Consider the following 72,089-nt stretch of genomic DNA (forward strand, 5'->3'; position numbering starts at 1 on the left):
AACTTCTTACTGGTCATTGGACTTCTGCGGCTGTCACCTTCCACATTACCAATAAGAGTAAGGCCAAGCCCTCTTGATTTTTACTTTTCAGTTACCATATCTAATACTTCCATTACAGAATTTTGCCATTAACAGGTGTGGAGATTATAAAAATTTCCCCAACTCTTTATCCCTCCATGTATTTACATCCTTCTCAATGTGAATTTGCAGTTCTGCCTATCAAGAGATGGCATCTATTTTCCCGCTACCTCAACTTGGGCTGGCCTAGTGATTGCTTTGACCAATAAAATGAGGCAGCAAAACTAACACTGTGAAAATTCCCTTCTAGTTCCACTTTATAGTTTAGTTCTGCCTATTTGGTCCTCTGTAAAGCAGGTCTGAGATAAAATGCTGAAAGATGAGAAACCATATGGAGAACAACAGCATATTGCATAATGCAATACATAACCTGTAGAGTCACAGGAAATAATCATTGGTAACCACCAAGTTTTGGTATTGTCTGTTACACAGCAAATGGCTAACTGATACATGGGTTGTTCTCTCTCTTCTCATGAAAGTAATATAGCTCTGTTTTACTTACCCCACAGAATACACTGAGTTTTTTATGCCCACTCTTATTGCAAGATTGGATGTACTGATGCTCAGCTTTATTTTGGCGATGTAGAAGGAAGTATATATAGTTTTAAAACCCCTTTCACCCATTTCACAAATTCTTTCATTCAAGATCATTGTTTCACAGGATCTCCAAAACTAATCTTTAAGATTAACGCTGATCGGTGATCGCTTTGCTCCAACTGTAGCTGCCATCTCTTGAAAGATGTGGCTGCCATTCACAGATCGTATGGTGAGCTACAAGGAAATCTGACTAACAAGACATGAGAAAAATCACTGATAATTTTCAATACAATTTTTGCTATTACATATTCATTCCAGGGATAGATATGATATTAAAATAGAAATCTGAAGACCTCTTCAAGGTCATTTTTACTTTTAAGTGTAGCCTACAGTGAGCAAAATTTTTGCAGGTTTTGAAGCTTAATGATTAATACTAAAAGTAATATGTATGAAGCTTTCTACATTTTCAAAATACTGTGATCAACCTATATCACTTGAATACTTAGGAAACCTCTATAAGGCAAGCAAGCCATGAATTATTATCTCTAATTTACATAAAAAGAAATTAAGCTTTATAAATAGTAAAGTGGCAGACCTGGATTTATTTCAATTTATCTGGCTTTGAATCCATTGTTCTTTGCAGTATGAGGAAAAATGAAGTAGGAGAGATAACATGTACATATCCAGATACAATACAAGGTAGAATATGCTAAAGAAAAGGGTAAATATAGTTCTGTAGCAATTTAGAGGGGAGAGAAATACATTGCTTTTGGATGACTGATCAAAAGTGGTGTTTGATTTGGGTTTTACAAAAAACGAGGTTAGCTCAGGAATATAACAATGAATCAACATCATAAATACCTATTACTGAAATGTACTGCACTGACTGAATAATGGATTATTAAAATGAGAATTTCAATTAATAGAGACAAAAAATTGTTTAAATTCAATATCAATTTTTTAAAATAATAGCAAACTAAAAATGCAAAGGTCTTTTCTTAATCAAATAATGAGCACCTTTCAAAAACCTACAGCAAATATTATACCTAATGGAAAAATTTCAAAAGCATTTCAATTAAATCAGAATATGACACAGATGTCTTCCAGAGCTGGAACTAGGGTGAGGCCATTAAAGACAAGGTCAACTTTTGCACGACTCTGAAAGTGAGTGACCCTTTAAAATTTGCACCTGGGGCCTCACCGGCCTCTTGCTAGATATTCTAGGCAATAGAATCGAAGACATATAATTAATAAGATGACTACGAATAAGGCACATAAGTGGAAAAGGAAACAAAACAGTTTTTATTTACCAACTATGTGATGTTTGTTTCACAGACACTAAATGTATATCAGCCTAGGTTTTGCAATGCATCATTATGAATCCAAGATAAATAATCTTTCATTTGCAAAAGTGAAATCAATAAATAGTTTTGGTGTTCTCTTAGCAAGGGTGTTATAGTTTTCATGATATGAATAAAAGAAAGCTGTCTTCCCTTGTCTTACAAACACTCACTTTTATCAGAAATGTTTTCCTGTTCAAAACATCTCCTAGCTTCGAAGGAAGACCCTGGTTGATAGTCTGCCACCAGATGAACGAAAAGAGGTAGATTTCAACACCTATTTTAGTGCCTGCCCATTTCCTCTCCCCATTCTTCTGCTCTCACTCCATTTAATAAAACCCACTATATATAGTCAAGAAGCTGTATCATCAGTGCAATAGTTGAGTGTCCTGTGTGAAGGATCTGCTTTATGTGCCAAGGGGTCTTGTGAAACTCCAAAGTAGTTTTTGTACCAATGTTGCCACTGACATGAATTTCTGCTGCTACCAAATAATGGGCACTGGGCACCACTACTCTTGAGGTTCCCTACATGAGTGCAGGATGGGTCCTTACACCTGGGTACTGGATCTTGTTGCTGGCAGCATAGGTATGGTCCCTCAATATGTCAAAGCAACCATTTACACCCAGAGATCATCTGGAGTAGTCAGAACATTAATGCTGTGTTAGTAAACATATTATACTCTTTTCATTGTGTATAATATCTTGTAAACTCAGTATGCTATTGAGTTCTTATGGAATATATTTTACCAGGCTTTATACTTCAGCCCAAGTATCTCTGGGACTCAATCCTAGTCCCAAAACAAAGGAGTTAGAGGGCATATTTGAGTGTCACACATCTCACTATACTTTCAATAGTCCATTCCTTTCACAGCTCCAGAGAACCATTCTCCTTGTGCAGAATTATGTGGTGTCCTCTAAGGGTAACTTTTTTCTCTGAAGAGTTCTTTGCACCTTATGCAAAAAAATACTTATGTCTTGTCCCTCCCAATCAGTCTATCAGACATGGCCAATTATGCCATGGTTAGACATATCTTAGACTGAATTGAAAAACTGTATAAATTCTTGTCTTCCAGGAGGGTTTTTTTGGACAATTAATTATTCAACTTGACAATGAAGGCATATAAATAGTTACAACTAATAAAATAGAGAATAAATTCTCAAACTCTTAAAGTTAAAAATATATAAAAGAGGTTTTGGCTTCCCTAGTATTTCATATAGTCCCGTATATTGAGAATGTAAGTATCAAGTATTAATAATATACACTAGTTAAAATTCTGTAAAAAGAAACAGCAATATCTGGAATATTAAGTACTTTGTACTAGTGTTCAATATCAATAGTATGAGCTTTGCTTAAGAGGTATGATCAGGAAATTCCCCAAATGAGATGTTTTTTAGGAAGAATGTCAGTGGAGAGACTTCTTATAGTTTGCAGTCTATGTTTTTCAGATTGTAAACATGGGCTTTAGAGAGAGGCTTGAGTTTGAAGACTTTTTATTCCTCTTACTAACACTGTGATCATAGGCAATTACTTAAATTCTCTGTGTTTCAGTTTAATTTACTACAAAATGGGAGCTATAATTTTTTTTTTCTTTTTTTTTGAGATGGAGTCATTCTCTGGCTCCCAGGCTGGAGTGCAGTGGTGCAATCTCAGCTCACTGCAACCTACGCCTCCTGAGTTCAAGCAATTATCCTCCCTCAGCCTTCCAAGTAGGATTACAGGCATGCACCACCATGCCCACCTTTTTTTTTTTTTTTTTTTTTTTTTTGTATTTTTACTAGAGATGGGTTTTTGTCATGTTGGCCAGGATGGTCACAACTCCTGACCTAAAGTGATCTGCCTGCCTCGGCCTCCCAAAATACTGGGATTACAGGCAAGAGCCACTGTACCCGGCCAGGAGTTATAATTTAATAGAGGATTTTTATGAAACTGTAAAATAATATATGTGCTGTAGTGTAGTCACTAGCATATAGAGAGCACTCAATGGTCACTGTTGTTATATTAATTTATTCAAATAGTTCCTCTAAACTTCCTTAGAGCTTTTCTTGTTTCTACTCTGTTACCTGTGCAAGGATGAAATATATAAATTGTCACAGATTTCAACTGTTCTTAAAAGCATGCTTTTAAGAACCAATTATTCTTCTGTTAGGCTACAATCACCAATTATTCTTCTGTTCATTTCTGTGATTTACATACAATTAAATTTGCTGAAAGTGAGCACCCCAAAACAAGATGGAATATTTTCACATTGTCTTAGATTCCTTGGATTAAAAACACTCATATATGCGTTTAATATGTGCAAGGTGAAGTGATAAAATGCAGCCATAATTCAATGAGAAGCAACATGAAAAAGTCATAAATTTTTAACATGAGACACAAAAGTCCAACACTTCTTTGTATTTTTCAGCTCTGGGTAGAATAGTAAGCTCATCATACTTTGTAAGTCAGCAATGCAGCTGACTAAGGCCAGGAGGTGTTATAATTAGATAGTGAAATGAGAGCATTATCTATTTTTTCCCCACTTTTAATGTGTCTGACAATCTCACAAAAAGCAGGTTTCTCTCAAGACAAAACTGGCATGGATGGCTGGGCTTGGCAAACCACTGGAGCAGGGAAAGCATGCTTTTAAGAACAGTTGAAATCAATGCCTCTTATCAGCATCCATGTTCTTTAGAGCTGGATTCCTGAGCTCAGAGATTGCTTTGGCTGTGTTCAAAACTGAAGACAAAGATCATCCACATCAATTTCACTTAATTAGCTTTTTACATGACTTTCATTTCTGTCAAGTTAGCTAATTAACAACATGGTACCAAATCTCAACTCTCCTACGCCTCTCTTTTGAGTTCACAGGCATTTTTCACTCTACTGCTCACTAAAATCAGCTCTGTTCACTTCTTCTGCAATGAGTCAGGCTTGAGGGTAGTTCCCCATTGAGATTCAGTAGCTACACTATTAATTTTATTCTATACTTTTCTCTCCCCGGGAAACAAACTATTTAATTCGTAAGATGGCTCTGAGGCAATGTGTTTGTGTTGTTGAGCAGATTTATTAGTGCTTGCATTGAACAACTGAGTATGCTGACTGGAAATTATTATACTTGCCACACATATAAATTTTAAATAATTTTTTTGCAAAGTCTATGTAAGTAAATGAAGAGAGCCCTTTGCATTACTGAAATGAACACTATCTTGTGTTTCCATATTTTTTTCTTAAAGAGAGTTGTGCTTATATCTTCATAGTAAATCCTTGATCATTGTTGAATGCATCTGATACTTTTGGCTGATCAGGATGAACTCCTTACCTCCTTCCAAACTACAATATTGGGAAACTTCTAAATAATTCCCAGGTCACATCGAAATTTATAATCAGTTGACTGAGTCATATCAATCAGTTCTTTGTAGAAATAATTCATGTTTATCTCTGTTAACCCCAGAATTTGATTCTCAGTTCTACATAAACTGGCATCAATACTTACATCTCTCCTTTTGCACACAACTGAGAACAGTTTAAACTATTCAACTTGGAGAAAAATGAACAATGTAAACTCCAAAGATCTGGAACCAGTATGGTCCTCTTAATTTGGACTTAGCACACTAAATTTGACATGGTTTAGTCAATGTTCCATATTTTATCACAATGCAATAGACTTGCACTGTGAGCTATACAGTTTCAAGTACACAGCATTATTCTTGGTGGATAAATGCTAGACATAGTCTATATATTCACCAGCACTACCAGGAAATTGGAATAGTTGCAATAAAATTTTCTATTGCAACTTACCTAAACTATAGGTTATATATATATATACACACACACACACACACACATACACAGACATGCATATATATATAATAGAAATATATAATATATATTATAGAAATATATAGTATATTGTAGAAAAATAATATTTTACTTGTATATACAACTTGTATTCGTATATGTTAAATAACAGTGAAAAGTCATTATCTTTTACTTGTATATATATTTTATTTGTATTTATATTTTAAATAACAGTGAAATATCATTATGAATAAGTCTTAAATAGATTACTTATCAGAAAAAAGTCACTAAAAATAAATTAGGTCATATAAATTTGACAAAAGAACATCTGCTTGGGATATATTGATAAATGATACATTTAAATTTAAATAAAATTTAGATAGAATTGAAATAATTTCTTTAAAATACACTGATCACACTGCTAGCACAGCAGTCTGAGATCAACCTGTGAGGCAGCAACCTGGCAGGGGTAAGGGCATCCGCCATTGCTGAGGCTTGAGTAGGTAAACAAGGTGGCCAGGACACTCAACCTGGGTGGAGCCCACCTCAGTGCTACAAGGCTTCCTGCCTCTATAGACTCCACTTCTGGGGGCAAGGCATAGCTGAACAAAAGGCAGCAGAAACTTCTGCAGACTTAAACATCCCTGTCTGACAGCTCTGAAGAGAGCAGTGGTTCTCCCAGCATGGTGTTTGAGCTCTGAGAATGGACAGACTGCCTCCTCAAGTGGGTCCCTGACCCCGTGTAGCCTAACTGGGAGACACCTCGCAGTAGAGGTCGACTGACACCTCATACAGGCAGGTGCCCCTCTGGGACAAAGCTTCCAGAGGAAGGATCAGACAGCAATATTTGCTGTTCTGCAATATTTGCCCTCTGCAGCCTCTGCTGGTGATACCCAGGCAAACAGGGTCTGGATTGGACTTCCAGCAAACTCCAACAGACCTGCAGCTGAGGGAAGTGACTGTTAGAAGGAAAACTAACAAACAGAAAGGAATAGCATCAACATCAACACAAAGGACATCCACACCAAAACCCCATCTGTAGGTCACCAACATCAAAGACCAAAGGTAGATGAAACCACAAAGATGGGGAGAAACCAGAGGAGAAAAGCTGAAAGTTTTAAAAACCAGAGTGCCTCTTTTCCTCCAAAGGCTCACAGCTCCTCGCCAACAACAGAACAAAGCTGGAAGGAGAATGACTTTGACAAGTTGACAGAAGTAGCTTCAGAAGGCCAGTAATAGCAAACTTCTCCAAGCTAAAGGAGGATGTTTGAACCCATTGCAAGGAAGCTAAAAACTTTGAAAAAAGATTAGACGAATGACTGACTAGAATAAACAGTGTAGAGAAGACCTTAAATGACCTGATAGAGCTAAAAACCATGGCACGAGAACTACATGATGCATGCACAAACTTCAATAGCCGATTCGATCAAGTAGAAGAAAAGTTATCAGTGATGCAAGATCAAATTAATGAAATAAAGCGAGAAAAGAAGTTTAGAGAAAAAAGATTAAAAAGAAATGAACAAAGCCTCCAAGAAGTATGGGACTATGTGAATAGACCAAATCTGAGTTTGACTGATGTACCTGAAAGTGACAGGGAGAATAAAATCAAGTTGGAAAACACTCATCAGGATATTATCCAGGAGAACTTCCCCAAACTAGCAAGGCAGGCCAACATTCAATTTCAGGAAATACAGGAAACACCACAAAGACAATCCTCAAGAAGAGCAACCCCAAGCCACATAATTGTCAGATTCACCAAGATTGAAATGAAGGAAATAATGTAAAGGGCAGCTGGAGAAGAAGGTCAGGTTACCCACAAAGGGAAGCCCATCAGACTAACAGCGGATCTCTCAGCACTTAACGACATGGAAACTGAGCAACCTGCTCCTGAATGACTACTGAGTAAATAACGAAATGAAGGCAGAAATAAAGATGTTCTTTCAAACCAGTGAGAACAAAGACACAATGTACCAGAATCTCTGGGACACATTTAAAGCAGTGTGTAGAGGGAAATTTATAGCACTAAATGCCCACAAGAGAAAGCAGGAAAGATCTAAAATTGACACCCTAACATCACAATTAAAAGAACTAGAGAAGCAAGTGCAAACAAACTCAAAAGCTAGCAGAAGGCAAGAAATAACTAAGATCAGAGCAGAACAGAAGGAGATAGAGACACAAAAAACCCTTCAAAAAATCAATGAATCCAGAAGCTGGTTTTTTGAAAAGATCAACAATATTGATAGACCACTAGCAAGACTAATAAAGAAGAAAAGAGAGAAGAATAAAATAGAGGCAATAAACATTGATAAAGGAGATATTACCACCAATCCCACAGAAATACAAACTACCATCAGAGAATACTTTAAACACCTCTTTGCAAATAAACTAGAAAATCTAGAAGAAATGGATGAATTCCTGGACAATACACCCTCCCAAGACTAAACCAGGAAAAGGTGGAATCTCTGAATAGACCAATAACCGGCTCTGAAATTGAGGCAATAATTAATAGCTTACCAACCAAAAAAAGTCCAGGACCAGATAGATTCACAGCTGAATTCTACCAGAGGTGCAAAGAGGAGCTGGTACCATTCAATTAATAGAAAAAGAGGGAATCCCCCCTAACTCATTTTATGAATTTATGAGGCCAGCATCATCCTGACACTAAAGCCTGGCAGAGACACAACAAAAAAAGAGAATTTTAGACCAACATCCCTGATGAACATCGATGCAAAAATCCTCAATAAAACACTGGCAAACCAAATCCAGCAGCACGTCAAAAAGCTTATCCACCAAAGTCAAGTCCGCTTCATCCCTGGGATGCATGGCTGGTTCAACATACGCAAATCAGTAAATTTAATTCATCACATAAACAGAACCAACGACAAAAGCCACATGATTATCTCAATAGATGCAGAAAAGACCTTCAACAAAATTCAACAACCCTTCATGCTAAAAACTCTCAATAAACTAGGCATTGATGGAACGTATCTCAAAATAATAAGAGCTATTTATGACAAACCCACAGCCAATATTATACTGAATAGGCAAAAAAATGGAAGCATTCCCTTTGAAAACCGGCACAAGACAGGGACGCCCTCTCTCACCATTTCTATTCAACATGGTATTGGAAATTCTGGCCAGGGCAATTAGGAAAGAAAAAGAAATAAAGCGTATTCAATTAGGAAAAGAGGAAGTTAAATTGTCCCTGTTTGCAGATGACATGATTGTATATTTAGAAAACCTTATTGTCTCAGCCCAAAATCTCCTTAACCTGATAAGCAACTTCAGCAAAGTCTTAGGATACAAAATCAATGTGCAAAAATCGCAAGCATTTCTATATACCAATAATAGAGAGGCAAATCATGAGTGAACTCCCATTCACAATTGCTACAAAGAGAATAAAATACCTAGGAATCCAATTTACAAGGCATGTAAAGGACCTCTTCAAGGAGAACTATGAATCACTGCTCAACGAAATAAAAGAGGACACAAACAAATGGAAGAACATTCCATGCTCATGGATAGGAAGAATCAATATCATGAAAATGGCCACACTGCCCAAGGTAATTTATGAATTCAATGCCATCCCCATCAAGCTACCAATGACTTTCTTCACAGAATTGGAAAACACTACTTTAAAGTTCATATGGAACCAAAAAAGAGCCCGCATTGCCAAGACAATCCTAAGCCAAAAGAATAAAACTGGAGGCATCACGCTACCTGACTTCAAACTATACTACAAGGCTACAGTAACCAAAATAGCATAGTACTGGTACCAAAACAGGGATATAGGCCAATGGAACAGAACAGAGGCCTCAGAAATAACCCCACACATCTATAACCAACTGATCTTTGACAAATGTGACAAAAACAAGCAATGGGGAAAGGATTCCCTATTGAATAAATGGTGCTGGGAAAACTGGCTAACCATATGTAGAAAGCTGAAACTGGATCCCTTCCTTACACCTTATACAAAAATTAATTCAAGATGGATTAAAGACTTAAATGTTAGACCTGAAACCATAAAAACCCTAGAAGAAAACCTAGGCAATACCATTCAGGACATAGGCATGGGCAAGGACTTCATGACTAAAACATCAAAAGCAATGGCAGCAAAAGCCAAAATAGACAAATGGGATCTAATTAAACTAAAGAGCTTCTGCAAAGCAACAGAAACTACCATCAGAATGAACAGGCAACCTACAGAATGGGAGAAAATGTTTGCAATCTACCCATCTGACAAAGGGCTAATATCCAGAATCTACAAACAAGTTAATTTTTTTTTTTTTAATCAAACAACCCCATGAAGAAATGGGCTAAGGATATGAGCAGACATTTCCCAAATGAAGACATTTATGCAGCCAATATACACATGAAAATATGCTCATCATCACTAACCATCAGAGAAATGCAAATCAAAACCACAATGAGATGCCATCTCACACCAGTTAGAATGGCCATCATTAAAAAGTTAAGAAACAACAGATATTGGAGAGGATGTGGAGAAATAAGAACCCTTTTGCACTGTTGGTGGGAGTGTAAATTAGTTCAACCATTGTGGAATACACTGTGGCAATTCCTAAAGGATCTAGAAGTAGAAATACCATTTGACCCAGAGATCCCATTACTGGGTATATACTGAAAGCATTATAAATCATGCTACTATAAAGATACATGTACACGTATGTTTATTGTGAAACTATTCACAATAGCAAAGACTTGGAACCAAACCAAATGTCCATTAGTGGTAGACTGGATTAAGAAAATGTGGCACATATACACCATGGAATATTATGCAGCCATAAAAAAGGATGAGTTCATAGCCTGTGCAGGGACATGGATGAAGCTGGAAACCATCATTCTGAGCAAACTATCACAAGGACAGAAAACCAAATACTGCATGTTCTCACTCATAGGAGGGAATTGAACAATGAGAACACTTGGACACAGGGCGGGGAACATCACACAATGGGGTCTGTCATGGGGTTGGGGGCTCTGGGAGGCATAGCATTAGGAGATATACCTAATGTAAATGATGAGTTAATGGGTGCAGCAAACCAACATGGCACATGTATACCTATGTAACAAACCTGCACATTGTGCACATATACCCTAGAATTTAATGTGAAAAAATGCATACAAACAATAAATAAAAATAAAATAAAATATACTCATCATAGTTTTGTGAGTAAAATTGGAGACTCTCAACAGGTACTGCATTAGCTGACCTTGGTGTTGGCAATAATGCATGACGGGAGAGGTGGATGTTGAAACAATCTTGATTCATGCCTTGGTTTATGGCAAAAATAAAAACTTTAGTATTCTAAAATGTAGTTAGATGCCAGTTCAGAACATATAATAAAAACTTTATGTGCAAATATATGGAATGTGCTAAATTTGACATACATTACAATTTTTATTATTTGAGATTCAATAAGCCGATGTCTCTAACTAGAGAAAAGAGAATAGTTTCAAATGGTGTTTAATACAATATGTTTTCTTTACAAATGTCTTCTATTTTAGCCAAGTTATACTATTGGTAAAGACCAGCATTATCCAGATAACTCATGGTGAAGTCTCGGATATGACAGTTAAAATCATAAATTTTGGAATCTAACAGAGTTTCAAATTCCAACTCTATCACTTGCTGATATATCCTTATAAGGAAGATAAATAACCTCTTGGAATTGGTTTTTATTATAGTAAAATAGTATGTATTTCAAGGGTTATTAAGGATTAAGTAAGGTAAGTTTTTGCAAAGTGCTTAGCTCTGTTTCAGGAAGAGAGAAAACACTCAATAAATTTGTACCATGGTAGGTGAATTGCAATCTTGTTGAAGGCAGATATCATGCCTTAGGTTTCTTCCATATCCTCCACAGGGTTTACAATATTGTTTGGCAAACAATAGGCTTTTCTCTGCATACACATGAGTTTTATAATGTATTGATAGATTCCTGCTGTGCTATTGGGATGTGCTTTCACACACACTGTTGACTGCATGTAACTACACAGAAAATGTAGATTTATCATTATAGGCTTAGTTCTGTGTGTTTTTCTATTATAGAATTAAACATAAGTCTGGTTTGTAGACAATTCAAGAAAGCATTGAGAAGATTTCTTTTCTCTCCATTTTAGGAAGAACAACTACACAATAAAAAACAGAATTGGTTTCATTGTCAGCTACACAAGTGCAGTTTCCTCTTCTTGAGGATATATGTGTGTGTGTGTGTGTGTGTGTGTGTGTGTGTGTGTGTGTGTTTTAGTTAATGGCTTTTAAGAATGCAAACAATTACCCAATTTCCTTCCTCCTTCAGCAGGCTTGTAAATGGCTAGTTGTGGAAAACATTGTGAAATCTTGCTCTCAAATGATCTTATGCCTCATGTGGCCATTTAATAAAGCACATCCTACCCACAATTGAGAAAGCAACACTAAAAGTTTATTGTGATCTGAATTCTATGAGGATATATATTATGTTTCTGTAAGATGCTCATACGCAGTGTTTACCTCTGTGCTTATGGCAATTTTTTTTTTCTTTTCTTTCTTTTTTCTTTTTTTTAAGCAGGCTAAGCTGTAGGGACAAGGGACAGATTATTGTTTTATTAAGTACATCTCATTTACAAGATGGTACAAATTTGCTGGTGAATTTCTAATCCTGGTTGTCAGTGCTCTTTCTGCCATCATTCCTGGAAAAGAAATACAGAGATGTATGACAGCCAAATCATTGGTGCCTCTTTTTATCTAATGACAAATCAGTGATAACAGTCGCATATATACATGATGTAAAATTCTGCAAATAACTCTGAAACCCATCCTCTGTGTTCTTCTATGTCACTTGTGTCTACATAACTGAATGATATAAACCTGGTGTTCTTACAAGATTGTCTCAAGGACAGAATATTTTATTAAACCATTTCAGAATTACTCATATTATAAAATTACTACATGTTCAGAATAATAATATATGAGAAATACAGAAAAGTATTTAAAAATGTAAATTTACTCATACACGCATTCTCAGAGAAAACTTCTATTAGAATTCTCTTATGGTTACTTCAAGTATTGAGTCAATAGGTATGATAGCATGAGTTTATTTTCTCCTGGAAATTATGGCCACACTGAAAATACAATTTGGAATTTTTCTCCAAATAATAATTTCATATAACTTTTGAATTATTTTTATTTTCACTTAATAAACAAAGGCTATGTTTCTAAGACATTATATAATTCTGCAAACAAGGTTTATAAAAGTTAGAGAATTCTAACATGTGACACAAGTGGTTTTTTTTTTTGTGAACTTTGATTATTTTTGTTTTTTATATTGTCATCAGTCACAATGGCCTCATTGTGTTTATGCAATGTGGATTCAGATCGTTTCATTAGGACGAATTAAAGTGGAAACATTAGGTAAAAAATGATGAAAATATTTCAGACATATAATACATGTCACCAAACCTACTTCCACAATGATATACTGATTTTTAATCCTGATGGTGACATATGAAAGATATATTTCACTTACTTCACTTTACTTGTCCATAAAATATTTTATAGGCAAAACCAACACTTTTGTTTCAATTTGCATGTTTTATTACTACTGGTGATAAAATTCCAGAATTTCAATTTGATTCTTTCTTAAAATTACTATTTTGACTTTTAGCTCTTGAAGGGTTCTACTGAATTCCATGAATTCCGTGGAGTGGCTTTCAACTTTCTCCTGAATCCAGTGAGTTTCCCTGCCATGTAGATTCTGAATTCTTTGTCTATCATTTCAGTCATTTCAGACTGGTTAAGAACCATTGCTGGGGAACTAATGGGCTTGTTTACAGGTAAGGGGATACTCTTGCTTTTGGAATTGTCAGAGGTCTTGCACTGATCTGCTCTCATCTGAATGGGCTGGTGGTCCTTTAACTGTGGTGTAAATTGAGTATAGTGAATTGGGTTCATTTCTGATTGCTTTCAGAGGGCCAAGGCTCTCTCTATACAGAATCTTTATATGTGGCTGGATTCTTTACCTGGTTTTCACAGGCACTGCTTATTGGCATAATCATTTTGGTTTTGTATTTTGGGCAACTGTCTGCTACATGGTGCTTAACAGTAATGTTTGTTATATAGGCTCTTATTCAACCATGTGGCTCTTGTATTTCAGTACATTCACAACTGTCCTCTGTGGCGCAGTGGGGACAGAGATGATCCCCTAAACAAGTCCACTCATGGGTCTTGGAGGAGGCCCCTCCAGTTACTGGCACCATGCCCATATTTTTTCATTACATGTTGCAGACTGAAGGGCTCCCTTGGGCAGAAGCTCAGGTTGGGAGATGGGCCACACCCTTCCCAGATTGGCCGTATGGACGGAGGCACACTCTACTCCCATGCTGACCCACAAACCTACACATCTCACCCCTCTGAGTGTTCTGAATGCTTGAGCACCAGTCATAGATCTTGGCTTGGTACTCCTGGGCTACACACTGCAACCCTGTGATGTTGGGATTGGCCCATGGCTTTTTCCTCCAGCATTTTGGGGTCAGTAGCCAACTGTGCTGGGGGATCCAAAGAGCTTCCAGGCTTCCAGGAAAGCATCATGATGGGCCAATGGCACAGAACTCAGCTGGGGCTACACAGGCTGGGCTGTGCACGTAGAACTGCAGGAGTAGCAAGGCAGGGGCCTTGGGAGGGGCTGGTGAACAGGAAGGACTGCAGAACAGATGTGCCCCAGTCCTACAGAAAAGTTGGCCCTGCTTTCTCTTGGTCCAACAGTTAGCCAAAGTTAGAGCTACTTGCAGAAATATGGGGAGGCTTGAGGGATGGGTACCCGTGGCTTTATTCTACTGCAGCTATTCTGCATGCAGAAGCCCCTGGGGTCCCTGCAGGCTGGAGCTCTGTCTCTGCCTACTCTCCAGGCAGATGCCCCATGCCAGTTCAAACGTCCATGAGGGTCTTGGGATCTTTTATAGCTAGTGTCTCAGAGGTCTGTAGTGAGAGTAGGCTCTTCCACCATTCCTTCACTCACCCCTTTCTCTAGGAGCCATTCAGGGCCTGGAGTTAGCCTGGGCATTCAGCAACTCCACAGAGCCTCAGTGTCTGTGCTTCCTCTCTATTGACTCTGGTTTTGTTCTCTCTAAAGATTTGTCTAAAATATGTGAGTTTACTTGGGATTCTGGTCTCAGTGGGAGTAGTGCTTCCTGACTACACGTAGTCAGATATTTTCTAAAATTTCTGTTTTTGTGTTTTAAGCCCCACACAAAAGCATAAATTGTTATTCAATGAATCTGCACACTCCAAAGATGAACAAATGCTCCCAAGTCTCTGGGAACTGCCTGGGCGAGCTCCAGTTAGGTCAAGTAGGGCACTGAGATTATTCCAACAACCTCCCCCAGCCAGTTCTGCAATGTTTTTCTATAACTATTATTTCTTAAGTATTAGTTAATTTGTCCCTTTTAGGGCTTTTCTTGTCACGTATTGGTATCAAGATTTAGGATAGCTTTGTTTAATAAATTGATTTTTTTAAAATTTATTTTATATAGTTCCTATATTTTAATTTTTCTAGTCAGTAAAAAATTAACTTCTGTTTTCAAACATATTTTATCGTATAATGTTTGCTTCAATTTATTGAAAAATCCTGCCCAGTATCAGGGCTTCCCATAGCAAACTGTATTTCAGAACTACTTGAGAACTATTTTTAAAACACTAGCAAAAGAATGACTGAGAATTTTTTTTTTTTCAAGTTTTCTGCTTTACTTTTGTGTGCAGTAACTCTGTGGACCTGGGCTTTGAAACCACTGAACACTTTCCATTATCATTTTTTTAAAGTTCTTTCGTGTGTCTATGTGTATTTAGAAGTTGTTGCTAGAAAATTCTTGGGCCTTCTGAGGACTTTTCTTTTTTTTTCCTTAGGGGGCAAAAGCTGATTACTGATGGGGTCTCCTTGTACCCTTCTTGTCTACAAAGCCCAGAGACTAATCTAAGACCAAATCATGGAAAGACTATTTAATGCCTGTCTGACTCCTTTTTCCTTAACCTTGACTTTATACAAGTTCTTACTGTGAGTTTACCCTCATATACATACTGTACTACTTTTATAACTTATTCTAAAATATAAAAGTGAGTAAATACTAGATTCTAAGCTCCATGAAGACAGATCCTTTTTTTTCTGTATTATGCCCCATCATATTCTGAACACATCGAGCAGAGATTTTTATTTTTTTATTTTTATTCTTTTGAAACGAAGTTTCGCTCTTGATGCCCAGATTGGAGTGCAGTGGTGCTATCTCGGCTCACTGCAACCTCCGCCTCCTGTGTTCAAGCGATTCTCCTGCCTTAGCCTCCCTAGTAGCTGGGATTACAGGCGCCCACCACCATGTTCAGCTACTTTTTGTATTTTTAGTAGAGATGGGGTTTCACCAGGTTGGGCAGGCTGGTCTTGAACTCCTGACCTCAAGTGATCCACCCGCCTCGGCCTCCCAAAGTGCTGGGATTACAGGCATGAGCCACAGTGCCTGGCCACATGGAGCAGAATTATGCTCAATGTATATATTGGATGCTCAGAATGTATTTGCTGAATAAATAAGAGAATAAATTAATGATTGTGAAACAAAGTGGAAAGTTAATAAAAATGTACAATAATGGTATTTTTAAAATTAATAACAGCAATAAGTATTGCCTTGTCCTTGGTTACTGTGTAATTCTCTCATCCTCTCTGTTTCTATTTCTAAAATCCTTGTAATTGTGGTCAATTGTTTGTGTGCATCTTCTATATCTTGGAGTCACCAAAGATGAGGCTATATTATCCGTATTTATAAAAATCAGTTTAAAATTATGTGCTTAAATCATCTATTGAAATTGCTTTCAGTCACATTGCTACCACTGTGAGACTAATAATTCCACTTGAACAATGTCTTCCTTATTACCTTTTTGTATGTGCTATAACTCAGGCTTACTTTGGCACAGAATGAAATGTTTTCATGAAAATTTAGGATAAAATATGAAGGTAAAGAAGTAATGACAGTATAATTTATGGTCCTAACTACCACACTTCTGAAAGTAAACTGGTAAACCATTCAAAATTAAGCCATAACAACAGGCGTAAAACTAAGATCACTCAGGGCAAACTGAAAGGCGAGATGATTCCAGTCTGAAAGTAAATGAAAACACTGAGATCTTTCTTTTGGTGAAAAGCTTTTGGCCGTGTCCTCAGGTCCCTGGGGTACGAATTAATGTTGTTCTGCATAATGGCATATTGGTGAAAATATTTGTGACTATGTTGTGATGATAATGTTTTTAAAAAGCAAAATGGAAACCCTTGTTCTTTTTGCCTAAGTTACTCATATTTGTCATTTAAGCTAAATATCTCAGCTCAAGTCCTCCTGTTGTTCTAGGCATTTCTTCACAGCACTAGCCAAAATTGCAATTCTGTATTCATTAGTTACATAGTTAACCCCTCCCTATCTAAAACGCATATATTTTGAAGGCAGACACCATGGTTTTCTTTGTTTATTTTGTTTGTTTCCTGGCTAATGAATGCCCTACACCCATTTTGGTCTTTGGCACAAAAAAGGTATTAAAGAATGTTTAACAAATGAGTAAGACGGTGACAAAATGTCTTCTGTCTCACTTCCGTCCATTAAACTCTACAACAATTCTGATGAAAATAAATTTTGAAAACTATGAAACATTTGAAGAATCAAGTGGAATTGATTCTTCCCTTCTGCACGCCATTTTTCTATCTGGAAGCTCTAGTTTCTCAGAGAATTCTAACACTCTTGCTTTCATGCCATTATCTCTCTAATGGCTTTGAGTGGCATATAGGAAATCAGAGAGTAATTAAGAGGTAATAATAAGATTTGCAAACTAAAAGTAGGCTTTTAAATATTTTTTGATTATGCACTAGCTGCTTTTGGTTAATGGTAACCACTCTATTTTGAATACGTATAAATATAAATGCTTTTTGACTTTTATTTAGGACACTGGAAAAATTAATGTAGATAAAGAAAAATTATAATGTGTTGGGAAAATTAATTCTCCAAACTCCATTTTTGAGTGTATTTATTCATTTTGTGTAAGAAAATGATATTCGAAAAAATGTCTAACATTCTAGAGTCAAAATTAGTTATCATTAGAAATATTTAAAATAATTCAGAAAACCAAAAAACACCGATTATTATCTATATGTAAAATGTGGGTCTTATTTTAAGAGTTTATATACAAGTTAGGGAGGATGTTTTTGAAATCCATTCAAAGAACTCAAGCCAGAAAACAGAAATTCATAAACTATTAATTCTTAATATATTAATAATATTTCATTAATAATTAATAATTAATAATTATTATATCATTAATAATACTATTAATATTTAATTATTAGTGTTAACAAATATTAATATTAATAAATAGATTCTTAATAAATATTATTAAGACACCATTAATTCTTAATAATATTTTTAAATGGCTTATAGTCTAGGCAGAATCTGTAAGAAGTAAGTAGCTGTTTTTGCATTTCAATTCAATTCCATTTGTTTTAATGAACACTACCAGGCATTGTTCGTGCGTGTAGGAGCTAAAAGATGAATTTTATCCTCGAAGGAGTTAAGAGTCAAGTAGGGGAGACAAACATAAAGAAAACCTGATTGACAGATTTCAATTATACTACATGAGTATATTACTATGCCTCTAATCTTTGGTTAGAAAATCTTTAGAACACTCTAATTAAAAATAAAATTATATTATTGTATCCTTGTATTTAATACAACTAAAATTTTATTAAGGATATATTAAGACATCATGCTATTATTAACTATTATTATATTAGGGAAGATATCTTAACCTAAAGAAAAAAGGACAATCTATATGAGACAAGAAGAACAAAAGGGAAATAAATGGGAAGAGCAAGTCAGAGTACCTTGTAAGGAGGACTAATTATTATTTTTTTTTCAGACTATGGTATCCAAGAGAGAACCCAGTTTGATCTTGACTATCAATGAGTCCATGATGACATTTTATGCGCATCCATAAATATATGTTTAATTAATATATTTATAGATGCATACATGAAGAAATAAAAGAACGTGATTTTTGGTGGTAGTGTGAGGGCACTGTGATCCACATGAGGGACAGGACAAAGATGTAAAAGGGGCATGCCTGAACGAATTACCTGTTTATCCAGTGAAAATTTGGAGCAACTACTGGAAGTAAATTGTTTTCTCTACATCATTGCTCAGTAGCAGCAACACCAAATTTCTTGCACTTGTATTGACTTTATGATTGTATTTTGCAGATTTGTAAAGAACGACCAAAGCATTATTCAGTAAAGCAAGGAAATTTATTTGCAGTTGTCCTGTATGTGATATCTTGATACTAATCCTCAATATCTGATTTGACGAGTGTGGCCCAATTAGGCCTCCCTGGCATCTCATTCAGAGCTGGGGCTTGCATACAGATTGGTGCACCACTAACAGGGATATATCGCTAAAAGACCTCATGCCTGCAACCACTGCTTTTTCTGAATTTGCTTCAGCTCAGTCAGTTTTGTGATTTTTGGCTTCTGTTTGCAGCCATGAAACTGCTTTCCAAAATTCATCTGTTCCTCTCATAGATTTTTTTTTTTTTTGAACAGAGAAGATGAATTGGGGAGATTCAATAACTATAATTACTGACGTGTTTTAAAAGGTGTGCTAAGGAAGCCTGCAACTTCTGTGGTATTTAAAATGCTCTCCAATTCAATTTTTACTTTTCCTTCATCACATTCCCCAAGAAAATATAGTCATGATTTAAGTTTATTAAATTGTTTTTTTCCAGTTATACAAGAATAAAAAGAAATTATAAATTATTTAAAATTTTTCCATATAAATATATTCGGGAAAGTGATATACTTAGGTGTGACCAAATATTTTCTTATTGTTATTTTACGCTATGTAGCCATGGTAAAATGTTATCATGGAATTAATACCAAATCTAAACACATTACTCTTTAAAATAAAGATTACCTCATATTCGTGAAATGAAAGTGGTCAGCAGTTAGGCTTTTTGCCACTTCAGTAATACAAAGTCTTAGATAACATAAAGGAGCCAAGAGTTGTCTTCTGATTAAACATTGCCTTTATATTAAATTCTGAATTAAGTTGAAGAAAACTTCGAGGACATATCTCTCTTTTTTTAAACTTTTAAGTTCAGAGGTACAAGTGCAGATTTGTTACATAGGTAAACTTGTGTCATGAGGGTTTGTTATACACGTTATTTCATCCTCCCCATATTAAGCCTTATCCCCATTACTTATTTTTCTTGATCCTCTCCCTCCTCCTGCCCTTCACCCTCTAAAAGGCACCAGTGTGTGTTGCTTCCTTTTATGTGCCCGTGTGTTGTTCTCATTTAGCTCCCACTTATAAGTGAGACCATGAAGTATTTGTTTTTCTGTTCCTATGTTAGTTTTCTAAGGATAATGGCCTCGGGCTCCATCCATATCCCTGCAAAAGACATGAACTCATCCCTCTTATGGCTGCATAATATTCCAGGTGTATATGTACCACATTTTCTTTATCCATTCTATTGTTGATGGGCATTTAAGTTGATTCCATGTCTTTGCTATTGTGAATGGTGCTGCAATGAACTTACACATGCTTGTGTCTTTATAATAGAATGATGTATATTTCTTTGGATATATATCCACTGATGAGATTGCTGGGTCAAGTGGTATTTCTGTCTTAGGTCTTTCAGGAATCGTCACATTGTCTTACACAACAGAAAAATTAATTTACACTCCCACCAACAGTGTGTAACCGTTCTTTTTTATCCACAACCTCACCAGCATCTGTTATTTTTTGACTTTTTAATATTAACCATCTGACTGGTGTTAGATGGTATCTTGTGGTTTTGGTTTGCATTTCTCTAATGATCCATGATGTTGAGCTTTTTTTCATGTGACTGCTGGCTGCATGTATGCTTTCTTTTGAAAAGTGTCTGCCCATTTCCTTTGCCCACTTTTTAATAGGGTTTTTTTTTTCTTGTAAATTTGTTTAATTTCCTTATGGATGCTGAATATTAGACCTTTGTCAGATGCATAGTTTGAAAACATTTTCTCCCATCCTGTAGGTTGCCTGTTTACTCTGTTGACAGTGTATTTTGCTGTGCAGAAGCTCTTTAGTTTAATTAGATCCCATTTGTCAATTTTTGCTTTGGTTGTAATTGCTATTGGCTTCTTTCTCATTAAATATTTGCCCATGCCTATGTTCTGAATGGTACTGCCTAGTTTGTCTTCCAATGTTTTTATAGATTCGGGTCTTACATTTAAGTCTTTAAACTATCCCTACTTAAATTTTGTGTATGGTGTAAGAAAGAGCTCCAGTTTCAATCATCTGCATATGGCTAGTCAGTTATCCCAGCACCATTTATTTGTTGAATAGTGAATCTTTTCCCCATTGCTTGTTTTTTTCAGGTTTGTCAAAGATAAAATAGTTTTCGTGTGTATAGTCTCATTTCTGGGTTCTCTATTCTGTTCCATTGGTCTATGTGTCTGTATTTGTACCCATACCATGCTGTTTTGGTTACTGTAGCCCTGTAGCACAGTTTGAAGTCAGGTAGCATGATACTTCCAGGTTTGTTCTCTTTGGTTAGGATTGCGTTGGCTATTTGGGCTCTTTTTTGGTCCCATGTGAATTTTAAATAGTTTTTTCTAGTTCTGTAAAGAATGTCAGTGGTAGTTTAAGAGCATTGAATCTTTAAATTGCTTCAGGCACTATGGCCATTTTAACAATATTGATTCTTCCTATCCCTGAGCATGGAATGATTTTCCATTTGTCAGTGTCATCTCTGATTTCTTTGAGCAGTGGTTTGCAGATCTCCTTGCAGAGATCTTTCACCTGCATAGTAAACTCTGTTTCTAGGTATTTTATTCTTTTTGTGGCAATTGTGAATGGGATTTGTTCCTTATTTGTCTCTTGGCTTGACTGTTGTTGGTGTATAGGAATGCTGGTGATTTTTTCACATGTATTTTGTATCCTGAGATTTTGCTGAAGTTGTTGATTAGTTTAAGAAGCTTTAAGGCTGAGATTATGGATTTTTCTAAACATAGGATCATGTCATCTGCAAACAGAGATAGTTTGACTACCTCTCTTCCTATGTGAATACCTTTATTTCTTTTTCTTGACTGATTGCCCTGACCAGAATTTCTAATAATATGTTGAATAGGAGTGGTGAGAGAGGGCATCCTTGCTGCCTCATTTTTAGAACTCATTATTGGTCTGTTCAGAGATTCAATTTTTTCCAAAATAAATTGGCATCTATTAACTTCCAGTTTGAGGCTTTCTTGGTTCTAAGACATTTATGTTCTCAGATTAAAATTAGTTTTATTAGGTGTTACTGGTTACTTATTTTTTCTGACATCAACATTTTACCTGTAAAATGAAACAAACAAACAAAAAATAGCTGGTTTTCAAGGGGAATGCTTCCAGCTTTTGCCCATTGAGAATGATGTTGGCTATAGGTTTGTCATAGATGGCTTTTATTATTTTGAGGTATGTTCCTTCAACATTTAGTCTATTGAGAGTTTTTAACATGAATGGATGTTGAATTTTATCACAAGCTTTTTCGGCATCTATTGAGATAATCATGTGATTTTTGTCTTTAGTTCTAATTATGTGATGAATCACATTTTTTGATTTGCATATGCTGTACCAACCTTGCATCCTGGGGATGAAACCTACCTGACGATGTTGGATAAGCTTTGTCATGTACTGCTGGATTCAGTTTGCCAGTATTTTGTTGAGGATTTTTGCATTGGTATTCATCAAGGACATTGGCCTGATGTTTTCTTTTTTTGTTGTATCTCTTCCAGGTTTGGGTATCAGGATGATGCTGGCCTCATAGAATGAGTTAGGGAGGACTCCCTCCTTTTCAATTTTTTGGAACGGTTTCAGCATAAATGCTACCTGCTCTTCTTTGAACATCTAATAGAATTAAGTTGTAAGTCCATTTGGTCCTGGATTTTATTTTGGTTGGTAGGCTATTTATTATTGCCTCAATTTTAGAACTCATTATTGGTCTGTTCAGAGATTCAGTTTCTTCCAAAATAAATTGGCATCTATTAACTTCCAGTTTGATGCTTTCTTGGTTCTAAGACATTTATATTCTTAGATTAAAATTAGTTTCATTAGGTATCACTGGTTACTTATTTTTTCTGACATCAACTTTTTTACCTGTAAAGTGATGGCACAATAACAGCCATAACAAAACTAACTTATTTTAATATATTACATTGGAAATTATATTTAAAAAGATAAAGAACTGCACAATTAAGAGGTATTATTATTTTGCAATAGATTTTTATATACAGAACCCTACATGTACCCAAGCATACCCTTGCTAACTTATTTATTTTTTGCTAACTTTTTGCTTTTACAAAAAGGTTTATTGATTCTTATTCTAGATACTGTTTTATTCCACTTTTGAAAATAGATGCCACAGGCTACAGACTAATTCAGGGACTTTATTTTCTTTTAATTTAAACAGAACAGCATCTGGTCTTCCGGCAGAAAATTCAACTTTGTTAGCAGCTACAGGGTTATCCCTTGGTGGGCCTATTAATGGGTGTTTGAGTTTAGTTGCATTCTTAGCCACCATTACCCCGTGGTGCATGATCTTCATTTCATGTATTTTCTATGTTGGTTTCACATACCGGGTTTTTAAAAATTATTTCTACAACTGCAAAACAGCCTTAATGAGTCATATTTTATGTCTGGTTAAGGTAAATTGCTTTATTCTAACTTAATAAAATCATTTATCTTATCATTGAAATTTTTTATATGCTAGCATTTCTTCTGCAATTTTAAACCTTCATATTTTCTCATATTTCTAATTAACCTTTTCCTATTAGTATTTCTTAATTTTCTTCAATATTTCTAATTTAACTACAAAGCAATTCCTCATGAAATCTGCAGAAAAGGTATTATGCAGAGATAATGTGTACTCTTATGGAGGACTGTTCCAGAATATTATTGTTATCATCGTGATTATTTTATAATACTCAAAAATTGTTTATACATATAGAGGAAATTAAATTATTCTGTCAATTACAAGTTCTTATATGAAAGTACATTAAGTCAGTGCCTTAGTTTATGTTCTGTTGCTTTTAACAGACTATGTAAAATTGGGTAATTTATTTAAAAAATGATTTGATTCTTACACATCTGGAAGCTGGAAGGCTCAAGGTCAAGGGGTCAATCTGGTGAGAGCCTTTCTGTTGGTGGTTGCTCTCTGCAAAGTCCCGAAGCAGTGCAGGGCATCACAAGGTGAGGGATATGAGACTGCTAACATGCCAGCTCAGGTCTGTCTTGTCATTATAAAGCCATCAGTCCCACTCTCATGTAAACCCATTCGTCCATTAATCCATGAATAGATTAATTCATTCGTGAGGTCTTAATTACTCCAATCACCTCCTAAATATTCCACCTTTCAATACTGCTGCATTTAGGATTAGGTTTCATCATGAGTTTCAGAGGGGACAAACATTCAAACCATAGCAGTCAGCATGGGGGAAATAAATTGAAAGTGGGAAACTTCTAAACCTGAGGTAAGGTCTAGTAAGAAAAGAACAAAGAAATAAAATGATTACTTACTAGGAACTTATTCTGGGACCTAATTCAATTTCTGAATGCCTGGGCCCTTATACAATTTTACTTGTCTTATTCACACTAATTGGGCCAGTCAGATATGATTATAATAAATCATATACATGACAGCTAAATAGATCAATAAAATACGTAACTATAATAGTTTAAAATATTTAATAATAAAAATGTGCTTATTCATTTACAACAACTTGCTGAGAGACATAAGAAAAAATCCTTTATAGATCTCTTATGTTTCTTTCATTGGAATTAGAGATAATAACTGCCTTTTTATTTTGGATTATCTTTTAAAAAATGTTTGTGTAGGGAACAGCCTTGGAAAATAGATATTTTGTCTTCTTCCTGAGCAAAAAACTGGCTTGCTTTTTACCCCGTAAAATAAAGATTATGTGTCCTTTCAGGAAAAAAAATTCAGGTAGGTTTGCTTGCAGCTTATTAGAAAAGACTGGACTTTCCTACACTTTGGGATCCTCAGCTGTAACACAAATTCACCATATGTGTGGCATCCATCTGAACCTCTCCATGTTGCTCTGATGGGACTTTGAGGGAAAGAAGAAATGGCATGTGCCATGAATAATTAAGTACTTTGTCTCTGACCTAGGAGGCTTTTGTCTTCTACCAGCATTCACGCAACTATAACAGGATAATTTGTTAGCTTGAGACTACATTAAACTTTCAGACTATTCACGACTCTTGACAAAGCCCTGTAAAGTCGTTTCTAATATTATATACCTTATTTATGGTTTATTTATTTATTTATTTTTTGAGACAGAGTCTCGCTCTGTAGCCCAGGCTGGAGTTCAGTGGTGCAATCTCAGCTCACTGCCACCTCTGCCTCCTGAGTTCAAGCGATTCTCCTGCTTCGGCCTCCCAAGTAGCTGGGATTACAGGTGCATGTCACCATGCCTGGCTAATTTTTGTATTCTTAGTAGAGGTGAAGTTTCACCATCTTGGCCAGTCTGCTCTTGAACTCCTGAACTCAGGTGACCCCCCACCTCAGCCTCCCAAAATGCTGGGATTACAGGTGTGAGCCATCATGCCCAGCTGTATATATTTTAAATGAGTAAACAAAGGGACACAGAGCATATATATCTCTCTCAAGCTCACATAGATAGCAAAGAGTAAATGTAGGATTCAAATCAGACAACTGGGCTCCAGAATTGATGCTTTCAAAAATGTCACTATAATGCTGGTTACATTCATTAAAATACTTCCAGTTTCCTTAGTGCACCATGGTGCTGGATGAACTAAATACTTACTTATCAAATAGTACTATAAGAATGAATTTGACTGTGACCTGAAGCTTCCTCATGCCTGAATTTTAAAATTTTCTTCTTCCTGAGGGATGACAAAAACAGGCTTGCATCTGTGTTTTCTTATTATTTTATCAACTTTACTCTTCTGATACCTTGTTGAGCATCTTGCAAGTAACTGACAGTACTCACTCAGCAATATAGTATCCTCTAAGATTAATTTTAAGGAGGATTTAATGCCTTCTTATATTATTCCATTCTCCAAAAAGTTATCTTAATGTGTTCCCCTTTCTGTAGTGGACATTTATTGATTTTTGCCTTCGCAGCATTGGTTATCCCTTCTTTATGTAACTGCTCATTATTTTGACTTTTTGCTCCTGGGATTCAATAAGCCTCATCCCACTTTCTACCTCCTGGATTGGTCCCATCATCCACAGCTGCTAGTGAGAGTCCCATATTCCCCTGTCCATGGTGATTGGTTCAGAAGTATACATGTGAACTAAGCCTTATCGGTCCAAGTGAATGGGCCTCAGTCTTGAGGCTTTTTCTTTAATTATTGGTAGAAGCCAAACTCTGCTTTAGGTTGCTAGATTTTGAAAGTAAGCCTGGGTCTTTCGGTGGCCATTTTGGCACAGGGAAATTTCCTTTCTGAGAATGAAGCCAATTTAGATGGCAACAGAGCCAAGAGTTGGAGAGAAAAACGTTTTCTGTCCATATTATTTGAGCACTGGATCCAGATATGCTATAAAGTTCAAAATATTTCTGGACATCCATTTTGTGATGCAATAATGTCCACACCATGCTTTATTTTTTCTTAAGCCATTTTGGTTTGGAAGATTACTACTTTCAACAAGCTTCAAATTTTGTGCATTCCTAGTTTCACTATTTCTAAAATTGTATATTTTAATTTTATTCCCAATTTATTTCCCCTTTTACAATGTTATAGTACTATGATTTTTTTGATGTCCCAATTTTAAAAGGTCTCTAAAAATTGTTACCCTTGAAACAAGAAAAAATATTGTTTTATTTATTTACTAATCAATTATAGTTGGGTTACAACAATGCATCATATTAGATAAATAAATAAAAATATAAGAATAATTATGTGGAATGGTGAACTGATCGAAGAATAGTTCCTGGCTTTGAAATCTAAAAACACTGATCTCATAGAAACAGAGAGTAAAAGGGTGGTAGAATGGTAGTCACCAGAGGCTGGAGTAGTTAGTGGAGGATAAAGAATTGGGGAGATGTTAGTCAAAAGATACATATGTATAATTAGATAGGAGGAATAAGTTCAAGGTCTAATGTACAGCATGGTAATCACAGTTAATAATGATATACTGTATTTTTTAAAATGCTAAGAAAGTGGATGTTAAGTGTTCTCACCACAGAACTGATAATTATTTGAGATAATTAAATTGTTAATTAGATTTCACCATTCCATAATGTACATATACTTCAAAACATCATATTGTACATAATAAATACATATACATTTATATGTCAAATTTTAAAAAAATAATAAATTTCAGAAAAGAATAGTCCCTGATTGAAATATTAATGAGTGTGGTGAAATACTATATTTACTCAACATTTAGCTATTGTTTTAAATAATATAGCCCTATCTTATTGTTTAGAAAAAAAATATATAATAGGTGTATTGGCTGTATACTGTTTTTCATTAACAAATTCCCCTGCCAAAATGTCAACAGTTTATAGGCTTATATCTCCATTTTGTATCTGAGACAAATAGGTCAAGTATTCGAAAACCATCTAGAATCAAGGTCTTTAGTTTCTTTTTTTTTTTTTTTTTGAGACGGAGTCTCGCTCTGTCGCCCAGGCTGGAGTGCAGTGGCCAGATCTCAGCTCACTGCAAGCTCCGCCTTCCGGGTTCCCGCCATTCTCCTGCCTCAGCCTCCCGAGTAGGTGGGACCACAGGCGCCGCCACCTCGCCCGGCTAATTTTTTGTGTTTTTAGTGGAGACGGGGTTTCGCCGTGTTAGCCAGGATCGTCTCGATCTCCTGACCTTGTGATCCGCCCGTCTCGGCCTCCCAAAGTGCTGGGATTACAGGCTTCAGCCACCTCGCCCGGCCGGTCTTTAGTTTCTTAATTCAACACACCTCTAACTGCAACACAAAGAAAACATTTGACATTGGTAAATCAAATAGGAATATCCTCACAGAAACACTGACTCTAACCCACTCTATGTCTATCATCTTATCTTCAAGCTATATAGCCGGGGGCAGGGTGAGAAGCTGCCATGCTGCTTTACATGACAGGAATAAATAATGCAGAAAACTTATTCATTTATTTAGCCTTCAACTATTTATAGAAAGCAAATTACAACATGCTAGGCAGTATTTTGGAATGAGGTTTCAGTGCATTGGTAAAGAAGTCTGAGTCTGTTTTTAAGATGAGCTTCTTCTTTCATATTTCTCTATTACTGCTATATCAACTGAAAAAGGGTCTGGTTTGTTATTCAATTATTCCTGGTATGTGAGCCTAATTCAAAGTTTTAGTTAACTAGGAAATCAAAGGGACCATAGAAGGCCTTGAATAGTACATGGTTGAGTTTTAGAGTGAAATAAAACTATAAAGGTAGTGTAACATTTTGTCTGAGTCACAATGATATCAGAGAACACACACAGACACACACACCCACACACAAACAGTTTTTGCCTGGGTTTCTTCCCAGGTGAACATACTGTTAAGTCTCTCAGATGAAAGACATAGTTTACCCTAGTTTTGAAGATTTGAGGCTGTTTTTTTTTTTTGAAGTTGAGGTAGGCACAATTTTTCTGCTTAATAATTTGAATTGGAGCAAAGTATGGGTAAGTATAGCAAGATATTAAACCAGAATGTCATTTTTCAGCTACGAACAGAGAATTTGCAACAACCTTAGGCACTCAACCTTCCAAATGATGCCAATTATGTTCACTCACCCTGCTGTGCTCTTAAAAGGAGAAGCACTAGGGGGATCAAAATTAAAACACTTAATTATTTTATGTTTTAAATGTGAACTATCTCTAAAATCAGCAGGCAGATCTTTATCACATCCTCTTGACATAAGTCCCTTTGGCCCCTGGACAGTTCCACTAATCATTTGAGTTTAAATACTCTTGAACTTCCTAGCATACTCACTACAAATGTCTTCACCTTCTCCTGGAAGGGGGCTGTATCCTTGGTTACTATTCAACCACGTATCTGTTGATGTTACTGCCTGAGAATTAAAGCTCCCTGGAGCTGGCTGATGAGCTTTCACAGAGAGTTAAGTATGGCAACAATTCTGCAAATTAGGGCTAAGAGGAAATGGAGGCTAGAATCAGTTTCCAAAGGCATTTCTTAGAATTTGCAGAATTGCCATTATAGGAGGAATTATTTTCAGTAGAGTCAAATTTATATTTAACATTAAAAATCTTCTGAAATCTTGATTATATGAATATCATTAGCAGAGAATGCCAAGGCATGTAAATAGACTATGATAACGGTAGAGAATCTCCTGACTTAGAAAAACATCCAAATAATTCTGTAGATTTTTAATTTATTTATTTCAATTGTTTTGTATTCTTTTATCTTTTTTGGTTAAAATTATACAACTTTTTTGTTTTCTGAGCATTTTGATATCTACTTTATAAGCTCTTTTATACTTACAATAATACATTGAGTCAGGAAACAGTAATTATCTCAGTTTTGCAAATAAAGCAAAAGCATAAAAGTAATCTTGGCCTTCAGATGAGGGCATGCAATTAATTAATGCAGAACTGAAACTAGAACATCAACAACAATTGTTATTCCAGGCCAAGACTTTTCTACTCGTGTGTGATTGTACATTTATTCTATGGTCATCACAAAAATACATATGCAGTGCAGATCCATAAAAGTGAATTCTAGTTGCTGAGGTTGGGGGAAGACTCTAATTAGATGATCTGGTAAGTTTTATAAGGAAAGAAGTTTATTCTGATTTGAAAAAATTTAGGTACAAATTGAGACATATTAACCAATTATCATAATTGCCAATAAAATACAGTATGTAGATGAGAGGAATCTAGGTTAGCTGGAAAGATGAGACAAAAGCGGAAAGGTGGGGAAGCGTGGGAGACAATGTGCTTCTTCAAAACATCGAACTTTCTTTTCCAAATAGTTTCTGACCTTTGTAATTTGTGGTGGTGAAGGGTTAGCAACAAAGCATCCAAGATCACAGCACAAAGGCGAAGTGATTCACCCTGCTTTTTAATCCTTAGCACAGTCCTCTAAGATCTTCTAATTAAAGAACCAAGATAGGCATCTACTCGACCCTCACTTTGACATCTTCAAATTTAAAGCAATTCAACTCTCACTCCCACACTCAGGTTGATTTTCACTAGAAGAAATAATGTTGACAGTTTCAGAAAGTCAAGCTAAGCTTATATAAGAAAAAAAAGAGTAAAATGTTCTTTTACTGACGGATGTGTCCTCCAAGATATGATTTCCAAAGAGTCTAGGACTTGCTTCACTGTGCCAGAGCATACCACACAGTGGGGGTTTCAGGGCACAAGCCTGAAGTCAGAAATGTATAGCTAGCCCCGCTCCCAACCCTTATGCCACTAATTGGCTTTATGATTTTGGGAAAAGTTCTTAAACATCTCTGAGACATGGCTCATTCTTCAATAAAATTGAAATAATAGTAGTACTTAAAATTTAGATTGTTACTGGTAGTGGTCTAAATGATGTCCGTTGAAGAGAATACTCTTGTTTTAATCCCTAGAACCTGTGAACAATACCTTATTTAGGAAAAGGGGGCATTTGCATGTGAAGTTAATTTAAAGATTTTAAAATGAGAAAATTATCCTGGATTAACTAGGTGAGCCTTAAATCTAATATGAGTATCCTTACAAGAGACACACAGAAGAGAGTCATGCAGAAGAGGAGCAAATAATGTTACCATGGAGGCAGAGATTGACGTGATGTGGCCACAAGGGAGGCAACATCTGGAGCCACCATAACATAAAAGAGGTCAGAAATGGATTCTCTCTTCAAGCCTTCAGCGGGAGTAGGGCCCTACTGACACCTTGATATTGGACTCCTGGCTTCCAGAATTATTAAATAACAACTTTGTGTTTTAAGCCAAGTTTGTGGTAACTTAATATAGCAACCACAGGAAAGTTATAATTGTGAAGAATATACTTAATACATGGTCTAGAACATAGAAGTTATTGATAAATACAATATATTATTTATACAAAACCTGAGCAGTGTAAGACCTAGAACCAATGCTGAAGGATGTTTGTACTCAGAGAATGGGTTTCCATTTATCGATTGCTTTCTATGAGCCAATTATTCTACTGGGTATTGTGCGTGCATTATACAGTTTCTCCTTGTAGTTATGACAAAAGTAAACACTATGATTTCTCTTAACAGACATAGAGACTGCGACTCAAAAAGTAAAATCATGTACTTAAGACCTTATAATTAGTAAGAGAATCAAGATTCAAACTCAGATCTGTCTGTGGGAAATGTGTTTACTCTCTTTTTTTCATGCTGCCTCTGCAAGGTACAGTGTACAGAAGTGGTGAGTGGGTTATAGGGAAGGCTAAGCCACAGCCAGCAGTTCTGTGTTGGGATCCGCGTGTTTCCTAAACAAAGGAATGAACACACAAGACAACACAAGACAAGACAAACATGGTGGCTGCCTCAAATGGCACTCTCTGCTTTATTTTATACAGTCATTTGTGGAATGTTGCCAAGTCACAAGACACATTGTTGTTTTTCTGACCTTTCCCTGACTTTCTGGATTTTCTTTTTTTTTTTTTTTTTATATTATTATTATTATACTTTAAGTTCTAGGGTGCATGTGCATAACGTGCAGGTTTGTTACATATGTATACTTGTGCCATGTTGCTGTGCTGCACCCATCAACTCGTCAGCACCCAACTACTCGTCATTTACATCAGGTATAACTCCCAATGCAATCCCTCCCCCCTCCCCCCTCCCCATGATAGGCCCCGGTGTGTGATGTCCCCCTTCCCAAGTCCAAGTGATCTCATTGTTCAGTTCCCACCTATGAGTGAGAACATGCGGTGTTTGGTTTTCTGTTCTTGTGATAGTTTGCTAAGAATGATGGTTTCCAGCTGCATCCATGTCCCTACAAAGGACACAAACTCATCCTTTTTTATGGCTGCATAGTATTTCATGGTGTATATGTGCCACATTTTCTTAATCCAGTCTGTCACTGATGGACATTTGGGTTGATTCCAAGTCTTTGCTATTGTGAATAGTGCCGCAATGAACATACGTGTGCATGTGTCTTTATAGCAGAATGATTTATAATCCTTTGGGTATATCCCCAGTAATGGGGTGGCTGGGTCATATGGTACATCTAGTTCTAGATCCTTGAGGAATCGCCATACTGTTTTCCAGAATGGTTGAACTAGTTTACAATCCCACCAACAGTGTAAAAGTGTTCCTATTTCTCCACATCCTCTCCAGCACCTGTTGTTTCCTGACTTTTTAATGATCGCCATTCTAACTGGTGTGAGATGGTATCTCATTGTGGTTTTGATTTGCATTTCTCTGATGGCCAGTGATGAGGAGCATTTTTTCATGTGTCTGTTGGCTGTGTGAATGTCTTCTTTTGAGAAATGTCTGTTCATATCCTTTGCCCACTTTTTGATGGGGTTGTTTGTTTTTTTCTTGTAAATTTGTTTGAGTTCTTTGTAGGTTCTGGATATTAGCCCTTTGTCAGATGAGTAGATTGCAAAAATTTTCTCCCATTCTGTAGGTTGCCTGTTCACTCTGATGGTAGTTTCTTTTGCTGTGGATTTTCAAGATGTTTACACATAAACAAGCCCCCAATGCCCTGCTTCGTTTGCAAGAGCAGGACTTATCAGGAACATCTCGTTTGCGAGCACGTAGTCCTCTACAGTTCTGTGTAATAGTTTGTCAATTTTAATTGTCCCAGCACAGTGAATAAATCAAGAAATGAAGCAATGGAATAGATAAAAGTGAGAGAGTTAGAATGATGTAATAAAAGAAAATTGGAAACATTTTCTAAACAAATGACAATATTTGTAATTAGAGAAATAATCAGTGAAAGGTAAATAGTACAGGTTATTAAAATAGCTCGGACACCATGGCAGGCAGAATTGTAAAGTGAGCCTCAAGATTCAGCTTCTTGTGGCATATGCCCATGCCCTGTGTAATGACACTCTGGAGTATGGTAAAAACTGCAAATATGATAGGATGTCACTCCTGTGATATATATGGCAAAGATAAATGGATTTTGCAGATGAAATTCAGGTTGATTTTTAGTTCAATGAGATCAGCTGATTTTTTATTAAGCAAAAGAAAGATCATTCTTGGTGGGCCTAATTATTCAAATTAATGCCTTTAAATGAGCAACTGCACCCTTCTTGAGATTAGAGTGATTTTCCTCCTGGTCTTGAAAGGGCCACATGGCACAGAATTACGGGTGACATCTGTGAGCTAAGAGTCACCCCAGTCAAAACCAGCTAGAAAACAGCCACCTGAATCTTACAATGCTAAGGAGATACATTTTGTCAACAACCTGAATAAACGTGGAAGCAAATTCTTCCCTAATGAAGCTTATTGATGTCAAAGCAGCCTGGCAGAGATCCTGAATGCAGCCTTGTGAAACCTTGAGCAGAGGACCCAGCTAAACTGTGCCTGGACTCCTGAGGCACAGAAACAATGATATAATAAGTGTGTGCTGTTTTAAGACACCGAATGTGGTAATTTGTAACATAGCAATAGAAAACAAATAGAGACAACCTCAAAATGAAGTTTTTATTTAAATATATAATTTCTATGGGAGAAATCAGCACTGTGCTATAAACTAGTCTACGTCTTGCAGGGTTTACCAGTAGTTATGGACACTTAGGTTTTACTACTGCTTTATTCTCAGAAATATTCGTACCCTGACTTCATACAGTCACCATACATATTTTCACCCACTCTATATGTCTTTAGCACCTTCACTTACAGGCTGAGAAATCTGGAAGCCACCTTTACACATAGTTGCATGAGCACACACATATATGCAGATAAACACATATGGACACATACATGTACACATATCCAGAATTTAGCACATGAATTTAGCACATGAACACTACATAAACACAAATTATCATTCCTGCCTGATAGCACATAATTTGCCTCTTTTTTTTTTTTTTTAAGCTTTATAAAAGCTATCTTGTTCCTTTTCTAATTCCTTTTTCTCTTTAGTACTTAAAATACACTTATGGTCAAATATACCTCTGTAGTTACATAGTAATGTACTTTTAATAATTTTATCACATCATAAACTAGCATAGTGACAGTACTTTAATGTTCAACTGCTGCATTATTAATAGAAGAGGTTTTGCCTTTCCAGAAACATCCTGAATTTGTTGTGATCCATAGTCATTATAGCCCAATAAATATGATGTGGGTCAGATTGGAAATGCAAAGAATTTGGTGAACTCTGAATGTATTAGGTGCACTTTGAACCACTTACTGCCACAAACACAATGATGCTATTTCAAAAGAAGCATATTAGAGATTGAAAGCAACTCTTCTTAGTACTATAAATGGTTACCCTGTATTGCAGTAAAAATAACAGATTTATTGGCAAAACTTGTACTTTTTTAATTTTATATTTCAATTTTCCAAACTCTGATAACTGAATACAGATTGATATAGCTTAAGGATAGACTAATGATTAAAAGTTCAGCATGTAAATACAATCCAGATAGTTTATTTATGGCTCAGACATATTAATTTGTCAAGTTGGGTTCAAAATCTTTCTCTATCTGGATCAAATTAATATTTCCATATATCTTTATATAATAGGCTTAAATATTGCTGAATAAAGATGACAGCTTAATTTTGATTTGCAAAAATATTTCAGACAAGTAATTTACAAAGTATGAAACAAAATACATAAATAATATGAGTAAAAATAATGCAAATAAGCTAATAGTACAAAAATCCTCTAATTAATACAGAAAATAATATTTAGTCATCCTATTAACAAATATAAAATTCTCTTGAGAAGATGTAAGCCATCTTTATTTACTCTCAAGTTAGCACATATTCTAAGAATTATAATAATCAGTTTTGTTATAGAAATGAGGAAATAGGCAACCTGTCTAGAAAGTATGTATTAAAATATTTCAAAATCCTATAAAATATGTAAACTTTTGACCCAGGTATTTCAATTTTTAACTGTAATAATAATTTCCAGAGATGTTGCAGCAAAAGTTGTAAAATCATATAGACAAAGAATATATGGGCAAGGCAAATCTATGCCCAATCAGTTTAGAAAGACAATCTCTGTTTAAATAGGGCATAATTCAATATATACAATGTTATTCTTGACAAAGATAATTAGTGGACATACATAGCTATGTGTATATTTAAATATAAACACATTTGATAATATTTTGCTTTATGATTGTATGTTTATTTCAATTCTACATTATTTTTATTAACATTTGTCTTTATTTTGTGTAAGTAGAAATATAATGTATGTTAGCTGTATAAAATATTGAAAATACAGCATCAGAGAGAAAAGGTACCAAAGAAAAGATAAAACTTTTTGCTTTAATTTTAACTTTGCACTATGAAATATATATGTACCTACATATGTACATATGTATATATGTATATATGTATATGCATACATATGTGTATATGTATATGTGTATATATACATGTATATATGTGTACATATACATATATGTGTATATATACATGTATATATGTGTATATATACATATAAGTGTATGTGTATACATATACGTATATATGTACATACATGTATATATGTATGCACATACATATTTCATAGTGCAAAGTATGTATGACATATATATTTCATAGTGCAAAATTAACTTAAAATTAATATACATTTTATATACAATTTTATATTATATAATATATTTATATTTATATATAATAAATATTTATATATTATTTAAAATATTTATATTTTATATATGATTGTATATAATTTCCTATAAAATATAATTTATACTTTATATTTAATTATATATTTTATATGTAATATTTTATATATAATATATATTTTATATAAAATTATATATATAAAATTTCCTACAATTTTGGGAATATTTTATTTGGAATTCTGACATTGGATTTGTTACATGAAAATGACTTTTGGATTTTTCTAAGTGGTATCTCAAGCAGTCTGTTTATATAGATAACATTTTGAAATTTTCCTACATCTTGGTCTGCTTAGGTAGACATTTGACTGGTACCTGAATATAGACATTTTTATCTAGGATTTCATTACTGAGCCTTCTTCAAACTGTTTAAATAGTTTGGTGGTAGATTGAAAGCAGAATGAGACCTCATGTGCATGTTTGTCTCCAGAACCCTCACCACAACATATTTAGGGGAAATAATATTTTTTATGGAGTTTAGTTTCTTCTATCGTTTATTCTATCTGTACATTTGACTTATCTGCAAATAAATTCATACTTTAATCCTAAACAGACCTTAATGAAGGTTTCCAGTGTGAAATTTGTCTTCCTCACTCCTTTTCTTCATCTTTTCTTCATTATCCCTGTTTCTTCTCTCTCCATTTTTCTCCCTCCCTCTTCCTTTTTGCATGCATTCAACTAGCATATAGTAAACACACACCATGCACCAAGTATTGTGATAGGAACAAGGGGTATAAATATGAGCAAGGCAGTTTTGATCTGTCCTCCCAAAGCTTAGAATCAAGATGTTTGCTTTTTAAAAAAGCATCTACATTAAAGTGTGGTAAGTGATACAATAAAGACAGAACAGAATGTTGAGGAAATACCTAGTAGTGTCTTTTAATACAGTTGAAAGTAAGGAATATTACTCAAGGAAGAATGTCTACAAAAGTGATATTAAGTCTAAAAGTTAAACAATCATTACAAGTTAGGCAGACAGTATTACTACTCTACAAGAATGGAGTCAGTTGCTTATCTAGGTTTTTACTCCATTATATTGTTGGCTCCTTTTTGCATGCTCAGTACCTACCAAAGTATCTGATATACAGATGTTGTTGAATAAATGTTTGATTGATTAATTAATGCAAAAATATAAAAATGAATACTATCTTGATAAAGCACTATTTGACATATTTGTTTGTAAGTGACACAATGAAGAAAACAACATGAATTTCCAGAAAAAATAATACATCGTCTATATTCGAACTGCTAATCTTAGGTTCCCCATTTTCTACTTTTTGTTGTTTCTTCTCTTTTTTAAATTTTTAATATTTTATCCCTATTATTGGACCCAAATCAGCATATATTTGATCTTAACCTTGTGACTTAATATAATTTATTAAAGTTTCAATACTTCTTAAAACTTGAATGACTTATTTTTATGTATAATTATGTAAAACTACAAATTTATAAAATCTTCTGAGTTAACACTGGCCATTTATTTTTGCCTATAGAGAAATTAGTCCTATAAAAGTCAATAACAGCATATAAAGAAATTGCCAAAATGCTTGAGTATTAAATAACTGCCTTGGGTATTGCTTAAGAAAAACCTGCATTCTCAATGCAATATGCATATGGAATATATGCAAATTTATCTTGTTTTCTGTAGAGACCATTTAACTAAAGAAGAATTAAAACAACTTAAAAACTTATTCAAAATTCATCTGGTAATATGAGCACATAATACATATGAAGTCATTAGACTAATAAATTCATGAGTAAAGAATAATAAGTAAGCTAGAAAACAACAATACTAATTGACAAAAAACACCAAAGCAACAGGGTATTTAAAATGTCACTCAAAGTTGTTGGAATATGGTTAAGAAAATGAGCTTCAAGATCTAATTAAGAACTAAGCCCGACATGATCCCATAAGTATTTTTAAGCTTGAGATGAATATTGTAAATTTGTTTATATTAGTTCATATTGGTCTAGTATCTCATTTCCTTGTTATTGCATATTCTCAATTATCTGAGAGCTTACATGTAGGAAAAGGAAGCTTAAAACATGCCAAAGGTGGAAATAGGACATAATTTAATAAATACTTTCAAACATTTTCTTCCAGACCAAGTTAATTATGGAAAACTTCAGAGGCAAAAATCTATACTTTGTATCAAACTTTGAAAAGAAGGAATCTAATTTGCTTCAAAAAACAGAACTTATTTTGCAGAATAAACCAAGTTATTTTCAGGAAACAGAATATGTAACACTCACAAACACAGGCACATACACAATAAGTGGCACATCATATTTTAGAAAATTAAAATATGTACAAAATTAGCCTTTTGTAAAATTAGCTCCTTGATAAAACTTGGAATTTTCAGGAAGAGTTTTTAGGATTTCAATATTTACTTGCTTTAATTCTTGTGCACTTGTCATTTAAATGGGATACTGAACTATAAAAGCTCAACTTAAGAACACAAATTAATACCTTACCAAGAAATAAGTATATTAACTACAAGGTAGATATCCTCATATAAATCAACTATGTTAACATTCTCATCTAATTTCTATTATTTGGTAAAATTCATAGAACATGGTAACCTAAATAAAAATGCAAAGGAGAAAAAGGATACATAGAGGCATATTATAATTTATGAAAAAGTCGAAAACACTTTTTTAACCTAAAACACACTCAAGTTTAGTTATCCTTGCCACTATATGGCAGAATATATAGTGTAGAAGAAAAGTGCAGAAAAAGATGTCATGAAAACAGATGTTGGAAGGGTAAATTGGAATGATCTTCCAGATCATTCACTATCAAATATATTTTCAGAGCTTCTCTCTAAAGGAAATAGACATGGGATCATATTCTCCAAGTACATGAATGTATCCACTATAGGAACATGGACTCCTAGCACAGCCATCCTAGAATGGAGAGCCAAGTAGTCCTGTGCACTTGTGAATTTGTGCACTGATGGGAGTCCCGTGAATTTGTGCACTGATGGGAGAAGACAAGAACAGGAAGAAGAAAGAGCAGCCTTTCTAACTGATCTGGTTGCTATGTGGTCCAACTATGTTTAAACCGAAAGTGCAAGGTAAACAGGATTTTTGTGGTTCATTTTGAGGGAGGAGTGCCTCTCTTCTCTTTCTGCTAAAATTCTCAGTCTCTGTCCAGAGGAAAATTACCAGTTTCTGTGGAAGTAGTTAAAAATGCACAAAGGTGCTGAACACACCAACAAGCCAAAATAACAGAATATCACAATACTCTTAAATACAAAATAACTGTATTTCTACACACTATCAATAGAAGTTGAAATGTTAAAAATAACATTTAAAGTAACATGAAAATTATGAAATATGTAAAATACATATTTTAAAAGATGTAAGATGACTACACATTGAAAATTGCTGAGAAAAAAGTGTAAAGACCTGCATAAATGGAGAAATACCTTATGTTCACAGGTTGAAAGATTCGATATTGTTAAGCTATCAATTGTTATCAAATAGAACCGTAGATTCAATACACAGTCCCAAGTGAAAAAACAGCAGTTTTCTATTATAAATTTATAAGATTGTCCTAAAATTTATACAAAAATTCAAAGAACCTAAAATTACCTACAGGGACTTTGAAAAACAGTAATTAAATTGGAAGATGAACACTAACTGATTTTAGGAATTATTATAAAAGTGCAATAAACATGTTGAGATAATGAATAAAAACTTGATTATTGGAACGAAATACAAAGTCCAGAAACAGAACCAAGAAATTGACAACTTCTTTTCAACAAAAGTACAAAGACAATTTAGTGAAGAAAAAAGATAGTCTTTCAATAAATGTTACTGAAATCATTGGAAATCCATATGTAAAAATAACCTAACTTAAATCTATAACTCATACCATATACAAACATTAACTCAAAATATAGACTTGAAGATAAAACTTACAATTGTAAGACTTCTAGAAGAAAACATAGAACATTTTTTAGAACCCAGGGATAGGCAAATATTTCTTAGATATGATGCCAAAAGCATTATCTATGAAATAAAATATTGATAAATTTAACTTCTTTAAAATTAAAAAATATATATATTCCTTTACTAACACCATTACAAGAACATATTAATACAGGCAGGATGTGAAGGTGATCTGGCTGTGACATCTGTCACCCCATTGATCGCCCGGGTTGATTTGGCTAACCTGGCTGGCTAGGTGTGTGTCCCCTTCCTCCCTCACTGCTCCATGTGCATCCTTCCTGAACCTGCAAGCTTGGCAGAAGAGGACAACCATCCTTGATAGAGGAAGACGCGTCTTCGGTCAAGGGTATACAAGTAGCTGTGCTCCCCTGCTAGAACCTCCAAACAAGCTCTCAAGGTCTATTTGTAGGGGGACGTGGGTAGTCAGGCTTCCAAGACTCCAGACACATACCAGTGAGGCACTGGATGAGGCAACAGTCTGCCTTTGTGTATGTGTATAAACACACACACACACACACACACACATACACACACACAAAAGTCATTGAGAAAAACACTTTTAATAATATATATGAAAAGGATGAAAGGGGATTTATATCCAGAATAAATAAAGAGCTTTCAAAACTCAATAATACTACACAACTATGTGAGCAAAATATTTTAATAGATTTTGCATCAAAGAAGATATGTGGATGGAAAATAAGCACAAGAATAAGTGTTCAATATCATTAGTTATGCAAATTAAAACAACAGTGATGTATAACTGTGCATCTGTGAGAATTGCTAAATTTAGAAAGAGACATGATGAGTGTTGACAGTCATGCAGAGGATCTAGAATTTTTACATACAACTGGTGCAATGTAAAGTGCTAAACTAACTTTGGGAAAGAATTTGGCACTTTCTTAAAAAGTTAAACATAAACCTTATATATGATCCAGCCATTATGCTCTTTGGTATTTACCCAGGATGTGACAGCACACGTCCCAAACTGCTATGAACATTCATGTAGAAGAACTTTACATGAATGTTCATAGCAGAATGTTCATACATGTAATAGCCTTAAATTAGAAACAATTTTAATAGTCATGAACAAGATACACTTTCATAGAAAAAAATAATAATTACTACTTTTAAAATGGGCTATATCTTTTGTATGTTTCACCACTTAAAACAATAACTCCATTAGGTTTTATGTATGGATGCCACTTCAAATCTGTAATTCCAAGTATATTGGTCTTTCCATTTGATCATGAAGCTACCTCAGTACAATAAACTTGAAGTTAAGAAATTGGTGATATTAGTTATTCCAGATAATTAAGAAAAATATATATATCTGAAGCCTAAGAATAGGTAAATGCAAATCTTTTTTGTCAAATACAACAGAGAGAAATACTGAAGCGCGAGCTTGACCTAATTTCCTGATCAATATCAGGAAATCTCAAATCATCAGGAAAAAGTTTAAGTTTTTGAAGAAGTCTCCATTTAATTATTCACTCATTAATTTATTCAATATATATTTATTGACAGTCTATATATGTCAACTATTAAGTAAGTACTGAGGACACAGCAGTGAATCGAACTGATAAATAAACCTCCTCTGTGATGCCACCTGGTCAGGGAAAGTGACGGTAAATAGACGAGGAGGGTATGGAGTATATAAGATGGTGCAGTGGAGAAATATAAAGCAGGGAAAGGTAAAAAAGAATGTTGTGTAGTCAGATGAGTCTTCCCCTGTACAGAGAAGCTAAGAGTAAAAAGATAAAGCCCAACTTCAGAAGCAGGTGGAGCCAATGTGCAGAGCGAGACAGACAAGAGGAGACCCACCTGCCAAACAACACAGAGTAACCAACTGACCACTTTCCAGGACTTGGAAGGTCAGGTTTTATGTCCTTAGTTGAATTTACTGAAATACTTCAGGGTATTAAAATACGCCCCCATTTTGACTAAAGCCAAATTTTGTAGACAGGAAGCTTCTTGAAATGGTGAGATTCTCCTCCATGTAGCACTTGCTAAAATATTCTCCTTCATGTTCCTTAAGAACCTTATATATACCCCTGTCAGTCTTATCACAGGGCACAATAATACCCTGTGTATGAAATAGCATCCTCCATTAGACTGCAGTTAGCCGTTTGCATCCCTCAGAGATCTTTTTTATACTACAGTAATTTCTAAAGAATTACTAGTGGCCCTGAGGTCTTATTTCAAAATCCACTAATAATGATGAAGTCAAATGGAAAGAATATCATATATGGAATCAGATAAATCAAATTTGTGTCCCATACTGCCATTTACCAGCTTTCTCAATCTTGGTTAACTTCTCTGAGCCATACTATCTTTATCTGTACAAAGGGGTCATGCGAAAGCCTATTTCACTGATGTTCACTTTCTTGAGGATTAAATGGAAAAATGTATACTGCCACCTCTAGAGAGGTAATTTAACTGATTTGATCCAGGACCTGAGCTTCAGAACTTGAAAAATACAGTGATCTCTGAGTGAGTCAAATTACAGCTGGAATAGAGAACCTCTGGCTAATTTAATCAGATAATACAGAAAACCGCCTAATTTATTCATTATGCTTTGTATTGTATGTTAAACAGCTTAGTCTTTCTGTTGCTTACACAAGGTTTAAAGTGAAAAGAAATGAATGACCTGTTTTCCTATATTACTCTCCAGAGGTTAAGGCTGTTAATTTAAAAGTTAATAGAAAATTAGAAAGATGATGACTTTGATTTCATTCCTTTTTCATTATACTCTTCTATTTTTTGTAATTGTCCCATAGTGATTATCCACTAGTATACTTTTCATAACTTTTAAAGGCTTTGTTACTACTATTAATTATTTCCTTATTTTTTATGTATTGTATGATAAACATTTTAATTCTATAATCCACATGCTTTTATCTTCTGTCATACCTCTGAAAACTAAATAATGGCCAGATAATATTTTATAATATTTAATTTAAGGGATATTTTCCCTCAGCTTAGTTGTTATAAATTATTTTAAAAGTATTTCTAAAAGTCCATATCTAATACTATTATTACCTTTTTCTCAACTTTTGTTTTTTCATTCTTTAATTCTCTTCTGTGTTAAATAGCTGTTATGCAACGTGTTCTATAGGGTTTCATAGTCTGTGCTATTATTATTTCTTAGAATTTTATATATATATATTTTTTTTTGCCTAAGGGAATGTTGCAATTCCTTTGTTCTGTACCCCAAACAAAATAGCAAAGAGAGTATAAATCAAGCCAAGCTTAGAATCATGAAATCTTTCCTGATAAATCTCAGTCCAAAAAAAATTTTTTTAATCCCAAAACATAATTAACACTCTAGACTGAACTATGTATTCTCAGTTTATGTTATATACAATTATATTTCCACCTGTTAATCTTAAGGAAGATGAATATGATTATTTTACATTCTGAGAGTTACCTAATTTAGCTGGGTGGGAAATGCACCCATCAGTTACTGATTGACTCAATGATCATTTGGCTACTCTGCAGCTGGGTATTTAGCTATACAATATATATTGCAGGATGTCATATCCCTTGCACACCAAATACATCCAAATTTCCTCTGTAAGCTTTATACTGTGATACATTATGAATTTAGCATTTTCAGGAAATAAAGTTTATCCACAACTGGAACTCATCTATGCTGAATATATTATTTCAATTACTTTTGATGAAAATTTATCTAAACCGTTCTAGATTTCTTTATTAAAGGATATTATTTCTTTAAAAGAGAACTTATGAAACTTTCAATGATGTTCAACAAATTACAGAAAAGTTCAGCTCAATACATTGTCACATCAACACATCCAATGAATTCACCATCCAGATCAAGAAACAGTCTTACAAGAAACTTGGAAACCTCATCAGTAACCCAATACAGAGTAACTATTCACCTGTGATTCATTATACCTAGTTTTCACTCATATGTAAAAGGAGCCATAAAATATGTACTATTTTATGTCTTTTCATTTAACATAATATTTATGTGTTCTGTTCATATTACATGCATTTATAATTTTTTCATAGCTGTGTAGTTTCCACTGGATGCATACACTACAACTTATTTACCCATTTTACAGACAATGGGCATTTTGGTTGTTTCCAGTTTGGGACTACTATGAATAGTGCTCTTATGAACATTCTTGCATACAACATAAATTATTTAATCTTTTGTGACTGTCTTCTTTCACTTGGCACTATGCTTACAAGTTTTATGCGTGTTGTTGTATGTATCAGCATTTTATTCTTTTTATTGTCAAAAACTTCTATTGTATGGTTATTCACTCATGCATTAATGGATATTTGGGTTGCTTACATTTTATGATTATTATTAATAATGATGTTATGAAAAATTGTATACAAGTTTTTGTAGGAATGTATGTTTCTACTTGTCTATATTCTTAGTAGTAAAAATACTGCTCTATATGGTAACTCTAGGTTTAAAATTTGAAGACTGCAAAACTGATTTCCAAAGTGGCTCCACAATTTTACATTCCCAATAGAAATGTATTGGGTTTCTGATGTCTTCATATTTCTTGCTAATACTTGTCATTACCTCTCTTTTTGATTATAGCTATTCCAGGAAGTGTGAAGTAGTATCTTGTAATTTTTATTTCCATTTCCCTAGTGGTTAATTATGTTAAAAATGTTGTTTATGTTATTGGCCATTTGTGCACCTTTTCTGAATAATGCCTATTCAGATTCTTTTGCCAATTTTTAATAAGCTTATGTTGTTTTCATTATTATTTTTGAGTGGTAAAATTCCTTTAAATATTTTGGATAACAGATCTTTATCAGATATGTGACTTACAAATATTTTTCCCCATTCTGTGTGTTAACTTTTCACTTTTCTTTTGAAGAAAAAAAAGTTTTTAATTTTGATGCAGTACAATGGAACTATTTTTTTTTTCATTGCTGTACTTTTGGTATCACAACTAAGAAGGCTTTAACCCAAATCAAGAAGATTAACTTCTATGTGTTTTTCCTAGGAATATAATAGTTTTAGCAATTACACTTAGTCTATGATCCATTTGGAATTAATATGCGTTTATATTGTGAGGAAGAGATCTACTTTTATTCTTTTGCATTTGATATATCCAGTTGTCTCAACAATAATTTGTGAAAAGTCTGTTATTTTTCTGTGAATTGCCTTGGCACTCTTATCAAAAGTCAATTGACCATAAATGTGAGGATTTATTTCTGGACTGTACAAGTTCTATTTCATTGATCTATGTGTTTGTCTATATGTGGTATGCAAGTACAATGCCATTTTAATTTATGTAGCTTTGTATTAACTTTTGAAGTGGGGAAGTATGGACTCTGCAAATTTCTTTTCAAAAATGTTCTAGCTATTCTGAGGTTCTTGCATTTTAATACAAATTTTAGGATTAGCTTGTCAATTTCTGCAACAAAAAAACCATTGAGATCATGAAGAAAAATGGTGTTGAATCTTTTGATCAATTTGAAGAGTGCTGCTATCTTAATATTAATAATATTAAGTCTTCTGATTCGTGGGCATAGAATGTATTTCCATTTACTTAAGACTTCTTTAATTTTTTTAACCACCTTTTAATGTTTTTACAATTTTGGGTTTATGTTTGTTTTCTTATATTTATTCCTAAGTATTTTATTCTTTTCGATTCTATTAGTATAAAATCATTTTTTAAACTTTTATTTTTTATTTTTTTCTTCCTAGTATGTTCATATAAATATAATTGATTTTATACATTGTTCTTGTCTTCTGCAATCTCTATGAACTCATTTATTAGTTACAATAGATTATTAGAGTATTATATAGGATAGATTATATACAAGATTATAAGATCATGTCATCTGCAACTCAAGATAAATTTATTGTTTCTTTTCCAATCAGATTTTCATTTTTTAAAATTGTCTTTATCTTGCCTAACTGCCCTGACTGGAACCTTCAGCGCAAGGACGAGAAGAAGTGGTGAGAGTGTACATCTTTATCTTGTTCCTAATTTTAAGGGAAAATTTGCAATAATTATAATATTTCTCATGGAATTTTCATAAACTCCTTTTATTTGCTTGAGGAATTGCCCTTTTATTTTCAAATATTTGAGAATTCTTATTATGAAAGAGTGTTGGATTTTAGTCAAAGGATTTTTCTGTTGCAATTGAGATAATCATGCGGTTTTTGTTCTTTATTAAATTGCTATGATTTATTACATTAATTTATTTTTCAGATGCTAAACAAATCTTATTTTCCTTCTATAATTCCAAGAGTTCATGGTACATAATACTTTATGTAGATATTATTTTTGGAGCACTTTGAGGTTTAAAGAATAAAAATTATGTAAAAATAAGAAAGATTCCCTATACTCCCTCTCTTCTAGCCTCAGTATTTCTTATTACTAACATCTTGCATTTTTGTTCTGTATTTGTTATAACTGAGTAACTAATATTGATACATTATTATTAACTATGGTCCATAGTTTACATTAAATTTCACTCTTTGTGTTATATGTTTCTATTGGTTTTGCCAAAAGCATGATATTTTGAATTTACTATTTCAGTGAATAGTATAGATGATAGTTTCTCTGTCCCCCAAATCCCTCATGTACCACATATTCATCCCTCCCTACCTCTCTCTAAACTCTTGGTAATCGCTAATTTTTTTTAAAACTGTCCCCATAGTTTTGTATAGGATGTCATACAGGTAAACTCACACAGTATGTAGACCTTTCAGACTGGCTTCTTTCACTTAGCAATATGCATTTAAGGTTCTTCTGTGTCTCTTTATAGCTTGATTGCTGCTTTCTCTTTACTGCTGAATAATTCTTCCACTGTATGTGTGCACCATAGTTTGCATTCACATTGGTTGCTTCCAATTCAGAACAATTATGAATGAAGCTGTTACAAACAATTGTAAGCAACTTTTTTGTGTGGACATGTGTTTTCAACTTATTTGCATAAATACCAAGGAAAGCAGCTGCTAGCAAAATTGATGGTAACATATTTAGCTTTGGAAGAAACCCAGGCTGTCTTCCAAGAACCTGTACCATTTTGTTTTTCCATCAGCTATGAATGAGAGTCCTGTTGCTCCACGTTCTCTCCACCACTTGGTGATGTCAGTGCTTTGGATTTTTACCATTCTAATAAGTTTGTAGTAGGATCTTACTGTTGTTTCAAATTGCAATTCTGTAATGACCTATGATGTTGAATATATTTTATATGTTTATATAGCATCCATATATTTTCCTGGGTGAAATATGTATTCAGATCTTTTGCCCACTTTTTAAATTGGGTTGTTTACTTACGTTTGTATTTCAAGAGTTCTTTTTATATTTTGGATATACTCTTGTTTTAAATATGTGTTTTTCAAATTTCTTCTCCTAATCTGTGCTTTATCTTTCTGTTATCTTAATAATGTCTTTTGCAGAGGAGGGGTTTTTGTTTTAATTTTAATAAAGTCTAACTTACCATTTTTAACATCAGTGACTGAGCTTTTAATGTTGCATCTAAAAAGTCATTGCCAAATCTGCAGCTCCAAGACCATCTAGATTTTCTCCTATATTATCTTCAATAAGTTTTATAATTTTACATTTTATTCTTTTAGGTCCAGGATCCATTTGGAGAAAATTTTTGTGAAAGGTGTAAGGTCTCTGCCTACATTCATCTATTTGCATGTCAAATATCCAGTTGATCAAGCACCATATGTTGAAAAGACTATCGGTCTCCATTAGACTATTTTTGCTTCCTTTTTATATATAAATTTAATATATTTGTTTGGGTGTATTTAGAATCAAATTGTCACTTTCCACTAAGTAACTTGCTGGAATTTCAATGGAGATAGCATTCAATTGTTATATGAAGTTGGGGAGAACTTATATCTTGACAATATTCAGTCTTCCTATCCAAGGACCTAGAATATCATTTCATTTATTTGGATCATCTTTGATTTCTTTCATCTATGTTTTGTAGCTCTTTTCATATAGATCTTGTATATACTTTGTTAGATTTATACCTTAGTATTTCAATTTCTTATGCTGATATAAATGATGTGGTTTAAATTCCGAATTCCAATTGTTTGTTGGTGGTATATAGGAAAGTGATCGACTTTTGTATATTAATCTTGTATTCTGCTACATGAGTATAAAAACTAAAATTAAAAAAAATACATTGAAATCCTCATATAAAAATGTGTAAGGAACAGTCACCATCCTCTGGAACTCACACATACAGGGGAAATAAAACAAGATATTAATCAAAATTCAAAGTGCTATGTTTGAGATGTGAAAAAATGTATTGAGAGCACTGAGGAAGAAATAATTCTTATTACACATTGATGAGGAAGAGGTTTCAGAAGAGAAAATTTTGAACAGGGCATTAATTAAAAAAAAAAAAAAAAAAAAAAGAATAAAATCATGTCCTTTGCAGCAACATGGATGGAGCTAGAGGCCACATTACTAACTGAATTAATGCAGGAACAGAAAACTGAATACCACATCTTCCAACTTATAAGTGAGAACCAAACATTCCACATTCATGGATATAAACATAAGAACAGCAGACACTGCAGACCACTGTGGGAAAGGGAGGGAGGGGGGTCACGGGTTGAAACACTACTTGTTGTATACTATGCTCACTACCTGGGTCCAATATACCCATGTAACAACCCTACATATGTACCTTCTGTATCTAAAATAAAAATGGAATTAAAAAAAAAATAACTTCCAACCAATCTCATTAATAAATATGACTACAAAAGCCTAAATAAAATAGCAAATTAAAAAAACAGAGAGACTAGCAAAAAGGCATGTCAGATAAAACAAACTAATATAATACTTAACGAAAAAGTAGCAAATAAAAAAATGGAGAAACTAGCAAAAGGGTACTTCAGATAAAATAAACTAATATAATATTTAACAAAAAAATAGAGTTTGCTATGTACAGCTGGGTAAATTAGGCAGATTAGAAAAGGTGAACAGTCTAGATTGTTAAAGATCACACAAACCTTAGTATACAATTTTGACAAGCCTATTATTTTATCATTTCAAAATAGCTTCACTATCCATCTTTATACTTTAGATATTAGATTTAACCCATTTTTTTTATTCCTGTCAATTGTGTTGACATGCATCACTCTGATTTATTTGTCTTATGGTGGGCTTTTATGACAATAAAACAATGTATTAACTTCATAGATTCTACATAAAGGGATCTTACACTGGAATTTAATTTAGAACTATTTTTGACATCCTTTGTAACCCTGCGTATTTTATTTTATACATTTAAAAGTATTTTTGTGAGAAAAAATCTATAGTGTTTCCCAGACTGTCAAAGTTGTCCATGTCTCAAAAAAATTAAGAATCCTTTTTCTCATTCTTTATTGTTTCAACAGCACTAAGTCAACACCATCACATAAAAGGAAAAAACTTAAAACAAACAAACAAACAAACAAAAAACTGGTTGCTTTCTAACATTTTTTACCTCTGTTGACAAATTGTTCTGTTTAGTTGTAAAAAGACAATATTGTGTTATTTTGTTAATTTGTTTTTAAAATGATGGTGTTCTCATGTCACTCAATAACATAAAAAGCTACTCTCTATATATGAATTATAATCTTGAATTTACAGATTAATAAACTAATGATAATTGGGCAAACTATTATTTTTTAATATTACATGGAAGTAAAGCATTGGGGTATTAGGTAAGGAGAAAATAATTGAACACCAAGTTAATTAATTTATTTATTATTTTAAGTTGTTTCTTCCTATTTGTAACACAAAAATAATTTTTCTATTTCTGAGCCTGTGCTATGAATATGTTTGAAGCAAATATCTGCCTCATTGTTATTAAATTGAGACTAATATAGAGTTTTTCATGGGCTCTTTTTCTATAAATTTGTATCGAGGAAAATAAAAATGATTATTAACATAGAAAGATTGTGCAAGAATTCAACAAATGAAACCATTGAAAAACTGGTTTGTACTACCACCATGGCGGTGGGCACAACTGTGGCAAAACATTAGCTAAAGTTTAAAGACTAAACAATACAAATTGAGCATTCATTTTCTAATGTCTTTGGATATATTTCTATACTATGAAATATATTAATAAGGCATGACATGAAAAGCAGCAACTTGTTCTTTAGATACAGAGAAAAGTCTGGTACTTGGAGATTTCCATGTAGCTCCTTTCTAAGACTTTAATTTGTCAGCCATAGCAATTTACAATTCTTAGCAGCAAAGTCCCAGTCATTGATATACATAAAAACTATCCTTTTGGTATCAAGGGAAGGGGCTGATATTCATGGTAATAGTAATTTTGGCATAATGGAGAGATCAAATTCCAAAGATAACCTTGAATTAAAGGTGATTCAGCAGGACAATGTCCCTATAAAGAAAGCATGTGACAGACAGTTACACTAGTCATGCTGGTGTTAAAAAACTAGGTAACTTGACAGTTTTTTAAAAAAGAAATAATTGTGAACTTTATTATGGTCAACCAAATTTGGCCTTTCCTTTGTAGTTGCAGATTTAACCCAAAGAAGATTAATACATTTTATTTGTTAAATATTTTAAAAATTATGTGTATGTTTGAATATGGCTAATGAACTAATCTCACAAATTGTTGAAAATTAAATTTTACTGTAATCTAGCTTTGATGACTGGGAGCAATTATAAACTTTTTGCCCATATTTCTGACACACAGTGTATTTGTAAGTGAAATATGGCTATTTTCTCATATTCAATTATAATTAGGATAGTAAAGTAATTTATCTTTCAGTAAAGGACAAATTTAAAAGTAAACAGGCACTGCTAATAAGTATACTAAAATATCAGACATGTATCAGAATTATCTCAGGCCCTCACATAGGGTCACCCTGATTATTATAGTCCTATGATACAGTTTTATAAAAGCGTTTTATGATGGGCTTACAAAAATCACCATGAAAATAAAACCTTTATGTTACAACAAGGGTTAGTTTTACTTTGGTTTTGAAATGAAACTCAATTTATGAAAAAAAATGGCATCTTGAAAATATCACTAGTGTTCAGTTTATGGATACTATGTATAGTTTTCTATCGATCTCAATAATTAAAGCTCATTTTTTAAGTTAAAAATGTATCAATTTAATTAATGACTATACATAAATATTTTAAGACCATAATGATATGTACTTTTTGGTACTCAATAGATAATTTTAATATGTCAACAAAGTAATGATTTGGAATATCATTTGGTAATTTTGAGGTCATTAAAGTTGAGAAAATACTGAATAATGTTACTATTTATATTATTTAAATCATATAGACACTTTTATTTGTGGCAAAGGATTATATTAATTTAAGTTATAAATTCTGTATTTCTATAGCAAAATGTCAAATCAGTCAAGAAATGTTAATGGAGTCATGCTTTTGAAGAAATAATGTCTTCCTGTCTAGTCTGCTTTATTTAGAAATGATACTGATGTTAATAAATTACTGAGAAAAAGCTAAAACATTTAAGCTGGCTAGACGATGTTAAAAATCTACTTCTAAATAATGATTCAATAAAAGATAAGGACATAGAAATATCAATTGTAGTATTTAATAAACAATCTTCAAGCTTGAAATCATATAATTTAGCTATTTCATCATCACTGAACATAAACTTTCAAGAATATTTAATCTACATTCACGGACATCTTGATTTGAAACCATAACTAAGGAATAAATCTATTTTAAATTTTTCTGTTTGTAATTATGATACATATGCAAGAATTATATATATTTATGGGATACATGTGATGATTTCATAAAAGCATACAATATGTAATTCTCAAATCAAGGTAATTGGTGTATCCATCACCTCCAGCCTTTATTATTTATTCATGTTAGGAACATTCCAATCCTACTCTTTTGGTTATTAAAAAAACATACAGTAAATCATTGTTAACTATAGTTATCTCATTGTGCTAGTTCTCACTGTGGTAGAATACTAGATCTTATTCATTCTGTATTTTAGTATCCATTAACTATTTCCCCTTTATCCCCCCACTCTCTGCTATAAGTCTCAGCGTCTGGTAACCATTATTCTACTCTTTATCTTTATGAGTTCATTATTTTTCCTCTTGCGTATGAGAACCTAAAATATTTGTCTTTCTAAGATATTTGCTGACTTATTTCACTTAACAGAATGTCCTTCAGTTTCGTCCATGTTGTTGCAAACGACAGGATCTCATTCTTTTTTTACGGTTGACTAGTATTCTGTTGTGGAGATATATATGTATATGTACATATATATATACACGCACATATATATATAGATTTATATCACTTTTTTCCATCCATTCTTCCACTGATGGACACCTAGGTTGATTCAATATCTTGGCTAATGTGAATGTGTATTGCAATAAACATAAGAGTACAGATACCTGTTTGATCTATTGATTTCCTTCCTTTGTTTTAAATATATTCCCAGCAGAGGAATTGCTGGATCATATGGCAGTTATATTTCTATTTTTTTAAGGAACCTCTATGCTGTTCTTCATAGTGGTCATACTAATTTACATTCCTACCAACAGTGTATAAGGATTCCCCTTTCTTCATATCCTTATCAGCTTTCACTATTGCTTTTCTTTTAGATAAAAACTACTTTAACTGGAGTAAATGATATCATATTGTAGTTTCAATTTGCATGTCTCTGGTGATTAGTGATGTTGAACTTTTTTATATACCTGTTTATAATTTGTATGTCTTCTTTTGATAAATGTCTATTCAGATATTTTATTCTTTTCAAAATCAGATTATTTATTCTTTTCCTGTTGAGCTCTCAGAACTCCTTCTATATAAGGCAGGCTTAAGCATTCCTCTTTCCAGTCCCCACAGGTTATGGGAGAGTGGGTTTCAGGCTGTGTTAGGTAATCTTGCCTCTGAAGTCGGGATTATTCTCTACTCTAGTACTCAACATGTTGCATGGCAACTATCTGTTTATATATCCATTTCTACCCACCGAACCAGTATTCCTCTTGAGTCAGGGTACAATGTCTTACTTATCTTTGTTCTCAGGTATACACTGTTAGCATATATATATACACACACACACCACACATAAACATATATATGTACTGAGAGCACCAAGGAAATGCATGTGTATATAAATATATATAAACATACATATATGCATATAAACATACACACACCCATATATACATGTATATATGCACATACCTACTCATTTCTTTGTTAAACGAGTGAATGAAATTGGAGGAGCTTGTGATTCTCTCTCTTGCAAGGTGCCTTGTACTATATAAAAATCTGTCTGAGATATTTATTCAGAGAGCTGATTTGACTTTGCAGACCTACCTTGAAAAAAACTCTCTGTTGGAGTTTCTGTGTTATATTGCTCCTAAAAACGAGATGAAGTTTTGACTTTTCTTTTGAATCTTTATAGTGTCTGGTACCTATAAAACCCTTCACAAATATATATGGACTTGAGGGTGACCATTTTTTATTATGTTACTGTGTTAGTGTTCTTGTGTTGCTATAAAGAAATATCAGACTGGAGTAAAGTATAAAGAAACGAGGTTAAATTGGCTCATGGTTCTGCAGACTTCACAAACATGGTTTCAGCATCTGCTTCTGGTGAGGGCCTCAGGAAGCTTGCAATCATGGTGGAAGGCAAACTGGGGGTAGGCACGTCACATGGCCAGAGTGGGAGCAAGAGAAAGAAGGGGGAGGTACCAATACTTTTAAACAACCAGATCTCTCGTGAACTTGCTCAACTTTTGGATAATGGCCACTTGACAGTTATTTTTCTCGTTCTTCTGTGTAGATTCAAGCTATTCTATGGAATTATCCAATACATTCAAATTCAGAAAGATCTTTTGGTAGACATTAATAGCTAAAATCTAAAGTTCCCAAATCACAGTTTAAAATATGCACTGATGATAAGAAGTTTTCCCTTCTCTTTTTATCTCTAAAAGTAGATGCTAATCAAGTAGAAAGAGATCAAATAACAGAAAAATGCATCAATAAAAGAGACGAGAATAATAATCAAGGACTAGTGGATAATTTATGCTCCAACATTATATTTTAAAATCTAACAAAATGCAAATGTTAAATTATTTAAAATAATACTTTAATTCTAATGAATATCAGTAAGTTTAAGAATCAAGGGAGGGATACATGATGAGAATGTACACAAACAGCCTAGACCACAGTAGAAAATAGCAATGGTTCTTATTTATTTATTTATTTATTTATTTATTTATTTTTGAGACAGAGTCTCTCTCTGTTGCCCAGGCTGGAATACAGTGGCATGATCTTGTCTCACTGCAAGCTCCGCCTCCCGAGTTCACGTCATTCTCCTGCCTCAGCCTCCTGAGTAGCTGGGACTACGGGCACCCGCCACCACGTCAGGTTAATTTTTTGTATTTTTAGTAGAGTTGGGGTTTTACCATGTTAGCCAGGATGGTCTCGATCTCCTGACCTCGTGATTCACCTGCCACAGCCTCCCAAAGTGCTGGGATTACAGGTGTAAGCCACCGCGCCCGGCTGGTTCACATTTATTAAATATTTCTCATATATTATCTCTACTAGCTTATTTAGTTTTAACATGAATCTCTATCATTATTCACATTTTTCCATATAGAAATGGAAGCTTAGAAAGTGAAAGGACTTGCCCAAAGTAGCTCAACTATTAAATGACAGAAATTCCATCTCAGGCCACCCAACATGAGAGCTTTGGAGACAGAGAAATTGACATGGAAATCTAGCTCCCTTCTTTGCCGACTTTAAATGACCATTTTAGTGGTGAAGTAATCAAAGAAAGTAAAATGTGAGGCCAGGATTCCCATAATTTCAAACACTGTGTGTTTGGCACCTTGTCATAGTATACTATAATAGCACAACTATTTCTATATTAAAAATGCATTCATGAGAATATTATAATGTTTTAATTTTGGTAATAGAAGGAAAATATATGATATCTGGAGATTTGAAGTGTATAAATTATCTGATGAAGATAAAGCTTTCTTTTTCTTTTCTTTTTTGTTTTGTTTTGTTTTGTTTTCGAGACAGAGTTTCGCTCTTGTTGCCCAGGCTGGAGTGCAATGGCGTGATCTCGGCTCACTGCAACCTCTCCCTCCCGGGTTCAAGCGATTATCCTGCTTCAGCCTCCCCAAGTAGCTGGGATTATAGGCATGCACCCCCACGCCTGGCTAATTTTGTTGTATTTTTAGTAGAGACAAGATTTCTCCATGTTGGTCAGGCTGGTCTTGGACTCCCGACCTCAGGTGGTCTGTCTTCCTAGGACTCTCAAGGTGTCGGATTACAGGTGTGAGTCACCGCACCTGGCCAAGGCTAAAGGTTTCTACAGATGCTTGAAATTCTAAGGCAAACAGTGACACATGCAAGGTTTCAGTTCAGAACTCAACAAGAAATACAAAAGATAGCACACATTTGTGTATATCCCCCTGCTTATACATTCATTTTTTAGTATCAAATGAATATGACCAAATGTTTCGACTGAAACACACTGAGTAAAAATGATCCCAACAGTCCCTTCCTGTAATAATAATAAAAAGTCTTAAAGTGAACAACATTTTTACTAAAATTGAAGAAAATGACAATGTTGAAAAGAACTTCAAAGAGAATAACATCAGCTACCCTATGTGAAATCCAAAGATCAGATTCCATCTTCACGTTTTTAGGTTGTACTGGACCTCAAATCTCCTAATAGAGATAATATTTAAAAATGTCTTACACTTGCAGCGTATGTGTGTGTTTTTTAATTATTGTTTTAAATAGTATGAAACTACCTAATTTCATTTCATCCTGAAAGCAATTTTGTGTGGTATGTGTTCAAGACTAAAAATGGAAAAAAAATGGTTCACATGGGTTGTTACCAAACAAAATATCACACAGATTTTAAGTGCTTCCAGTATGCGTTTAATACAGTGGTATGTTGACAAATATTTAACAACTGGTTCTCAGGTTAAAAAAACAAAAACAAAAAACAAAGAAAAGCCCCTAATTTGTATGTGTTGATTTCAGTGTTGTAAATACTCCTGCAAGGTAATGCCAAGCCGTCAAGGTGATGTCTTTAAACATGGAGTTAGGAGGAGATGCTTCAATCTGTTCTGTGTTCCCGTCTAGTGGTCTGTAATGCACCTGGAGTAACCTAGACCAGGAGTCTGCAAACATTTTTTTCCAAAGGGCCAGATTGTAAGTATTTTAAGCTTTGCTGACCATATATTGTTGCAACAATTCAACTCTGACACTGTTGTAGTGCCAAAGAAATCATAGGTGATAGGCAAATAGGTGTTGGCTAGATGAGTGTTTATGAATAGAGAATTATGAATTTCACATAATATGTAAATGTCACAAAAATGTTCTTCTTTTGATTTTTTCAATCATTAAAAATTGTAAAAAGTATTCTTAGGTTTTGAGATATATATAAAATAATTTGCAGACTCCTGATCTAAACTGTAGAAAATTGACTGAATTGGGGAAGACTGGACTGAGTTGCATTCTTAACTAATCCAGGAATCTTACATGATACACCAGTGTCTAGTCCCTTAGGTCACACCAAACTCTTCTGAGGCTCATCGGTATCCACGGTTCTTTTGGCCCTCAACAGTTATAGGTTTCAAAGAAACCTGTTATTTCAGTTCCTTACTTCTTCTTGTCTGCCTCCATCAACATTTCTTAGGCTGTTAGCATAAAGTTCCCTGCATTCTTTGGCTTTAAAAATTTAGGAACCATAAAAAATAGACTTTACATCCTAAATATAAACACAAGAACACACATTTGAAGTAACTGAAACAGACATTTCACAGATCAGATTGTACCCATACCACTTGCAATCCACCGTTACATCTTCTATTCATTTTTCATTCTACTTTATGTTTAAAAATTGCTCATGGAGATTCATTAGTGGGTCAACATCTACAATTGGTAAAACCCCGATTTAATTAAAATGATTGATACCAAGCTGTGAGTATTCTATAAAATAGCTTCTCTTTCACCCTGGGCTATTTGTGGTTGCTAAAAGGAGACATTAGCCAAATTAATCACAGGTTATAGAAAGTATGTGAGATGTTTTTCTGAGCAGGGATTTCTGAGACTCCATGCTTACTCAAGGACTTGTGGGTCTCTTCTTTCTCCTGACAGTCACTTAAGATAGGCTGTCTACAAACAAATCGGCATCCTACAGACTCATGATGACATTTTGTTGTTGTCAATACAATTCTGACATGGAAAAATACTATTCTGATTTGCAGAAGAATCTAGTACTATATTTCTAAATTTACATTTTTTTTCTGTTCATTATTTAGTTTACTGTGATTTTTCTGTTTCTATACCATTATACAATAGAATCATTAAATAAAATTAAAGATGAGGCAGTGTATGGATTAATCAATCTACCAACATCATCATGTTATTTTATATTTTATTGAAACCATGTATTCCTTAATCCTTCTACAGGAACTGCTAATTATTCCCATAAAACTAAACCAAATCAACATAAATCCAGTATGAAAGTATCACTTCAAACCATACATTACATTGTGCCAAAATATTCTATGATTCTTTTTTTTTTTTTTTTTTTTGAGACGGAGTCTCGTCGCCCGGGCTGGAGTGCAGTGGCCGGATCTCAGCTCACTGCAAGCTCCGCCTCCCGGGTTTACGCCATTCTCCTGCCTCAGCCTCCCGAATAGCTGGGACTACAGGCGCCCGCCACCTCGCCCGGCTAGTTTTTTGTATTTTTTTAGTAGAGACCGGGTTTCACCGTGTTAGCCAGGATGGTCTCGATCTCCTGACCTCGTGATCCGCCCGCCTCGGCCTCCCAAAGTGCTGGGATTACAGGCTTGAGCCACCGCGCCCGGCCAATATTCTATGATTCTATCACCATCTCTCACCCTTCTCCCCTACCCCTCTCTGGTATAAGTTATACATTTCCTTAACTGCAGGTATTATGGAAAGGTAACTTCTGATTCAAGCTGAGAAGGAACTTGAGGAAATTGTTTTGGATCTGATAGAAATGTTAAATTGTGTTAGAGAAAATGATTCTGACTTGGGACCAGGAAACCTGTGTTCAAATCACCCCTTAGCAGGACAACTATGTGGCCTTCTGCAAATTTACAAAAATGCCTCTGTAGATCTAGTTTCCTTTTCTGTAAAATCCAGATAATACCACTCTACTTATCTCACAGACATTATGAGGCAGTGGATCAATAATACATGTAAATTTCTTTGCAAACTTAGAAGCATCCTGAAAAGGAGTAGATGTCCTATATATGGAGAACCATTAAATTATTTTTGTCACTTTTAGTTTCATTTTGATCTGAAAGTCACATTTGTAACCCCTTCCTTCCTCAGTTATGTGACAGCAACACAGCCGCTGTGTACTTCCCTGTATGGAGGCATGTAGGATTGCAGCAGGCAATGTGTCCATGTGTCTGGATTCCTAAAAATATCATTTATTACTTTTGGTGGCTCCAGTGCAGCAATAGCACAGGACTTTGACAGTTGATGGAGACAGAAATTTCAGCAATAATAGTAACTTGACTATATGGGCAAAATTTTTAACATTATCCTCACTTACTGCTGGAAGATGCTGAATAAATGCATTAGACACACATCAGCTCTTTTAATTACCATTTTAAAGCTTCACTAGTTCTTTTATCCTTTATGTTTAATAAGCTATTATAGCGGTTTCATATTATCTTCAAATTAAACTTTTCTTCCATTAAAAAATGAAACCTTTAAAAGTGACTGAAATATTTTAGTACATAGTTGGAAACTGTTTCAAAGTGAAGAATCTAGAGATGATTCTCTTTTGCTGTTCTTTCATATATGTATGCACATAATAAGCTGGAAGAAACTCCTTAGAAAAATCTGCATTTTATAGGCAAAAACTTGAGACCTTCCATGGGGTAAAAATAAAGTCGTAATCCTTCCTAAGAGATCTGAGTAAAGGTTATGGGTTAATAGCAGTTGAAATGTCTAGAACCATATGCAATAGTATGTCCTGAGTCTCTGGGTCTCCTGAAAACAAAATATAACTTTATTGCTTTGTTTTTTTTTATTTTCTGTATCTCAGATGAATTGGCTGAATTAATTATGCTAATTCAGTTCAGGGCACTGATCCAGGCAATGATTAACGATCTATGCAAAGCCCTTTTTTGGTTTTTGTTTTCCTTATTCTCATATTCTATTTATCCCTATTTATCCGATATTTATACTAATATGTTTAATGTATATTTTGCATGCATATGTTTTAGCAAATGTGTATCAATTTGTGTATATGTATTTTAATGTACTTAAATGATACAGTGTTATATATGATTGATCTATTATCCATCTTTCTAAAAATATTCATGGATTTTTGTGTACCTCTAATTCATTGTTTCAACACTGCAGAGTATTTCATGGTTTACATCTATTTTGTTCTTTCCACCCTTCTAGCAAAACATTTTTAGGTTGCCTCAAAATTTCTATTACTATAAATGCTGCTGCAATGAACATCTATATACATATCTCTCTGGTGACTTGTGCAATAATTCTTTAGAAATGTACACCAAGGAATGGAATTACTGGACCATAAGGCATACATTATTTTTTTAAGAAATGACAGCATCCCTTTAGAGATGATAATCCATATTCTCAGCAGCAGCACATGGAAATCATACATCTCATATCTATGCCAACATTTTGTATTATCCAGCTTTCCAATTGTTTTGCAATTTAATAGGTGAAACATGATATCGCATTGCCTTTAGATTTAGAATTCTCTATTCACTAATGATTTTGAGCGCCTCCTTACATGTTTCTTAGTTTTTTCTTATTTTTCAACTGTAAATTTTTTTTTTTCATATCCTTTGACATTTTTTCCATTGTGGCTGGTTTGTTGCTTTTTCAGGAATTTTAGCTTTTATTGCTCTACCATTTGTATGCTTCAAATATTTTTCCCATTCTGTTACGTAAGTTCTGATTTTATTCAGAGTGCTTTATGAACATCCATTCCTACTTTTTAATAATAAAATTAAATATGATTTTTGCTTTAGGGTTTGTGCTTTTGACATTTTAAGCTGTTTCTTGTCATAGGGATACTTTCCAAATTCCTTTCTATTATTTTACAGTGTTATCTTTAAGACTTAGTATTTATTTCTTTTGGAATCCTCTTTTTTATGTGTTGCTAGTAGTGATCCAATCTTATTTTTTTCCATATAAAGTGCTAGTTTTTTCTAACATTATAGAATAAAAATTAACCTTTTATTCATTGATCTGTGGGAACACATTATTGTAAATTAAGGTTCTATAGATTCTTGTTTCTGTGTCTGAGCTTCCTCTTATTTCATTGAACTATTGTCTGTTTTTGTCTTGTACTATACCGTGTTTATTATTATGACTTTGTAATCTCTAATTATCTAGTTGGTCAGTTTTAGAGACATGAAGAAATAATAATGTTATTTAGTCCAAATTTCCATCTAGTACCCAACTATCTCTTACACAATAAGCCAGATGGATCATTCTCAACATCCATGTACACAGCCTTGGTAATATTTTTCCAGGTAATCTATCCCAATGTTGATTAGTTTTCTTTACCCAGGGCCATTTTAGAAATAAAACCTATCCTCTTGTAACTTTTACCTTTTCACTATAACTAGGCCTTCTGAAACAAAATTTTAAAAAGGTTAATTTCATCTTATACATGATCATTCTTCAGCTATCATTTTCATTTCTATAGTATTTTTTTCTTCAGGTTCAATATCCCTAGCTACATTATCTGTCCTCATGAGCCATGGTATTCAGACACGTTTCCATTATAGCTATCCTCTCTGCACAATCCATTTGATCTTTGATCCTTTTAAAATATTGCATGTGTAACTGAAAAGCCAATAATTCTGATGTGGTCTGGTAAAGATAGACTACAGTGAAATCATAGTCTCTCTTCATGGGGACACTAAAACATGATTGTGGGATTCTCTTTCCATGGCTTACCTAATGTAACTCTTTCAAATGTAGCACACTTTGAAAAACAAACAAAAATTACCCAAGTCTACTAATCATCGTCACTGGAATGACTCTAAATCTCTTTAAACTAAAACAAATAAAACAATATTTTTGAGTACAGTTAAATTTATGATATTCAAAATCTTTTTTTTTTTTTTATGGGCTCAGAGACCCTTGGCTTGCTACTTGCCAAGATACACCAAGATTGGTCATTTCTATGGTCATACATCACAAAATTGCCATTAAGTACAGTAAGTGTGCTATTGTAGCTAATTTCACAGGAGATCTGGTTTCCTTGGACCAATCTAAGTCAAATTGGCCGTAATAATATCATGATAATAAAATCCTATTTCTAGGCAAGATTTCCTCACATATCATTCCGGTCTCAGCACGAAAATATCTGGAAAAACATTAGAAGGCTGATTTGCCCCCTTTAGGCAAGAAGAGAGATAAGCTTAAAAACCAGTGACAAGTTCCATGTGAGGAGAACCCAAAGTGTGCCAAATCCTGTCAATCATGTGACACACTGCTGCAGGTCTGTCAGTTCACGTTCCTTGCGCTATTAAAGGATCAGTTGTATCACCGTCTCATGCAGATTTCAGCTGTGTGCCCTGAAATCCAGGGAAAAGGCCCACCGTGGTATATGGTGCTCATTGAAGTTCACTAATACGAATTTTCTTAGCTTCCCCCAATAAATTGGTTCTTACACTGCTTGAAAAATAAATACTTTTGCTGCTTTGAGCTTCAACATATTTCTCTAAGCAATTTCTAGTTTATTTTGAAAAGCTGTCTTTAGATTGTGTTTGGACACTCTAAGCAATTTAGAGGAATGCATTTAGAATCAGCTTAGGAATCTGTTGAGCTTTGTCTGATTGTATACTAGCATAATTTATCCCAGCCTCCAAAATCCAAGTTGAAGGTCGTCTCCTCGGTGATGTCTTCCTCTTTGCTAGAATTAATGTTTTGTTTTTTTATGCCCTCTTCAAAGACAGTTTGTGATGTGATTACAGTATTCATTTATTCATTCATTAAATATTTGAGTACCCCTTACAAATCAAACTCTGTGTTAGGTACTAAAGGCACAGAATTCAACAAAAGTTGACCTTTGACTTTAAAGAAGCTTAAGATTTAATTCTGGAGATGGAAATTTAAACATGATTGTTACTCAGGGTGGTAAGTACTAAGCAAGGTATGTGCAAGGGGTGCTGTTTTTATAAGGGGATGATCAAATTGCCTTGGATTTGGATAAGTCAAGGATAGATGAGACATTTGACTGAAATATTAAAGGGAGAGTTATCCTTGCAATGTAGTTGTCTTGTATGTGTTGATTTGCACTAGAGTGTTATGCTGGCTGGGCTAGAAAACTTAAGTTCTTTTTCTATGAATTACCTCTTCCTAGCAAGGAAACTGATGTGTGGAAAGTGCTCAAAAATATTGGACATAGGTGTGTATTTTTGTGCCAGAGACTGTATCTACTCTAATCAAACATTAAATAGCTTGCCTTCAATAAAATATTCCACCTAATTAACAACATAGATTATAAAACATAGATTTTTGTTTCAACCTACTAAAATATAAAGAAAGGGGAAAGTAAGAAAAATGCTTTGGAGTGGGAAGATGTTTTGTTTAAGATCAAGACCTCTTGTAAGCCTTGTTTTCTACCAATCTGTCTCTGCCCTTCCCGATCCTTGATCCTCAGTGGGACTCTAAGTTATACAGAGTTCATTCAGATTTTTCATGTGAAATTTGCTTAAATGGACAGCAAAATCTAAACACAGAAAATTCTTTTTTCTTCATCACTGCTTGCCTTTCATTTTTCCTCGGGGCTTTACTCTGTGTACAGCTAATTCATTAAAGAGACTAATGGCGTGATAATGGTTTAATGTGTTATCCCACTCAAATAACTTCCCTGGATTGAAAGAAGCATCTACCACAATTGACTCAAAATACTGGGCTCACAGGTGAAATTCTTCAGACATCATGTCAGCTCAGGGGGACAATATGGTAGAACAGGAGGACTTCTTGATGTAACTAAACATTTTTAAAAGCCAAGTCTGACTGCAGTCACTGATTCTAAGCAACTTTGCGAGTGTTCAAGGAAAGACGAGGATGGGGAATATGATGGTAAATGTGCCTCTAAGCTGAAAACAGCCAAGTTTGTCCTCTCTGGTTCATTTTCAATTACACTTTAACATGACCACACATTTTTCCAAGGGTTTGGTCTTTCATATTATTAGATTCCACAAAAGATACTTTTATAAGGACTCATGTCACTCTAATGATTATTAATCTTTAAAATAATAGTCATATGCCAGACTCTATTACTAGTCATTTCAGCCATCTCATTCATGATATATAAAACTCCCAAAGTGTGTGCATTCTCTGTATTACAGAAGCACAGGAAGCAGGCACTCGAAAGTAGTGTTTTTTTGTTTTTGAGACGAAGTCTCGCACTGTTGCACAGGCTGGAGTGCAGTCGCGTGATCTTAGCTTACTGCAATCTCTGCCTGCCAGGTTCAAGTGACTCTCCTGCCTCAGCCTCCTGAGTAGCTGGGACTACAGGCGTGTGCCACCATGCCCAGCTAATTTTTTGTATTTTTAGCAGAGACGGAGTTTCACTATGTTGGCCAGGCTGGGCTTGAACTCCTGTCCTCATGATCTGCCTGCCTCAGCCTCCCAAAATGCTTTGAGCACGGTGAGCCACTGCACCTGGCCGAAACTAGTCTATTTCAGTCTGAAGTCTTAGCTCATTTCATTAAATTGCTCCAACTCCCCAGTACATGTTCACAAACCTGTTCTACAGATTAAACAGCTTCTTGACAATCATGAACCAGGCACAGAGAAAGTAAAATTTAATTATATTTAGAGGGAGGAGGAAGAAAGCCAATAGGTTAGGAGAAAGTCAGACTTATGCCAGTGCCAGAGTGTTGGGAAGACTGGGAACATAAAGGTGTTGTTTATAAAGACAAGTTGTCCTAACAATCAGCAACAGTTAAGATACAGGTTCCTGATGGACCTAGACAGAAAAAGGAGAGCAGTCTGAGAGTGGAGAGCAAGTTAGGAGATATAAGTATAGAAATTAGTTAGCATGAGTCAGTTGGTAACAGAAAAACTCTAATTAGGAATTAGTAAATTGGGATGCTGCAAAAAAAAAAAAAAAAAAAAAAATCTGGCTTTTTTGATCATTTTAGAATGGTAGTTTACCCAAGCAATTTTATTTTTTAATTAGTTTGTGCCCACTGAGCAGTAGTGAATAAAATCTAGTTCAGGGATGATTTGACTTAGGTCTTCTTTGAGGTCCAGTATAGTTTCTGACCATGACAAACAATGCCTTTGCTGTGATTTTGGGTTGCATTTTTGGAAATTTTCTGTCTCCCAATGCTGGTATCTTGGACGCGGTGGGGGTGAAGAAAGCAGTGCTGTTTCCTTATCCAGAGGCTGAACGGGAAAAATGTGTGGGCTCTGAACGCCATTTCTCTCCTTCCAGGAGTTCTCTCATTCTCTGCCTGTGTATCGAACCAGTGGAGTGAAACACATGCCCCAAGGTGTTTCAGGACTTGCACATGTTGCCCCTTGACCAGGCTGGGGTTCCAAGAGGCGCTCAGACATGTATCACTCTTTCTCTTCAGCACAACATTACTTTTGCTGAATTGTTTGCAATTAGGATACCATAATGATGCGGACACAATGATTTGGGGTGATTCTCATTCTCTTTTCACCAAGCATAAAGATACCTCACAAGCACTGATTGAACAAAAACTAAATAAGTACCATTTCTGTATCTATTATTCTAGATCTTCATTAATAAATCACTGTACTCCCTATGGGTCACTCAATTTATAATACATTTAAAAATCAAATTATTAGTATATCCTAATTTGCTAATTAGGAATTAGTAAATTGGGATGCTGCAAAAAAATATTCACCTGGGGACGACACTACTGGGGACCACAATAAAATGGTGCGATGAGAGCAGCTGCATATCTTTCAGAGGTTGGGGAGCATTTTTCTGGGTCAGCGACTGTTTTTAAATACTTTGTGGTGGGGTAAAATTAACCACAGTGGTAACACAATTAATTAAGCACCTAGTAGCATGTCTCAAAAGCTTTTTTGTTTCTGTAAAGACTTTTTTTATGCTAAATTTTTGATAGAAATTACAATTAAAGGCCAGGCGTGGTGGCTCATGCCTGTAATCCTAGCACTTTGGGAAATTGAGGCAGGAAGATCCCTTAAGCCCAGGAGTTCAAGAACAGCCTGGGCAACATAAGAAGACCCTGCCTCTATTTAAAAAAAGAATACAATAAGATGAAAAGAGAAAAGAAAGAAATTACAATTAAATAAAATACAAGTTTGGTGTAGCCCCGAAATAAATTTCAAGGTTGCTATGACTATTCCTTTTACGTATCTATTTTTAAAATTTTATTTATATCATTTGCTACCAGAATCCTGTCTGTTAACAAGATTTAAAGTACTTTTTTTTTTCTTGGAAAAAAATAAAAATTTGAGTATAAAGATTTAGTTAAAAAGAAAAAAAGAAAATCTATGAGGGCAAGAATGATGTATTAGACAATAAGATCAAGATCCTTAAAGGCCATCCACTAAGACTGCTTCTGGCCCCAAGTGATGATGTGTACCTGAGAATCTTTCCATGGGTTCTATACAGCGACCTTATTGTGGATGCCACAGTGTATTCTGTAAGATGGAGCTCAGTACATGGAGGTTTGAAGCATTAACATATATCAACCGAAATCACGTGCTCTTTTAGCCTGAAAAGTGAACAGTGCCCATTTCTGCTATGTAAAGTTCCAAAAATCAAATGAGGCAAGAGTCTTGCTGTATAACCATAGAGCCTAGACACTGGGCTAGCTTTGTTCTGATCCAGGCCAGAATGCCAAATGGACAATTTTTTGAAGAAGTTCTGACATAGTTGTAAGAGCTTGGCATAAGTTTTCTTATCCAACTCTAAGCAGGTCAGTTGCTCACAGAAAAAATAAAAAAGGACATTATCACTCAGAAAGTACAGGTTATAATTTGCAGAATAATATTAATTCCACGTTGTATTATATGGCTCCCTGAAAATATAATGTAACACATACAAATATTCATCTTACACTTGCTTTGGGCATTAATTGTATTTGCCTGGCTCCTGTAAACATTTACGTTTGTGACAACTGTGTCAAAACAAGGTCAGCAGCCGGGCGCGGTGGCTCAAGCCTGTAATCCCAGCACTTTGGGAGGCCGAGGCGGGTGGATCACGAGGTCAGGAGATCGAGACTATCCTGGCTAACATGGTGAAACACCGTCTCTACTAAAAATACAAAAAACTAGCCGGGCAAGGTGGCGGGCGCCTGTAGTCTCAGCTACTTGGGAGGCTGAGGCAGGATAATGGCGTGAACCCAGGAGGCGGAGCTTGCAGTGAGCCGAGATCACGCCACTGCACTCCAGCCTGGGAGACACAGCGAGACTCCGTCTCAAAAAAACAAAACAAAACAAAACAAAAAAAAACAAAACAAGGTCAGCTAGGTAAAGGAGCCAAACTAACATGAGCTACAAGTGCAAGTGTTGAGAGTGAACAATTAGTGCTCTAAAACACATGGATAACTACTGGCTGAATAAATAAAATGCAGTGGGGTAGTTAAATCTATGGGTAATTTAGTTGTACTAACACCACATTCTAAGAAATGCTGAACATAAGGGGAGTTAAAGGTTGCTATATTAAACTTATTATACATTTACACACATTGCACTCTTAATTATCTTAACCAAAAAGATATTTTTTCCATTACATCAGAAAGTATCATTGTCATGTAGCAAAACTGATTAAGAACATGATTTTAAAAGCACAACTAAGCAAAGTTGTATTGTAGTCACAGAATGAGAGATGTAGGACACAGGTTATGGAGAAAGGGGAAATGTTCCATAATTTTTAAGATAAAGCAGACAATTAAATTAAATATCACTTAAAAGCCTTTCTTTGAGACCAGTTTCTTTATCTTTAACCTGACCTTCTCCCTGGCTCTGTCTAAACTGCTTATTGATACTATGGATGATAAAGGTCACAGCTAGTAAATATGCTCTACTTCATGTTATACATCATGCAGGTTTAATGTTTCTAACCAAATCCCAAAGGAATGAATGTTAGTCACAGACCTCAGCATTAAGAAAATAATTGGATTTGTCTGGCTATGCAATATAAAATGATTTGAAGGACAACAAAGACTAATAGTTTGAAAGGCTAAGTTAGAAAGAAAAGAGTGTTTTGAGAATTGCACCCTCTTCTTGGACATGCCTATCTCTATAACATCATGTGAAATACCTAGGCAAAGATCTTAAAGCAACTAAAGAAAAATCTTTATAGTTTGTCTTTATTTTGGGATATTTTAGAAAAATACATTTTAGAAATGGAAAGGAAGAAGGGTGAAGCAGTGACTCTCCTTAAATAAATGAGCTAAATATACATCTCTTCATTTTATTTTGCAAGTAGTATAACATTGCTTCTGTGCCTGTAGCCCTGTCAAGAGGATTAAAAAAGAACCATCCGATCATGACAAAGTTGAGTTAGGACTCTGTGCCTTCCTGGAAAAAAATTGCTTTATGTTTACAAACTTAGAAGATTAAATTCAGAGGACCATGTGAATTTCCAGGATGCTATAAACCTGAGCCATTTTTACCAGCATCTAAAATGTTTTGAGCATGTGTTATGTTCCAATCACAGTTCTAAGCACCTTAAATGTGCTCACTTAATCTGTCCATTAACTCAATAAGGAAAGCGTAATTATTTTCCTATTTTATGGTGAAGACACTGAGATGCAGGGTCTAAGTTGCCTGCCAAGATCACACTGCTGGTGGTAGGCACAAGATTTGAATCCAGGAGTTGAATGGAGATCCTCAACCTAGCTGCCTTTCTCAATTGGTGTCTGATCTCCATCTCTAGTACTGCCATCATTTTCCCTTTGTTTCATCTAAAATACCCTTCTCTTTTCAAAATTCATGTAATAATATTGCTAGAGAGCTAGAATTCATCATTTGAAGTATTTTGCTCCTCGTTTTGTTTCGCCAGTGGAGAAATAGATCCCCAAATTCATGGTCTCACACTAAGGTAAGTGTCAGAAAAGGAAGTAGGATCCAACCTATATCCTTGGATCTTCAGTGATTCCTACACTTTTATCAACTAAAATCTCTTGATTGTTTACTATTTTTCAGGCACTGTGCTAATATAATTTGCCATTTCATCACATCTTCTCAAAATATTACATATATCTTCAGATGAACCTTATGCACTATAATACTTCATTAGAAATCTTCTCTTAATCAAATCGTTGGAGTCATATTTTTAGACTTGCTTTTTTTATAGCAGTCATCAGAGTAGGTGCACAGTAAATGTAGGTGGACTGAGTGATAAGCCATTTGAAGGAGGCAAATGAGGTAGTCCGACAACACACAATCTTTGTTCTTACCTTTCTCTGAAAAGCTTACGGTAATTTAGCTGAGATTCAACATGATCCTCCTGTTTTAATCCTTCTTTTTACCGTCTTTCCACTCTAACCCCATTTTCTTGAAAGAAATATGATTTATCCGGGGTGACTTTTTCATGTTTTAGACATTTCTCACTCTTAGTAATATAATCACTTTTGGGATCCCAATTTGCCGTGACTTCTTTACTGTTAGAATTATTATATAACTTCCCACACCCTTAATACAATAGGAGCTCTCCAAAAATTATGGTGAGCACATTAGAGTATTTTATAAATATGTTTATTGATTGAAAAGGTTAGATAAACTCACAGGTCTTCCTTGACTATAAAACATCTATTGGCACTATTGACTTTCCCTTAACTTGTTTGTACTAAAAGAAATAATAGTCTGAAAGCTAGAGCTCAAATGCATTTATTTTATTAACCAAAAAAACATAGTGAAGCACTTTGACCTTAAAATATAAAACGGTAACAACAATATGAAGAAAACATATTGCCACAGTGAAAAAATTATATTGATGTAGATATTAAAATGTAATGTACATTTTTTCACTAGTAAGATCAACATTTTGAAAACAATCTTAAAAAGTGCCCTTTGGATTTTCTTTGTTATTCTCTTTGTTCCCTTTACAAGGTTCTTACAGAAAGTACCAATTTTACGTTAAAGTTTTAATCAATATTTCACACCGTGAAATCTTTTTCTTTGACACAATGAGTTATCAAAGCATTTTTTCTTCCCTAGGCAATAGCTTTGAGCTGCGAATGACAATCGATCTTGTGGATGCTGTCAGTGTCAAGATTAGATCAGACGCCATGGGGATTCCTTTTCATGTGTATAACTATTAAATCAGCATAAGCGATACACAAATTCCTCCATTCTAAAGGTGAGTTTTTCCTCAGTGGAGTCACTATTGCTGATCTTATTTGATTTGTATTATTTTAGAAACAACATATAGCTATGCAGTTGGAAACTGTACCCGGATATGTTTATCTGATTTTTTTCTTTGAAAGTAGTTATCTCCAAAAGCTACAGTGAATTTTTCTTCTTAATATATTTTCTACAATTTAAACAGCATATGCAATTAATTATTTCAGGTAGATAGTCCTGTTTCAACACAAAATTTCTTATATTAAAAAAGAAAAAAAAAGAAGAATTACTAGGTATGCTGGATGCAGAATGGCACCTTGGGGTTGGATTTAAACCTGAAAATAATTTATCTTTCTCCTGCTCTTTCTGTCTTTCTATATATTTCATTAGTTTTTGTTTTCTAGTGAGATTTGTACCAGTAGAAGTGTCTTAGTGAAGAAAGACACTGAAAAGAGTTACTAGCTGCGTGAAGTCTGGCATCAATCTTCTGTGGTCTTGAGTCATGTTGTCTACCACTTACTAGCTGTGTGATGTTGGAAAAATCACTTAAGTTCTCTCTGTCTCCTTTTTCTTACATGTGATAGTGCCTGGCTCATTGGCAGAGTAGAAGGACTTCATGATGTATTCCATATAAGCACATTCCACTGTGCCTGATGCACAATGGATGTTTAATATATGTTAGCATCTGTCTCAGTCTGTTCTGTGTTGCTATAAAGAAATACCTGAGGCTGGGTAGTTGATAAAGAAAAGTGGTTTATTTGGCTCATGGCTCTGCAGGCTGTACAAGAAGCACAGCACCAGTATCTGCTTCTGGTGAGGGCCTCAGGCTGCTTCCGCTCACGTGAAAGGTGAAGGGAAGCTAGTGTGTGCATAGATCACATGGTGAGAAGGGAAGCAAGAGAGAGGGAGAGGAGATGCCAGGGTCTTTTTAACAACCAGCTCTAGTGGGAACTAATAGTGTAAGAAGGCAATCATCACCCAGAGGGAGAGCATCAGTCTCTTCATGAGAGATACACTTCTATGATCCAAATGCTTCCTATTAGCTTCCTCCTTCAATAGTGGGGATCAAATTTCAACATGAGGTTTGGAGAGGACAATATTCAAACCCTAGCAGCAACAATTGTTATTTAGGTAGTAAGTCTGATGTGTACAGAGACAAAACTCTTGCCTGAAAATGACTCATACTTATTTACAAAAGGAAGAATTTGTTTTCACCACATTTCTCCCCAATTTATGTCTGAGTATTTTATTAGTTTTTTTCCAAAGATGTCTAAGAGGTAAAATAATGTCATTTCCTAAGAATAGAAAGCAGTTAGGATGTAACTAACATGAGCTTCTGGGGGTAACATCTTAAATATGAATTTTAGGGTTTTTAAAAAATATTGAGTAGCTCCAGAATTCTATGATTTTAATGTTCTGTAACTTGCCAACCATGAGGATTCTTAAGGAAAAATGTCACAGCTAGTAGAATCCAAGAAAAATGTATAGTTGGGGTGTGAGGGAAATTTGCTTCTGATTCACCTAATACAGTATAGACTTTCTTAAGAGAGGTAATGGCTGTCTAGGTTATTGATGGCTCTCTGGTTACCTCCCTGCTTTAGAAGAACTGGGCAAGTAGATGATGAAGTCATGTTCAAGTCTTGGCCTATAGTCCTGCACTCTATTCACTCCAACCATTCAGATGGTGGGCACACATGAGCAAGTAATGCAGTGTGATGCTGACATGGAAAATGGGGTCAATGAAACATGAAGATGCACAATACAAACAAAACCATTTCAGCAAAGCAGAATTTGCAGCTTTTGCTCTGCCAACAATGAGTATGTACTCTACAAATTAGCCAGCTTTCAAAATTTTAATTAATTTGAATGTTAAGTGAATCTTTTCCCTGTTGAATGCTTAAGGGAAGTTAATCATCAACAGAATACCTGGGAAAGGGGATTTTTCCGTAACCAGAAAGTTCTCACATATGGAAAAGCTTCATAAATGATTTTAGTATTTTTAACTAAGTTCTAAATCATTCATTTACATCCATCTTATATTAAGTTATTTTATGTCATGATTTTCTGTACAATGAGTCAGAAAATATTCAGAAGAGCTGTTGGTATCCTAACTGTATGAATGTCAGGAAAAACAATTAAAAATGAAAGTATATAATAATTATTCAAATAATTAGATACTTAAGGAGAAGGACCAAAAGGGCGTTTTTTCGTTGTTGTTTTTGTTTGTTTGTTTGTTTGTTTTTTGAGGCGAAGTCTCCCTCTGTCGCCCAGGCTGGAGTGCAGTGGCCCATCTGGGCTCACTGCAAGCTCCGCCTCCGGGTTCACCCCATTATCCTGCCTCAGCCCCCCAAACAGCTGGGACTACAGGCGCCCCCCACTGGGCCAGGCTAATTTTTTGTATTCTTAGTAGAGACAGGGTTTCACCGTGTTAGCCAGGATGGTCTCGATCTCCTGACCTCCTTATCTGCCCGCCTCAGCCTCCCAAAGTGTTAGGATTACAGGCGTGAGCCACCGCGCCCGGCCGAAAGGGCGTTTTAAGTGGGATTCTTTTCTTCTCCTTGGCTGGAATTATTCCCAGAATTTTCTCTTCTGTGGCTTATTCTTGGGCTAAGTAACAACCTGTAGGCGAAAAACAGCCACTTATTTTGTAGGTTAGTCCAGACCATCTTCACACAAAGAGAAATTTCCTGCTGTTCCTAATCAAATTATTGACAAATAAGCTTCCAAGCCAGTGGTAATCAGAAATTAGATTTTTAAAACATCTTTACCGTTTTGTTCATATCCTTATTGCTCATCTGCTAGACAGTATGTTTCTAATTTACACAGCCTAAGGTGAGCCAGGTGATGTCCTCTCATGGGGACCACATTCAAACCAATGCCACAGGAGCAAGTGCCTTCAAAGGTGAACAATTGCCCTCACTCTGTGGTGCTAAAATGTCACTGCCACTACCCATCTGTCACTCCTCTGTCTCCCTGTGGTGCCTGCTCTCAGAAAAATGTTACTAAAGCTTGGAGCATAACTGCCTGTAATAGAGCTGCCTTGGAATAAACTGAAAAGCTTTTTATTCTCCTCACTGGCAAGCATATCACATTTCCTTAGTTTACGAATAACTGTTTCAGCCACAGTTCATCAGCTCCTAAAAATAAAAAGAAAAATTAACAATATTACCTATGGATTTAGCTTATGTTATGAATCATGGTGCTAACAGTACAAGATATTTCTTCAGGCCAAATAATATTTAAAATCTGTTTGAAATTGCTGAGGA

This window comes from Macaca fascicularis, chromosome 6, assembly GCF_037993035.2.
Source record: "Macaca fascicularis isolate 582-1 chromosome 6, T2T-MFA8v1.1".
Taxonomy (NCBI): Eukaryota; Metazoa; Chordata; class Mammalia; order Primates; family Cercopithecidae; genus Macaca; species Macaca fascicularis.